The 54,705-nt window shown below is 43.0% G+C and overlaps 2 protein-coding genes across 6 annotated transcripts; one reads left to right on the top strand and one right to left on the bottom strand.

Annotated features, from left to right (window-relative positions):
• Nucleotides 1-22,878: 22,878 nt before the first annotated feature.
• On the top strand, nucleotides 22,879-40,742 carry LOC118266787 (rhomboid-related protein 1). Of its 3 annotated transcripts, none has more exons than XM_035580336.2 (6): nucleotides 22,879-23,059; nucleotides 37,437-37,895; nucleotides 38,016-38,171; nucleotides 38,284-38,459; nucleotides 38,603-38,814; nucleotides 38,941-40,742. In XM_035580336.2, exons 2-6 carry the CDS (start codon nucleotides 37,503-37,505, stop codon nucleotides 39,075-39,077), a joined length of 1,074 nt encoding a protein of 357 aa, XP_035436229.1. In that variant the 5' UTR covers nucleotides 22,879-23,059; nucleotides 37,437-37,502; the 3' UTR covers nucleotides 39,078-40,742. The 3 variants fall into 3 exon arrangements, with proteins under 3 accessions (XP_035436229.1, XP_035436228.1, XP_035436230.1); XM_035580335.2 differs by lacking the exon at nucleotides 22,879-23,059 and adding an exon at nucleotides 32,500-32,949; XM_035580337.2 differs by lacking the exon at nucleotides 22,879-23,059 and adding an exon at nucleotides 35,848-36,250.
• Nucleotides 40,743-40,947: 205 nt separating this feature from the next.
• On the bottom strand, nucleotides 40,948-54,290 carry LOC118266792 (uncharacterized). Of its 3 annotated transcripts, none has more exons than XM_050702801.1 (15): nucleotides 54,127-54,290; nucleotides 48,287-48,355; nucleotides 48,164-48,214; nucleotides 47,995-48,051; nucleotides 47,733-47,789; nucleotides 47,552-47,614; nucleotides 47,131-47,355; nucleotides 46,767-46,871; nucleotides 46,399-46,632; nucleotides 46,122-46,319; nucleotides 44,363-45,134; nucleotides 43,770-44,191; nucleotides 43,472-43,597; nucleotides 42,960-43,166; nucleotides 40,948-42,432 (listed from the first exon to the last, which is right to left on the bottom strand). In XM_050702801.1, the coding sequence occupies exons 1-15, from the start codon at nucleotides 54,185-54,187 to the stop codon at nucleotides 41,489-41,491; spliced, it is 3,591 nt and encodes a 1,196-aa protein (XP_050558758.1). In that variant the 5' UTR covers nucleotides 54,188-54,290; the 3' UTR covers nucleotides 40,948-41,488. The 3 variants fall into 3 exon arrangements, with proteins under 3 accessions (XP_050558758.1, XP_050558759.1, XP_050558760.1); XM_050702802.1 differs by having other exon boundaries at nucleotides 46,399-46,623; XM_050702803.1 differs by lacking the exon at nucleotides 47,733-47,789.
• Between the last annotated feature and the right edge of the window lie 415 nt (nucleotides 54,291-54,705).

The following is a 54,705-nucleotide window of genomic DNA, read 5'->3' as shown; positions in this document are numbered from 1 at the left end:
TGTGTCGCGCAGGATCTGTGCCGGGATCATGTGATCTTTGTATACCTATTACATTCGGATAGTACTACACAAATGTGTCTCGATAACAATAGTTGCTGCGCTCTTCAAGGTCCGTTCTATCAGTGTCGATCAAACAGACTATATGATGTCACTATATGAGTATACGATACAAGGTCGGTCCATTTTAAGAAAGAAAGTAAATATCTATGTATGACGACCAACAACATCCGAGCTGCGGATAACTAACTATAACGATTATATCTAGACTGTCGCCCAGCAGAAAGTACAGAGCTGTCAAAAACTGTCTGTCCACTGCACGTTTACACAAACGAAGTTAATTTGTTTACGCAGTCGGCGAGCAAGCGGCGAGCACAGCTCCGAGTTACGACCGCGGCCGTGTGATGTGGCGGCGCGACGGTTTACGACCAACTTTAAATGATTTTATGGAGCAATAAGTTGTTCAACATCTCTCTTTCAAATGGAGAGCATTTGTTTCAGTTTCCAAATATTTAGTAATCTCTGTAGTATTGTTAATGAAGTGCAAATGTGTGTAGTTGGTGAAGTAGGTTAACGCGGCACAATTACTTTAATCTGCGTCAGTTTATCCGAGCCGCGGATAAGCCGACCCGGTACTGTACAGCCCCCGCGCCGATTTCGATCACGGTGGCCAACTGGCCAGCCTGTCTTATAGACTAGCCCACTACGCAGGAGGTATTATAATGCACAAGTGTATGCGCAAACACAGGTGCACTCACCGTTCCCTCACTCTCATAACCCGACCCGATGGGCCACGACCGGCGAGAGGTCAGGCTTTACGTGCTTTCCGAGACATGGGAGTGAAACCCCGCCGAACTTTCTAATAATGGACATTTTACTCGGTAAATGCTATTATCACTTTTTGACCGGGGCGGGAATCGAACCCATTGCACAATGTGCAGTGTGCAGTATACAGCTCGCACCTGCCCACTCCAGTAATATCAAAATAACCGCTACGCTTGTCCTAGTTCTACGTCCGCAGTATAGGTGCGCGCGCGCATTATGAATAGGTGCGATGAAAGCCCTTCCTGTCGGCCGCCGCAGTAAGTGGTCCACTGCGGCATCTACTCGCTGCTTGGTTTACGTGAGTGAAGCAAGTACTGTGGGAACCTATAGTCATCTGAGTCTTCAGTTATAAAATTATGATTGTTTGTGAAAGACGCTATAGTTACCCCCCGAAGTTCCCCCGAGGGGCGGGCGGCGGCACAGACACTCGACTGCTTCAGTCAGCACAGATTGAGATGTTTGGACGCGTGTCTGATCTGATTGTTTACTGCAGATCCGTTTTTAGAACTAACGACCGCTGCAAGCATCAGTGGTACCTGCACAACGTCTTAAAAGCTTCGTTTACCTGCCGCACACGCACACAGTTCGGGCCACGTAACCTGCGCGTGCGTCGCGAGCCAGTCTGCGGCGCGCCCACACACGCGAGAGACATTTATCTCAGTCTCCACATTTTTCACCAAAACCACCGACTTCCTGGAACGGTCCACACGTCCCCCAGTACTAATATAGATAGTTGCGCTTCTCGGCGCCAGTCTGCGAGCGTTCTCGAGGCATATGATACCAATATTATAATAACCATTGATGGATAAAATGAGTTTCTGGGTATATAACCCATTTTATACATCAATCATTATATATATCCGTAGTACTTATTACAAAGAAATAAGATACCTTTGGTAATCTGGAGATTGTTGCCTTAGATTAGATTGTGTTCAGATGTTGATTTATAACTAAGTGGTGGAGATAAGGAAATTATTCGTCAGGACGAGAGGAGCACTATCTCAATATTTTATGGAAGAATTGAATATAAAACGCTGTTCGAGAGTGCGTCATAAAGCTGAGGTCTGCGTCTGGGAGTCGCTTTGTGTCTGAAGTAGCCGCCGGAGTGTGCCCTAAGTAAGTTATGGACTGCCGCATGCCGCGGCTGAGTGGATTACGCGGTCGGCAGGCCTCTCGCTCGCTGAGACATTGTGCACACACCCGCCTACAGTACAGCGCAGCTAGTCTGCCCACCTCACTGCATGGCACACAGATTGAGCAAGTTAGACTCGAGTACAAGGGAGCCCCATATTGCCAGAGTAGATGAAAGCTCCATGTCATATATGCACGTCCTGCTTGCTGAGTATACAGTACACACTGCACAGTTACAGGGCGGCTACACGCTGTTACCGTATGGCGTATACATATGTGTGGATATTATAACATGCACGATAGTGGTCATAACTCGCAGGAAGCTATCGGACGCGGCGCTACTTGTGCCAGTGAAACGAGTGCTCGATGTATTTGATCTTGTTTACTTCGCAGTTTACGATCTGTCGAGTGATAGCGTATTATTAATGACATGTTTCCTCTTCCGGGAAGTCGAGATTGCCTTTCAACGATCTTTTAACTATTTGGCATCGTTCATTTAAATAATGATTCTATAAAAATAACGGACCAAATGTATGTAATGAATGAGTATAGCTAGCTGTTGGTAGGTAAAGCTAATATTCATAGAGTTGGTTATTGCCGCTTGTTGGGGAACATTTGGGCCATAAACTCAGATCTGTGTTCATTGTACATTGTATTTGGACTACGGCCACCGACCACCGCTCCTCTGCCAGTGATGGCACCCTGCGCGGGTGACGTCACAGCGCACAGCCTCTCGCCCGCCGCCTGCGCCTGCGCCGGTACAGTTGCATTGTAACTGTGCACCTCGTCTAGATGTGTAGTGAGCGTAAACAATTGCTGAGTCGTGTCATCAACATTGTCATCACGGGGCGAGTTTACGGAGACTTTCACAAAAACAGTTAAATGTCAACATTGTACACGCACTCACACAGCGAGCAACAATACAGCGTGACGCTGGCGCTATGATAGTATTTGTGCATGCGCACATGAACCTACTTAGCTTTTTAAAGGTTTTGGTATCCGGTAAGACCGCCGGCTCCCGGCAGTGAAAGGATCAATATTTAGGTTTATTGGCAAAGCATCAAATATTGCTATATCGGCGTACATAAACATGTGTGCACGCAGGCGGCGCGGGCGCACACAGGAAGCCACTTCTATAATATTTACATAGGTTGCGCACCCGGCTGCTGAAATTATTCTTAATTGTACCTACACCCAATTAGCTGCAGCTGTAGTAGTCGAGAAATATAAAATGGCACGTGGAGAGTACCACCAAAACTAGCAAGTTGGCGTTAATTACTACAAGTAACTCGTAGAGCTCGGACGAACACAATCTTAATTGTACGATGTGAGCGCTCTACGAGGACGGCGCGGTTGGTATATAAATGTGTTAAATGTCTGGGAGGACAGACAAGTTGACAACATCCTGACAGTAAGCCCGTCACCCCGCCGTCACCCCGCCGCGTGGGCCGCGGGAGCTACAAGATGCGCGCCCTACTAAAGTGCTAACTGCTCGCGATTAACATCTTCGCGCTATTTTCGTATTCTGCAAGCGTCCACGCTACTTTACAAACATATCTGAAACTTTGTTTCGAATCACTTTGTATCTTCCAACAAAGTTTCTTGTAGTGTCTGTGCCTACAATGTACCGGTCCGACCACATTGTCGTGTAAACGAGTGGAGCGAGCGACGGCCGCGGCTGGCGGAGCGCTGTAAAACTTATTGCTGTTAATTAAAACGGAGTGTTCGTCCTGAGAGGTCGACTTGATTGGAAACTAAATTTAATTTGAACAAAAAATGAAGCGGCACAAGTGAGCGGGCACAGTGTGTGCGGCTTCTGTTGTGCTCGCGGTACCAATTACCGAGAACAACAACTATTTCGATGAACAAACTCATTTCTTTCGACCTTCACTCGACCTCTACCTCCGCCTTGTCTTCGTTTCTTCATTTATTACGGTTTTGGTTCTTGGATGTATAGCAGTCATGCGCTCTTGTCATGTATAGCAACAGTTCCCGATGTAAACATCTAACTGACATAATATTATTAAAGCTTCTAGGTAACTTATTAACTAACTCACTATGTACTATGTAGCAGTAGGTAGTAGACCAGTGGCTGGTGGTACTTGCTGCGACTGAAAGGTAAACAATAAAGACGAACGCGTACGTTGAAGTGTGAGGAGACGCCGACGCCACAGCCGACGCCTCGACTGGAGCGCGTGTGCGGTGTCGCGCGGTGTGACATTGCAGCCCGGGACTAATGAGGTAACGCGATACTGAGTCAACCTGCGAGCGATACAAGCCGGGCCGGCACCACGGCTGGGCCGAGGACACCTCCTGCCGTTCTACGCTGCACACTGGCCAGCCATAAAGAAAGAGGGTCCCTCACGGGTTATAGTGGATTACTTATTCCCAAATATTGAGACGTGGTGCTTACATAAATGTCGGAGTTATTAATCATAGAATGAGAATGAAGCAAATATAATAATTTGTTTGACGATTAAACATGTATAGTGAGGTATGTTTGTATAGGTAAGTATTACTTGTACAGATGCTGCCAAATCTGTGTGTAGTTTGTGAGTGGGTGGTTTGCATCCCTAGTAATACTCGTCACAAATAGTCACACATCCACAGTATAATAAGGTCCCACCGTGTGCTCTACTGCTGGAGATTATACGGAGGAGTGGCGCATGTGTAATCACAACATGTACGGAGTGGATCGTGCTCCGGGTACTAACGCGCCGTGTCGCGGCATCTCATATCTGTACCAAATTAATGGCTTTCAACATTTTAATAGAATAACTAATTAATTTACTCTTTGTATACCAATGTTGAGTGTGACCTTGTCGCTACATTCCTTGGCACGCCTGTTGAACTCACCGAGTGTCAGCAGTATTATGTCATAATTTCCACGGAACATAAATATGGTGAAACAGTGCTGTAGTCGCTGTGAAAGTGTGGATGATTGTGTACAGGACATGGTCACTTTCGCTGGACCGCTAATGCAGGTCGAACGGAACAACGAAACCAGGGTAATGATTGTAAACCTGAGGTTGGCTGAGCGGGGGGCGCGGGGGGCGCGGGGCGCGGGGCGCGCGGTGCTCGCCTCGCGGAACTGCTATCACAACACCATTGTTCGGAGTGCATCACAGCACGCACACTGGTCAAGGTGCATGCCACACACGAGCATTACTGTACAGTACTAGACATAGTACACCTGTATGTGGTTTTAAAGAAGTATACTTATCGGATCCTTATCTGAAGCGTAAATTCCGGTGTAGATGCCGCTGAGTAAGCTTCCTGGTAGGCCTTTAGACCGTGTATTATGATAGCAGTCACAGTCACAAATCTCCACACTGGCGCCCGGCAGTGTGTCCACAGCGTTGTCACTGCCAAGCATTGGCTGGTGGTGCTGACAGACAGTGTACACGTCCGCGGCGAGCATTAGTCACGCGAGGATCACATGGCTGATGTAATTGTTGTACTTGCTCGAACATTTGTCACCACAATTGTGGGCTCGCAGTATACGGATATTGAATTACCTCATTATGCATGAAACTCCTTGTCCGTTTTATATAAATAAAATAATGAATCAGCGAAGTAAACTTTGCTCCTTTGTTATAGCTCGGCGATTGTATTAGGCATCAATTTGCGAGAGATATCAACAAACAAATTAGCAAAACTAACTTAATGGCGCTGGTAAGTGGCAGTACCGGGGAGCCATAAACACGATAATTTAATTGTCTCAGGTTTCGTAATCCTAGACTACGTGCGGATGTGTCGGTGCTGGCGGCTGCCGGCGCAATTAGTGCGAGCATGCCCGCGTCCTCGCCTCAGACCGGACAATCCGCAACACTCACCTCAGCGCCTGTATACTACATGCAGCATGCAGGCGGAGCCCACGTCCACCATCATTCCTATAGTACCTCGGCACCTTGCCGTTCAATAAGTGTACACGTGCCCTATACAATTTGCCCTGGATGAGTCTGAATGTAAACACGAAGCCACCTCATTATCTACTTAAACATAATACTAAAAGTTTATTTCGGGTTCGGACGAGATTATATTTTATTCATTTTGGCTAAATGGGTCTGTTCGATAATCCCCTTTCTCGAGTAAATCGTGTTATTTTTGTAATGAAAGGTTCGTTGAATACGTTAGCGCGGGCTGTGGCGCGGGTTCCCACGCGTGCAGCGGTGGGCTGCGGCCGCAGGTTAACTGGCACGTCCTGGGCAATCAACGGGCGCCAGGATACAGTTAATCTGTCGCGGTTATTAGCGCGCAGTGAACTACGAGCCGGTTAATTCAATCAACACTATCTGCCGTGGACGGCTCATTAAAGCTCTTTCTTTAAATAGCTTCCTTCGGTTGCGGCGAATGTTACCAACCAGTGAGATTATACTAATGATACGTTACAATGACACTGCAACCAGACTGATATGAATGAATGTCAGTTAGATATTGGAATGCGGCTTGCCCACTGGACCTAAAGTCTGCACACGATACAGGTGTCAAGTTATGACGACTAAGTATTTGAAAAAAATCCAAGATTACTTTAGTGTACTACTACCTAACTCATTATTATTTACCTGACCAGGTGCCTACATCTCAGTATAAGATATCTCTAGGCACAGAGCCACAGTGGTCGAGGTCCTGGCCAATACATTTGTTTCAATGTTTCTGCTGTCGGTTCTTGATTATTCATTACATTGTTTGCGAAGTTAGCGATAAACAACGTTCTTTACGCACAACATACAAATCCACATATGTACGGTAAAAACAAGTACACCGTACATTTCTGAGTAAATGTCGTAAAAAGCAGAACAGGTATGATTTCATGGAAAACTTTCAATACCAATGTGCCTCTTTAACCGCGGAAAACATTAAAAGTGAAATAACATTTTCTGCATCTCTGGCCAATACTTAAATCGGGAACTAATGTTTACGTTTCGGGAACATTATAAACCGCTGAATATTTCCACGAATTTGTAAAAACATCGCGCCTCGCACACCAGCGCCGACCGCGGTAATACTAATATTAGTGTTGCTAGTTTTTTTCTCAGAACTGCGGCGAAGAAAGAACAAATATCTAATTGATTACATGAAACACCGAGTTCAATGGAAGCAACTGGATACGTGTACATACATACTGCACATACATATGTACATATATATAGACCACAATAGTTGTCATGCGGTGGCGCGCGGCGGCCACACCGCATGCTAAGTGATTACTTAAACTTGGATAACTGATTGTTTTTCATTGCAAAACAATACTTTATGTAATGTTAATTCACAACACAAACACACTCCACGATATTGTCCCACAACAGTTTCGTCGACACCATCACGCGGACGCAGTCTCTTACTTTATTAATGTGTGACGCGCGTAGCAGCACGGCGTCGGAACGGGCCTTTAAATTATCCACGAAATGATGATAAATCAACACACGATAGACGCTGCTGCTAATCATTTTAGGCACGTATGGGTCCATAAGCGAAATATTATGCTTGTATCTATAGCCACAGATGTAATAATGAATGGCATCAATTTAACTAACCACTGAGTCTGTCCGGTCGGTACCCTCATCTAATGTCACTACACGGCGAGGTAATGCACGTTTAGCCTCGATAAGGTAAAACAAGGTTTAATAGCAAGTACAGAACATTAAATCAGTTCCTGGCGACATATAAGGAAACAGAATGGTAGCGAGTTTACGTCACAATGTCAAGAAGACGCGCCATTCTAGTGTATTGAATTTAATAAACTCCAGCCTATCACATCTCTGAAGCATAACTTAGTAGTTAGATGCAGTGGCACACATTGACCCCACCCTGGAGGCGGCGGTGCTCGGGCCGCGGCGCGCCATGTGACACCCGGCGGACGTGTGCTGTTGTTTTATATTGTTCATTTTCTCTTCTCAGAATACAGCATTAAGGCGATGAAATACAATCCGTCCCATACGAGTCCTGGTGCGCGGGCGTCGAGTAACCTAATTACTTGTTACATTCATTAAATGGCGGATGAAGTGACGATAATGTTGCCAGTAGCACACAGTCTGCCCACAGCCCTGCAAGCTTGTACCATGTGTAGTGAAGTGGAAGTAACGAATCACATGTAGTGTGCTTACATGTAGTCTCTGGGTACATTCCAATAACATGTATTCGTGTTCCACATTCCCCGACGTTTGCAGATGTGCTTTTGTTATTGGTTAAAAATCGCTGTTTGTATGAATGTCGAGTACACAGCACAGCCGCCGACATCGACAGGGCACAGCGGTACATGTACATGTAAACTATTACTGGATGTAGTACGAGTGGTGTTTTCCATTTCGTAACATGGAAACTGTGTTATGATACGACTGTAGTTAGTTTGTTTACGATATTTTTATATGGAGCGGCTTCGCGTGCGTACTGTTATTATTTCTCACAAAATGGATTGTGCCTGCTAAGTACATACATACGAGTATGTACACATCACAATAGCCTATTTGTGTTCCCATATGTATTGCCCCGAATTGATTACCTAAACATGTCATGTATGTTTAAAATATTTATGGTGACCAATAAAGGCTGCCTCGTTGGTCGCCTCTTCATAAGCGTGATTGCCAGGGAAGGTTTGCTCGTGGTTAACGAAATGTGCGGATACAGCGAGACATTCGTCTGTTCCCAGCATAACTCACACAGCATCAGAAGAGTGATGCGTCCGTATAATGTTATGGCGGCTGTAATTTGTAAATACCATTTCTGATGCGCGATAGGAGTGAACTTAAAAATGGAAAGATTAGAAATATTGCATTATGAAAATATTACTCCTTTAGTCTCCATTCTACCTGCAGTGGACAACGCCTATACTATTTGTATATAGGTAGGTTATATATTAGCACCACAGGTTCAGGCGGCCCTCGTACGGAGTAGTGCGGCGAGTGCGCGTGTAACATTAAACCGATCGTTTAGCGGCACCCGGCGGCACCCGGCGGCACCCGGGCACGAGCCGCGGCCCGCCGCCACCGCGCAACGTCCACGCCTGACTCTTTTATTAACTCCCACCGTGTCCCTATTGACTGACTGTTATTGTCACACATTAAAAACTTATTATACAATCGTTATGCCATAACTGCAACCATCAATTGATGGTGTGATCATTGATCGTGCTAAAGGGATGAACGACAGTGTCATTACGAAATATATTCATTAATTAAAGAGATCTCAGTTATATTGTATTACTTAGCAGTAGGTACCAGTACTGGTACCAATATAAGGTAAAGAAGTGTGTTCGAGCTCTGCTAGCTATATACTTCACCATCTCACAGGGCTACGAGCTACGCTTTATCGACGTGTATTTTTCTTGTAAAAACTAGTTCACGTTACGTCCTGCGACTCAGAGAATAAGACATTAAAATGCTCCATTCCAGATTTAAAAGCTCAGAATATAGCACCTGATGGTAACCTGTGTTGTGTATGTGTGTGTGTGTCAGTGCAAGTGCTTACTTCCAACATATATACATAGCTATTATTTATAGTGTGCACTTACTTCCTTTTCTTGAACACTTAATGGATTTCTCTTAGCTTTGGTATTTAACTATTAAACTATAGTGTCATTTTATATAGTAGAGACCCAACACACTATCAAAAAGTAACCAGATCTCATGTGTAAACATGTCGCGTAAATACGTAGTTCGTAGCGAGTAGTCGGGTAGTGCGTAGTAGTCGTAGTTCGAAGTACGTAGTGCGTAGTCTGTATTGCGTAGCGCCGGCTCCACACGTTGGCCCCAATATTGGCCCCAACGCTATTCATCCAACGTGTGGATCTAGAAAATGGCATTGGTCCCAACGTTAGGGCGAGCGTTGGTAGTTGGCTGGCTCGTGTCGGTTTCATCAAAGGAATCTGCGCCAACGCTCGCGATCTGTCCACACGTTGGCGCTTTGCTCAGTTCTGTTACAACACGCAGCGAGTGCATACGTCGAGCGAGAATGGCTTGAGGACACGGCGGTCTCATCCACAAAATCGTCACCGGCTTGGACATAACAAATATAAATGTGCACTCATCATTACTATAAACGCGCTCAGAGCAGTTTCGATTTCTGTATCGGACATCTTCACATTGGCGTTGACGGGATAGAACTAGTTTATTAGCCAACGTGTGTACGCCTCACCGAGTTTGCAGTCCAACGTTGGTACGAGCGTTGGGACCAACATTTGGAGCCGGCCTAGCACGTAACCGTCGTAGCACGTGACTGTCATAGCTCGTAGTTCGTAGAGCGTAGTCTGTAGCGCGTAGCGTATCAGTGTCTATTACTATTGCGTAGGCGTGTAAACCATAGACACATCGAGTTAGTCACCGTGAGAATTTATACAATCTCTAAACCTAAGTTAAAATGCGTCGCTCGAGGGTAGTCCCGTGTCTCTAGGTACACCTGTTTACTATCTTGATTTCGTACTCTACTAGAACAGTGATATTTATGAACAAAACATCGACTATTGCGTTAATAGTTAATATGTGATCATCCACGAGGTTCAACATTTACGATTCAGTCTCATACAGTTGTAGTGTGATTCAATCAACTCTCTACAATGGTGTTTCGCGTAACCATTCAATATTCATTTTCGTAATCCCTGTCTCAGCACCCATAGAGCCTGTATTGTATTGTAAATATTATATGTTGGTACATATCGTTTATGTATAGGTGGCTGGCGCAACCGCTTTAGAAAGTTATGATTTAAATAATGATACCGCGTTAAGTAACCACTTTCACGCGTCAATCAAGCGGCTCGTAAACTAGTGTCGTACATATGTTCGCGACCTTGCAGTACGCCACATACTGTGTTAACATGCGTTCCGAGTCGATATTATCGAGCATGAAGTAACAACTCACAATCACAACGTGCCACTATTTATTGGTTGGTCGTTGAACATGTGCGGCCTCCGCCTGCAGCGGGTGTATGTGCGGGTGGTGCCGGGGGCGACTACCAACGAGACTATGGACCTCAGGCACTGACTTATGTCAAAAATAGATTGACAAAACAATATCTTCTGTATCTCAACTATTCAACTAGATTTGTGTACCATAAGGGACATTCACGTGTTTTATGTGAACATAAATCGTATTTAGATGAACCATATCATTAAGAGGTTAACGTTATTCTTTTCATTTTGATATAAGTTTTGTTCTTTCAAGTTTTATACCAATTACGTAAGTACTATTAACTGTATTAAAATTCGTTGTCTGCTATCCACAAAGAGGAGACAACAGTTAGCTCTGTAGTCAGATCTTTCAAGGCCGAGAATGTGAATATGTAGCGACTGTCAGATGTTATGTACTGATGACCGAGAGCTTGTAGTTTGTGCTGACAGATAATATCGGCGGACTATTTGTCTACATCACGCACTATGTGCTGTGTAGCCCGATGCGGAGGAATGTGTTGACGGGCGCGCGCCGCCGCCCGCAGCACTACGAGCGAGATATTTCACTGCCAACTCAATGTTCCTCGAACATTTGCGTCTTTAAATATTCACTAAGCAAAGATAAATTATATTACTTATTTGAATTTTTCATGACCTACGTCGAGCCTACGCCAGAACAAAGGTCGATGCCGTGATCGAAATATTAAAGCGACAATCCCGGGCCGAGCACTTAGCTCTCCTCACTTCCATTTGTATTTGCAAAGTGTAACGCCGAGTCAAACTGATCATTGCTCACAAAGAGCTGCTATAAATAGAATTCAATTTAGCGAAATGGAAGCACTAACGCAAATACGTGGCAACTTACTAAGTCGAGTGAGATAAAGGATTTAAGTAGGAGTCGGACAGGCGCCGCGCCCCCCCCCCGCACCTCGCATACACATTTTGATGCAAATCTCATGTTCTTTAAAGTGCCCACGTAATGGATGGAATACTGCCCCATCGATCTAACTGTCGTATATCCAACTGCCAAATGTATCGACGAGGTTTTGAGTGTGATCCACAAGTACACAAAGTTTCACAGAGTTTAAAAGCAAAGCGATTATTATTTGTACAATAAATAAATACATCAAAGGCAAAGAATGGGTTCAATAGTATATAGGTATTTGTGAACCATTCCTCAGAAATCATGGATCCGTAAATTCCAAGGAATATTTCCATCGGGCATCCAATATACATGTCACACGGAGTCGGAACGATAAGTTGACGGGCGCCGCGCGGCACACGACCGCTCGCACCGCGCCGCTCGCATCACACCATCTTATCGTTATTTATTTCCACGTACATACATACATAGCTACGTATATATAGACATGTTGTGAAGGCAACAAGTCGAGTGTGAGGCTCCAGCAATATGCGAGCGTCGATGTTTATTCCCGAACCGAAGTAGCTGCGCTGGAAATAATGATTTGATGTCCGTAACAAACTGCTCCCTGTCATATTGCTACGGATAAGTAACTCGTTTAATTGGGTGGATAGCTAATCAATTGTCTGTGATTGGTAACTTGTTCAATGTAATGAATTAATAGCAATCACACAATGTGAAAGCAATGACTGCACGAGTTGGTACAAGCCGTACTGTTTGCAACTAGAACATTTATTTGATATTTATATCTTGTGTATTGGGGGCAGACATCCGCGTCGATCCATCAACAGTCGCCATCCATCGACCACACCGTCGTTCAGGTTGCGACACAATATGTTTCTTTCTACTCTGCCTACGCCAAACAGTGATGGTCCTATTAGGTAGTATATGAAGGTCGCGACAAAACCTCTCCTATGTAGGTACCGTAAACAGAACAGATATTGTCCGAAGCTCCAATTCCCACCATTCACTATCAATTTTACGAGCACAATAAACAAAAGTGAATCTACATTACATAAGCGTCTGACTCAGCTGAAACAGCAATTATTTCTGTAAAAGGAAGCAATAATAGAGGTACATAATGGAAACAAACGATCGGCTGAATGGCCGGGCACCGCGCGCGCCGCGCATTGTGCGCGCCTACTGGAGCGCGCCTGCCGACCGCGCGGTACTCCGCGCCCGCCACCGCCTGCGCACCAGACAATTATTGTTTTTATCGATCACCTCGAGCTACGTTTTAATATTTAGTTTTTATTATAAAATTTAAAAAATGCTGCCTTATGAAGGTGACTTGAAATTTCTTACCATTCATTCCAAGCACCGACTTAAATGTGTTTCCATTTAATTGCTGGAAAAAGAAGGACAAAGTACAAAATGTAACAAGTTTATACGAGTATGATAACAATAACTATATGTTGCTATAGGTGACGTTAACCGTATTTATAGGATGGGCAGCTAAAAGTTCACTACACGATGTTAATTCACAAGGGTCTCAGATGAAGACGGGCGTTCCTCAAGGTTCCACATTGGGTCCTGTCCTCTTTTTAGTCTACATTAACGATTTGCCACTCAAATTCGAAAATACTGCTGTTCGCAGACGGGATATTGTTTTAAACATACAAAAGTTGGAATTTGTTAAGGAGACTATATTTCTAGGTATCACTCTACATTTTAGATTACAATGGGGACCCCACATTAAAATACTTTCAGGTAGATTAAGCTCAGCTGCTTAGACAGTTAGACAAATTAGGCAGCTCTCGGAAGCAGAGCATTATGTCCTATGGTATTTTGCTGTGGGGTCGAGCCGCGGATGCAGAATCAATTTTATTTTGCAAAAGCGAGCTATTCGAGCAATACTTAACCTAGTCTGTGGTGAATCTCTGAGAGAACTATTAAAAGCGATAACACTCATAGTGCCTTCTCAATTCATATACGAAAATATTATGTACGTCAAAAAACATCTAAAAAAGAAGCAACAGACACAATTTTAATACGAGAGGTAAAAATAAGTTAGCTATACCGCAATTCCGATTGTCCAAAGTGCAGAAATCTTTCATGAGATTATATGTTAAATGTTATAATAAATTACAAAGTAACATACTGAAACTTAATTAAAAAAAATTGAACTTGTATAAAGCGTGAACTGTATAAACAGGCATCTTATAAACTGTCAGATTATATTGAAGATAGGAATGCGTGGCAGCATGTTGGTCCGGCTCCACTGGACACTCGCTCACTAAACGATACGCAAATACGATCAGTAGTTACGTAAACTTCAAGAATTAATTTATTTATCCTATGGCATGAAGCATTTGTTTTTCGATTTAAAAGATTTAATCAAACAAATATTTTTATATGTGTACAAGCAATATTTTAAATTGTAAGTGTACATGTGTTACATTGTCCTTATATACATATACATACAATAGGTAAATGATTAAATAATGTATCAGAAAGACTGTAAAAAAAAAACATTAAAAAAAAGAGTAACGATGGTGTTTCTTACTCGTTGTTCTTCATTCGAAGCTACACGTTGGAACGACACCTAGCTTCACTGACAGACTCAACTCAACGTTTTAAAAGTGCCTAATTAAGGATTAATGTAATAAATGCTGACTGCCTCGACTGTCGAGTGGTCGCAAGTGCGTCTGCCGGACAAGAGGTCTTGGGTTCGATTCTCAGATATAGTATTGCTGGACTTTTTTCGGTTTTTTCGATAATTTCTCAATAATAGTACGGAGTCTGAAATTGTGCCCAGTATATGGCAATAGGCTCACCCCCTAATACATAAATGGTGAAAAGTGGTTGTACATTGTATAGCGGCATTACGTGCCGTAATGTGCACCCTCTGCCTATCCTATCTATACTAATATTATAAAGCTGAAGAGTTTGTTTGTTTGAACGCGCTAATCTCCGGAACTACTGGCCCTACTGGATTTGAATAATTCTTTTTGTGTTGAATAGTGCATTTATCGAGGAAGGCTATAGGCTATAAAACATTACGCTATAACCAATAGGAGCTAAACAGAGCGGGTGAAACCGCGCGGAAGTAGCTAGTCGGGGATAAAAGGTGTGACGTTACACACACACTGTAATAAATGCTTTGACTTTGGTAGGACCTCACAGCTCGCAGGCCTCGTAGCTGAAGGTGGAGCAAATTATATTCATGGTTACTTGTTCGCATTATCTTAGCTGCCTGTTCGTGTTATTTCTTTTTCATCGCACTTGGTTTTGCAGGAGTTGTACACAAATGTAAGTGACAGTCGAGGGCGGCAGTGTATCAGCAGGCCCGGATAATCACAGCGCGTTCGCTAGGCGCCTGCCTAATTATAACAAATCACTTCCCGGCGTGTGGCGGCTGGGTGCCCGGCAGCCAGCGAATAGCTGCCTTTGTGAGTGACATGCGTGAGGAGTGCGCATTGTTCCGAATAGATTTGCTCGCGGTGTGATTGTGTGGGTTGGTGTGGTCTTCCTGGATGGAGCACAATCGCGTTGGTAATGTGCGGCCGTGCGGCCTCCCCGAGCCTCACACGGCGCGGGAACAAATCAATCGCAATGATTAATAATGAATCCGAGCTCCGCTTCATTCACTCGCCTACGTTATGTCTGTGTCGCATTGTTATGTTCTCGGGGAATTTGTGGGCTTTTCCATTTAGGATTTCAGATTACCTATTCATCTATTCCAGTTCAGTGTACCTTACGGTATTAACATGCTATTCATTCTTACATACTACGAAACATGCATGAATTATGAACCCTGGAGCTTTATACTCCTTTTGTGATTTTAAGTTTATTAATTTGTTATATGTTTTTTGTTTGGTCCTAGGCGCATATCAAAATCTAAACGAGTAAAGAATAAAGTAACGCCGAGACAGGGAAGAGATGTATATTGCTGGAAATATTTACTTAAAAATATCATTTATTTAACTTGTAGTAACCGCAAACCACTTGACAAGCGTGGGTACTGCGGAAAACAAAACTGCCACTTGAGTTCATCGACCCCTATCATGTACAATCAGACAACACAGGTCGTAGCTACTCGTCATCCAAGTAACTACTCACTTTTAGGTGTACTTCTATTTATATAACTCGAGTGACCTCTGTCCGGTCATCCCTACAATCATTCGTTCGGTTCGGTCTGGAGCTTGCATAATACAAGCCATTACAGTAAGGGGTTGGGGTCAGCTGTCAGCAGGGATGGGATATTTCTGGATTTGGTATATAGGTACAGTTGTCAAAGGAATCTACAGTACCAAGTGTAAAATTAAACATCCATGCCATATTGAGATTTTATTTCATGAAACGTGGGTAATGAGTACGAGAAGCAACTAGCATCCAATAGAGAAGTGGTGTGAAGGTCCCTAACTCGAGATATATTGCTAATTAGCTATTGTAATTGTAATTCCTCCGCTCGACGAACGACGACGCTCGGCGCTCGTAGCCGCGCGGGCCACGCACCACTAAATGTAATGGAAGCTGTATGGTTCCCCACAATATATGTACCTATTAAACGGTTAATTATCTGTATTTCTGTACCTATAGTAGATACAATCAATGATCGGCAAATGTGTTTAAAGTACGTGACTGTACGTGTATAAAGTACATAATGATAGGTTTGAGAGGAAGTTTGGTCGAGATATTTCTAACAACTACAAGTAAAACAGCACACTACGATCACTAAGGACGTGTCAATAAATTGATGAATGCATGTGTCGGATGGTTTTTGACATTATCGGCTATTTATAAAGTACACGCACAATATCGTTTTGTCTGTAAACAGTTCGCTCATTCATCACGGGCGACAGCTGATAACTCGGCGTGCGGCGGTGGCGGTGCGAGTGACATCGTTCTTAAGACACGATCTCTGCAGATAACGGAGCATTGCTTTTACTTCAGTTGGGTGCTAATTAAAACTATTCCACGGCGAGTACGGGCGGCCTCGGCGACTACGTCCGATGTTATTTAATAGTTCGCAATAAATCTGTCTCCTTTCTCCTTTCACGGCGCGCGGCGGCTCCGGGCGCTGGCACGCCGGCCCCGCCATGTAGTCGACTACCATCAAAAGTTATTACAATTTAATGGAGCGCTAATTGTATTAAATTAATGAACGGAGAGAGCTTTGTTCTTGATTGGCTTTGAAATAACTCCTTAGAGAAATCAGGTGGGTGTCACTGGAGGAATCGAATTACCTTTTCCAATTAACTTCGAATTTCCTATTGAACGTTGGCCGTGTTCAGAAAGTTTAACAATTAGCCAGCTTCTGTTGCCGGCGGAGTTGTTTCAAAGCCGCAGTATCACAGAACACAAGTTGCTGTGGGCCGCGAATAATGCCTCACTCTATGAACCGGTGATAATGGCCCCGCTCACGTAATTGAGGTCGGTATGATAATCTGCCTACTTACTCACTTGTTTTAAAGTAAGTAGCGAACTACTTGGCAGCTTGGAGATTACTTTGTTATTGTTGAAGACATGACGTAAGTACTAATAACCGACATTTAGCAATGTGTGTCTTGGACTATCTTGTACACTTCTTGTTGCTGTTACTTTCGCTCCCCGCTGACAAGGAAACCACTATTTCCGGTGACAGAAATAATACCAAGAGATACTTAAAATAATAATAAATAATGTTTACGATTAGGTACCGTACTATGGGAAAATGTATAGATAGATAAAATAGAAAAGGAAAACCACAACTACCGAAATACATAATTAGTACTTACGTCATAAGTACTAATAACATAACTGCTCACAATGTGGCCAACATGTAAATTGATCCTCTCGGCTTCCTTAAATCAGTTGTACAATCGGGTGAGATAAGTACCGGCTGAAGCAGTGGGTGTGTGGCTGAGTGGGGGCTGGCCCTCAGTCTCGACCTGCCAGCGCCAACTCTAATGAAATAGCTACGTCCTTAATATACGGAGTTAAAGATACCAATGGAATCCAATTACTGAGGAAATGTGGAGCAGCATCCTGAACAACAAATATACGTATACAGCACTCTGCTGTACGCGTGTAGGTGTGGACTTGGGTTTACTGCAGGCACCCTTCAATGGAGCAGCGCGCGACAGAACACACTTTCTATTAGGTACACTCCTACGCAGTGGTGAATGGCTCATTACGTAGTGACGTACATACACACGTACATAGGTAGCTAGGTGTTCGTAAGGAGGTCTGTTAGTGTTTAGTCAATAAAACATTCCTTTATTGTACAATAGCGCATTATACAGGCGACGGCGGCTATCGCGAGCATCCTTTGTACCAGTAGGTCAAGCGGATAATTGAAATGTTTCAAAGATGTGTCCGACGTTCCGGCGAAAATGTTGGAGCTCGTTATATTGTCTGGGCGATATATTCATTGTGTCGTAGGCGAGGTGGCATTTGTTTTGAATTTCTTCGGGGTTTTATTATGTCATGAGTCATGCTACACTACAAGGACTTCGCGTTCTATTAGATAACATCGTTCTGTAGATAAGTAAGTGGCCACTTGAATTCTCATGAGAATGTAATCATGTGTGCAATGTTCCCAGCGACCCGGCGTAGGAACATATTGACCGGGCGCGGGTACTCGGTACTGATTATCAATCAATAGTTAATTATAATCAATCAAGAGACAATTGCGTTACAGCGGAGTCAGATTGGTGGACTATTTATTAAGTAGTTTGTAGGTAGTACCTGGCTCGGGTACCTGGCAGTATGTTGTGAGGTCGGTAAGTGGCCAGGTACGCAGCAATTGGTTTTGTTATTGTTTAATTTCCCAATCAATTTGCGACACAAAGGAAAGTAATTGAACTTCATGTAATAACTCCCGTGACATAAAAATAATGAAATTCAGGCTCAACGTTGATAAAAGTATCGAAATTGAGTTTTAATCGGAGTACAGTTTACGGTCCGTGGCACAGAATAATAATGTGGCTAAACGTAGCGGGTACCATAAGTATGCGCCGCGAACAATGCCCGCCGACATTATCAATGTGTGTCTTGGACTATCTTGTACACTTCTTGTTGCTGTTACTTTCGCTCCCCGCTGACAAGGAAACCACTATTTCCGGTGACAGAAATAATACCAAGAGATACTTCAAATAATAATAAATAATGTTTACGATTAGGTACCGTACTATGGGAAAATTTATAGATAAAATAGAAAAGGAAAACCACAACTACCGAAATACATAAATATAAGTTAATCCTGTTTTGTTACTACACAGTTGAGATACAGGATAACTATTTATCAGTTTGGTTTTAGTAACAGTACGACTAGTGGCGCCATCTGTACACAAAACAATGTACCGTTTGATGTTTCTCTTCTTGAGGATAGATGGCGGGGGATTGTAAAGCGAACAAGCGCTATCTAGCGAGAATGTCTGGTACTAGTTAGCTACTTCACCTACATTATTGTCTGACTGATTAAGTAGTTTTAGTATTACGTTATAAGATGTCAGTATTTAGTGTTTTAATATAACTTTACTGAAAAATATTGCGGTATTTATTTTGATGAAATTTTCCATTTTGTTATACTTATTTTTCAATTTACTTGTATTACTTGCTGTATCCAGATTTATTTTTTATCAACACTAGCGGCCCGACGCAGTTTCCCCCGGGAGCTACCTATATTTATATTTCCCGATGAATAGGTGAGGTATCTACATCGAGCTGAATTATTCTTTCATAGGAAACAACAAAGAGTGAGTGATTCAATTTGGTGCAGTAATTCGAGAGAGGTACGAGATGATTATATTATACTCTTTGGAATTGGTTTGTTTGTAAAAATACCTGATTGAATTATAGGACCATAATTCATAACAAGACAATAACTGCAATGATGAGAGACTCCGGAGACGATGACACTTGGCGACAAGGAGCAAGCGCCTCTCAGCCTTGACCGAGTGCAGCGTTACATAATGCAAGCCATAGACTACGATATTGTTTACAGGCACAGTTTGATGGATAGTTGATACTAGACTCACTGAGGAACACTCCGAACACTACAGGGAAATAACATCATAACGTGTACCGCGTGTACGTCTGTAACCTATAACTATTTTTTTTGTTGACGAGGGGATACCTTCAAAAGGCGCCTAGCTTTTAAACTTATAATCTATAATCTGTAACCTATACCTACCTATACGGTTTATGGCTCTAAAAGTATGAACTCAATATAATTAAAAAAACTGAAACTTTTAGTTTTAGTTTGGTGAAACTAAAGGATGGCGTTGAAATCTCAGAAGCTGTTCTGGGCAACATAGCGCTGTTCGTTCTAGTTTCTGTGTGATTCATATACGTAGGTAATTGTGGTCAGACAGAACATACACAAATTACTAACATTCCGCGATGTCTGAAGGCCAAACCCTCAGAAATAGCGAGTTGTGCTATATCTGCGCTCGTAAATCTATTAGCTGTGTATGTTTATCATAAGGTAATTTTGAGAATATTTACACGTGCTCTTTTCTTTTTGTTACAAAGTAAAAGTGTATCAAACGTCCCATTACATCATCATAACAAAGACTACGATGTAGGGATCCGACGTCTCCCGTCTGCAGGAACTAATCTAGGAGCACTGCAGCGTTGCCATGACAACGCGCGGCAACAGCGCGGTCGTTGACCCGCGTCACTCGCGCCGCTCCGCCCGCCCAGCGCGCGCTCCCGCCCGAGCATCGAGTATTTACAAACAATTGTTTTATCAAAGTGTTCCTTATCGAGAACGAGTGAGACGTGGTTACTACTAGTGCTGGGGGACTGACAGCCAGTCAGCTGGCCAGTGTTGCAGTGCTGCGAGTGATGCCGCCCTCCCGCTAGCCGAGCGAGGCGTGCATATTGCTGCTGCCCGCCGTGCTGTTTGTGATGGCGCTCACTCAGGTGAGCGACATAGTTTGATACAATTTTGTGTTAGTTTGTTTTTATTGTCACACCAGCAGTGGCAGGCACTAAGGTTCCACAGTGACAGCGTCCTTGAAAACGAAGTTTGTAATATAATATATTTGGCATACACACGCACACAAGCACAGCCGTAACACGCAGGTTACATTTCAGGACACAAATACTGTGAAATACATAAAATTCTATCATTTGAAAACCTACGCGGATATTATCTATATTGTACGTTTATTTGAAACCAAAACATAAGACGTTGTTCGGTGAATCATGGACATTTGTCAACTGATTAAGTTTTACGTTTAAGACTGAAAGCTAAATAATCTGATAATGTAAGTGGTGAGGAAATGGAAGGAAATGTGTTAGCATTAGTCAGTCAGTCAGTCAATCAGTAAGTGCGTGTCATGTCATGGTGCTCATTTAGTGTTCATTAGCCTGGCGCGGCGGCGGGCGAGCTGCGCCCAGTCTGGACACGCCACGCTCAGTGCTCCGCCTAGGTCACTGAGCAAGCCCTGCCATAACTTTAATATCATAGCTTTTAGCAGATTACAGTGAAATTAGCACAATTACGTAGATGACGCAACCTACTGTACACTCTGATTATAATTTTGATTACCTGGAGTTATTACATGCGTGGGAGACTCGCGAGCTTGTTAATTAATGTGACAAGGAACTACTAATACTTATCGTCTCATACATGTCTATATTGTATATACATTATTTGGGCATTGTTTAAAATAAACATATCACATGATACAGTCAAATGACGAGCAACCATCCATAAACCTAGGTGCCAGGTGCAACATTAATGATACCGGAAAATCTCTGCAATTTCCTTGAACACAACATTGACTAAATTATAATAAAACACTAGGTACATAATATAATATATTTATGTATACATGTTCCCACTAAAACATGATTATTTTGGTTGTGGTACTACGAGCAATACTTGTGAATCGTCTATTAGTTGGCAAATGGCGTGCCGACTGTCGGTTACATTAAACAGTTCGTACACGCAGTTCACAGAGTTACATTAAGTTAACGTTTTACTGAGGTGAGGCGACCCAGATAGCGGGCAAACGTAGGAAACTGTCGGTCGTGGTGGTACGGCCCACGTACCACGGAGCAGTAAAGGGGTACTATCTGTACCATCTGTAGTTGAAAAGACGAAATTCATTAATGTTATGTTCATAACCGTTGTTCCGTCAGCACGTTACACACTATTGCTACGCAAGACTGACAAAGTGATACATGGTGAGTGTATATGGCCAATGTTATTGTAGGTCGCCAATGCTATGTACTCTGCACGTCCTGAAGGATGTGCAAACTGCTCGTCGGCAAGCTGAGACACATCGCCATGCATAATGCAGGCCGCGGCGCGGCGCCGCCCTACTGTAGCGAGGGTGGCTGTCTTTGATGCTCCCTTCACTGACAGTTGTCTGTGATGTCCCCATTTATCATGTTAGGCCTCCCCGGTCCCCTCGGACAGGAACGCCGGGAGATTTATTGCTACATCCACAATTTCCTCATAGATTGAATAAAGAGTGCTTTCACATTGATATAGAATTCGCCAATATGTGAAATACATCTTGGCAATTATGTTATGTATTTGGGTAAAGGGCGGAGTATTTATTCTTTCGAATGACATGAACGGAGACATTGCTAACAAAAGTGTAATAAGTATGTTCGTAAGCTTTATAAAATAACAAATTTCAGCGATTAACAAGATATAAGTAAGTATAGATGCAACATGCATGGCGGGCGCTGCAGTCAGCCGCGAGTCTAGCCGCTGCAGGCGCTGCAACAAGTGCACTAGATAAGCCGAGCGCGCAGGGATCCGGCCGCGGCTGTCTCTCGCTGATAACTGATAACATGCACATTATTGCACGCGTGGTGCCATTGAACTTGATTCTCTGCAGACAGGAGATAGAATTCTCAAGGAAATAGCTATCAGGACTGGTCTAACGTGACTCTACGACACTTCTGTCGCAAAGATGTATTTTTTAAGGTTTATAAATTAGTTCATTAATAATAATATATAAGAGGAACAGGAACATTACCAAGGAATAAGCAGTCGTGTAGTTGGTGGGTACCGGTAGAGGAACAATGTAAATGATGTAACATCGATTGAGATGTACTGATCGCAATGATAAGACGTGCCATCACTTAGACACCAACAGGTACGCTGCGGCGCGGTACTGGCACTAGAAGTAACAAAACAATGGCGTGCTATCACAACACAGGCCGCGGCCGGCAGTCAGCTGTTTGTTATCGTGGCGGCGCGACGTGCCGCTCGCGCGCTATCACGCCCATCACTCGATACGATCTATGTACAGTAGCTCAGTGCAATAGTGAACACTTCCCTAGTCGCGGAGTTCCGTGCCTCCTAGGCCCACCAACCACAAGCCCGAGTGACGCAGACAACGTTGAGGTAAATTTATTGTCCGCCTATAAATAGAACATTATTTTATTACATTGTTTAATTGTATCTATTTATATTTCTGCGTGGATTAATTGAGTTCACAGGTTTTCCCATAGTAAATTAAATATAACACGTGATTGTATTTGTCCGGGAAGGAACTACAATTACTAACTAGCTATTTGATTTATTTAAAAAACAATTATTTGACGTCAATAAAATTTGATAGGCGAATATTAAACTAACAAACAAATTACGGGGAAAACAGAACCAAACAAACGTTAAAATAAAAACATACAAAACCATACAACAGCGACTATCTAAAATTAAATTCATCATTAAGATTAAGAATGAAAGCGAGATTACGTCCATCAATTAAAACAATATCAGATACAATATTGTTGTGATAACACGATAGCAGCGATACTACGCCGCGAGGTAGGCAGTCTGAGGTACAAGCTAAGGTGACATACAATGTGTATCAGCCAGTTTAGTGCTGCAGTTCTAATTGCGTGCTGCAGTCACCGGCAGAGAATCCGTCGCGTTGCTGCCGGCGCCGGCGCCCGGAGCCGGCACGAGAATAGAGCACATCAATCTCTTCCGGCAACCGATACGTCTGTCCCGGCCGCCCGTCACTCACTCTCACATGCAAGCCATCAACTTGCAGGGACACATTCCGGTTGCTTCTTCTTGCCTTAAAACTGAATCTATGTATTGCCTAAAGACTTGTATACCCATTAGTTGCGGCGGACGCCTATCGACGTTTTTTTATTTAATATTCAGGTGCGGAATACGCCAATCGGCGTCTTTTTTTAAATTGCTTACATCTTTAAGAAAACCATTCACAAAAAAATTGCAACCAGGGCACATAACCGCGTCGAAGATGATGCCTTGTGTTGTTAGTGTGCGTTGTGCGCTTGTCTAAACAAACATTGCACTCGATATCTACTGACCTCTCCACGTTCGCAGCAACAAAACATGTCTATGCTACCTTCTAATGTTGCTTTAAAAATAACTACATTTTCATGAGCATTGTAAACAAATGCTGTCAGTGAGAGAAACGTCCTCAATGAACTCCATCATACATTCACTCGCTGCCACGTTGTACTACCATTGTATAGAAGTGCGGCGTAATCTGGTACACACAGAATTATAGATGAAGTCCCTAGACTGGTATCAGATTTACTACATTTATTGATCGATCCGGATTGGTATTTAACCAAGAGCGTCTTACTGGTAGTCTAATAGATGAATAATACAGGGTGTTGGGACGCGGCGCTAGACGGGGCGCGGCGACTGCTGCTGGGGCTGCTAAGATATTCATGAGCAGCCAGCAGTGGAACTGGCGGTACTTCTATACTACACCCTTCTATGGAAGCGGATCGATTGCCCCCGTAATGCACACACTAGTTCATTCATGCTCTATGTTGTGTGCTGTAGTGCAGCGGATGGCTGAGACCACCTCGAACTCTGCCTGAACTCGCTACGGTTCAGTGCGCACTTTCGACCGATAATGTTATCAGCTTTACTACACAGTAAATATTCATATTGACCTACATCAGCTTCAATGGCACGGTTTCATTAACAATATCGTATTCACATTGGCAATTGCTGTAAAGGATGCCAGTCACCTAGCGGGTGCACTCTCATGGTGATACATGTGCTATGTTACAACATTTGTCTGTAATACACAGTTGGACTGGAATATATCTAATCTGTTTTGTTGAATAAAGGAACATCGTTTATTTATCTTAAAAGCATTTTCTCTCAGAAGCTAAAGGCGACAGTAAAGCCTAATCTACTGTGAAAAAGCCGATATTTGTGATTCAGTTGCGTGCTTTTAAATAATACAGCTGAATCAACCGGGCCACTGTGGCAGACCATATCCGTGTCCTTTATCAGGCTCTACAGATTACATAGCTACTATCGTGAACTGTTGTTGGTCACAAGTCCTATACAGCTACAATCCGTAGTAAGGCTTTGGTTTGAACCTGCTATACACACTTGTTATCAACGGCCCTTATCTAGACGACGTACTTTGTAGTCAAGTTCAATGTTCTAGATAAGGCTAGACCTCTCGGGTTGACCTCGTGACGTCACGCAGCCCACTGACCCACAGAGACACAAACACCGACCACGTGTTGCTCGCCCCCGCGCCCCCGCGCCCCCTTCGTGCTGAGTCAGCACTGGGAGCAGGTAGCCACCAGCCAGCTAGTTGCTGATAACCCTGCCTTACTGCACTGACCACACTCCAGGAAAATATAACTTTTGTATCGCGGCATTTGGTACACTTTCATGGAATTGAGGTCATTGACTGACTAGCTGGACGACATATATGGTTGCGGGTATTTTTTTCCGATAAATGATTAAATATTTTATTCAATGGAATTCCCGTTGGTTCCGTGTAAATATCAACGTATCAGTGGTTTCGTCCAATCAAACAGACGTTTACTACCTACCTCTATAGCGTTCACATTAAAACACTATTGTGCCAAATTGTGTCGAATTCATTAAGAGATAACGTAATGACGTGTGCGCATATTAAATAACGATAAAATAATCTGACGATTCCTTCACACACGCACTGCGTACTCGGCATGTTTTGCAGCGGAAATTAATTAAGATACTGTTTTTATTTTTTTTATTTTGATACCAATGAGAGATACACCCTTTAACCTTAAGAGTAAGACGTCGTTTCTTATCTGTTTCAAATATTTTTGGGAAAACAAAACATTGGCTATAAATAAATAGTTTATACTTCCACGTTTTTTGTAAACAGTAATAAAGTCCCATGGAACGTCCCACGACCTCCAAACCCACATAATCACGAGGCTACTGTAAACAGGCGCTCCTGTAAGTAGTGCCACTCGAGTGGTGGTGGCGGTGGTGCGGTCACCGCGCGGCTCGGGGCTCGGGGCCCGGGGGCGAAGCAATCACTCGCAGTGACGCACGCGGCGGGTCAACAACTCGCCCCTTGTTTGCACAGGGACGATAACTCCGCGAAATTGCTTCATAACGAAATGCAAAGAACACAGCGACAGCGGATACTCCACTACAGGGAGGAAGGATAATCTATCGATACTTTGACATAATAGTGTATGCGTAACCTGACCGGCCTGGTCACACAGCTCTCATGCAAGTTGCCGTAATGTTCACACAGTAAACACAGCGTAAAGCACATCTAATAAATAACAAATCGACAACATGTTACAGCCATTCTCAGACTGACTGGCACTCGTTATAAAACGAATATTATTTTATTAACCAGTATTAACTGACTACAGATTTACTCACGGATCAATTTAAACCAATGCGACGTGAGTGGTAGACAGTAAACCAAGCATACATAATATGTTATTGAGGAAGCGAGCAAGGAAACCATTCCGCAAAAAATATATTACACCTACAGAACTACATATAATATAGCTCTATATTCTTAAAATCCTGTTCCAGTGATTACGTAACACTCAAACTAGTATTTTATGTAAATAATTAGAAGTCGTCGCGGACGGTCAGCCCAGACCTGGCTAGCCGGCTGGTGTAGTTGTAGCTCCAGCTCCGTATACTGACAGACGTTTGTACAAACACTAAATTGATAAAGTTAACAACTTGCAAGTCGATACTTTACTTAAATTAGATTCACAAGTTTTGTGTTTGCCAATCATATTATGGAGTTTTCCAAATGTAATAGATTCCTGAAACCAATTACTTAGCTATTGCGTGGCGCGCAACGTGACAGTCGATACACTTACTACACAAGGTCTGCAGGGAGGGTGGTGGTTTATAGATGCACCACTGCCTCGTAACTCGTAGGGTACCGGCCACTAACTGTACCAGCCATTGAAATAATATGTGCGACAATAAAAGGTAATTGTTTCGTTCATAAGTCGGCGAGTGGCACGCCATAGTTCAACACCCCGCTGTGGGGCGGCGGGGGGGGGGGGGTGTAATGTACCCGCCGACATAAAAACGTAATTAATTAGTGGAGCGCACTCCGCACCTCGATGCCTTCGCTACTTCTGTTGTGTGATTAAGATAACAAACTTATGTTGCTTTTGGGTCACCCGGACAGTCGGACACATGTACCTGCATATGTATGTGTACCACTTTGTTAATTACCAGCACCTGGGACTTACTTACAAGTCCCCGCTAATTGAACGACATGATATAATCAGCAATTGCTAAATGTAAAAATATTTAAATAATACTCAATTTAATGTAGTGCTTTATTGAATACAATTATTATTCCGTGACATTTTGTTTCGCTGGGGTTATCTGCTTACCAAAATATTTAAATATTATTTTCATTCGCATGTTTACAAAAGTAAGCTGTTGTATGATAAGTGACCACTTGCATTATGCGTGCTTCGTTGAATTCTTCCTCGCAATTGAGAACATTTTTGAACGTTATTGATAAAATAAATAATTAATTACTGTATGTTCCATAAAATACAATTAATTATCCAATGGATTATTATTTATTCATGACATGAACTGTAGTCTGTAACCAAGCATTTTCTTCTGTGATTTATGTACGATGTAGAGATTACGGTATATCGTTTGTGAAACTATTGAATCGAGTGATGTATGGGAGCGCACTCAATACATTACCATCGTGCAGCACATGCCCGGCGGCCGACCTCCCCGCGACCCTGGTCATTAGCCAACTGTTACTGCTGCACTGCCAATGTTTCACAGATTTACTAAACTCACAACAAGAAAATAGAAGAACGAATTTCAATGACATTGGAAATGCAACCTGACCCTGAAATGTTCACAATTTCATTGAATTGTGTAAATCATACTGACATGATTTTTATAGCAAATGCGGTCTAGATTTAATGGTAGATAATGTTTACTGGGTTTTATACAAACATTATGCCAACTCGTATAACCGCGGCAGATGTAAACATTGTTAAACATTTGTTTAGTCTTCAGTTTCCGAGCAGCACGTGCATTGCAGATGCTCAAATGATGCGCAGAGCTGTGCAGCGAGCGAAGCCGCGCCGCGGCAGGAATAGCACAGCCACGAGTGTTACAACAATGTTCTACGTGTAATGTGAACCAAACAGCTGAGTGTGTGCAGCTTGTTGCAATAGTTGCTGTGTTTGATGTTACAGACATCGACAAATGAGTGAAGTATACGATGCGCCGCGACTGACCTTGGTCCGCCAATATTCCAGACTAAGATTCACTCAGACTGTTTTATTGCGCGCTTCAATTTACACCAGAAGCAACACAATATCGCCATCACTCGTCGCTTGCGTAATCTTGAACATTTTTTGTTCCATGAAATATTGAGCTTGTGCGTCAAAGTCATAAGTAACGAGTTGCTAACTGTGAGCAACACAATAAATGTAATCCATCTCACGTTATAAATATAAATCCACGCGTCGCTGTATAGTGCGTGTTGTTCGTACGCTGCGAATGTAATGGTATCTATCAATCAAACATTCCATTGTAAATAGGAGACCAACACCCGTGGATGTTGCCGTCTGTCACATCAAAATATGTATGTTGTAACAGACGTACATTGTACTATATAGTTATATTTATACAAACTCTATTGTCCCAGAGAACAACAGTAGTACCTGGTGGGTGCACCATATTTATGTAGTAGGTACCTACACTACGTTATAGAAATACTGCCTGAGCTATAATTACTACTCAGCTATAATTAGTGCAATGATTCAGTCGCTGCCGCGCAGGAAACGCAGTGGAACTGCAACAGTAGGTAGCAACAATGTCTTAGATACACTATATAGTGCATAGTGTATAATAGTACATAGAATTATATAAATAGGTGAAGGAAGTAGTGCGGTAACTAAGTGGGGTCGTGAGTGAGTAATTGTGTTGAAGCGTTAAGAACTTAAGTTAGATCCCTGCAGTCGGACACTGCCTGCTGTCTTTAATCTGTGCAGTTATGTCGAAATACGATGCTTGTAGAGGATTAGAAAAAGTTACCCCACATTAAGATTTTCGTTGATTTCGTGGGTACCATTATATTCTCACACTGATCCACTCAGACTTATGATCCCACAGAAATTGCCCTGTGCAGACGTGCACCCCGCCAAACTTTGCAAAGAAGCCCACCTCCCAGGAACCACATCCCACATCATGCAGTCATGTCGGTGCACGCTTGTTACTCAACGCGTGAGCTGGAGTCATGGCACAGGATAAATGTTATTGCATCGATAAATCAGTGCTTAGGTACTCGATTACTACTGTAGATACTACTGTAAATATGCTTGAGTTGTAAAAACTGCTACTGTGACCACCGAGTCGTGAATTCGATTACCGATTATGTCTCACGAAAGTTACAATAAAATTATATTATGTTATTTAGGATTTCGGTTTTCGAATGAATAACTCAATTATAACTGTGATACGTATGTATGATATTTAAACTACAAGAACTTAAGTCTTAAATAACCCTAAACATGACAGTTAAAAAGAAGACAGTAATAAAATCTCTCATTTTATCAACGAGCAAACAAAGCAGTGCATGTGATAGTGTGAGTGTATGAAACTAAGACAAGAAGACAACTTAGGTAGTTAGGTTTGGTAAAAGATTACGACCTCTCCTGCATTTATCACGGCATTTAAATAAGGCTTAAAAAACAGCATAGTAAGATAACCGAGTACCTCAAACAATAATAAAGATATCAAATGCACACACAGACACAAACCATTTGGCTCCATATTTTACTACATATATATTTTACTATATAAAACATTTTCCGAAAGTACAGGCGTGTAGTCTCGCCCCGCGCCCCGGTATCAGGCGCGGCCTATCTGTCTGTCTGGGGCATCCCGCAGTACGGCTAGTGCGGCTTAGTTTCCTGGCCTGTCCTGATTAATTATGTAATTTCAATCATCCGTAATTACTCATATAATGCTTGGTACTTCTATGTACATATACACATGTGTAGGTAGATAGCTACACTGGATTTTCCACTTATAACCATAATAGTATAAATGCTGTTTATTTTTTTATCTCCATATAATAATATTTTATAATATATTAGCTGTGTATTATGTGATCATGTATAATTGCCACGAGTCGGCTTTACATAATAGCGGGGCTATAGCGATTACTCTAGCCAATTATGGTATTTTATTAAAATGATCTATCTTTTAGTATATTCTGTAACATCTATAGGAGTAGTAGAAACAGAAACACTAGATACTGAATATCACAAGTTAGCAGATTTATGAACATCTAAACATACATCCAACATTTAATTGTTACCATTTGGTGTGATGGCTCATCCAACATTGTAGTCAGACTTAGATACTGTTTAACCTTCGTCTAGGAAATTATAAAGCAAAAGTGTGTACGTCTGTGTTTGTGTATGTTTTATATATCTACATGTATCGCATGTAACTTTAGTTGTATGATAATTGGTTCTTAAATACATTGATTTGATACAGTTCCGCAGTGGCCGCAGTGTAATGTTGCGCAGCTCATTATGCATTGTCATCGCCGGCTCCACGTGCAACACGTTAGTGTACTCCAATGTAAACAAAGCGCTGTGTACATTCCCGACTTGTAAGACTTGCTACTTCACTATGTAGGTCCCGGCGTGGGCTAATTAACACCGAATCAACAGTAGATAGAGGTCGCCTCACTCACCCACTGTGGATATTCCCGTCACCTAGTTTTCCTGTATCGATATTTATTTACACTGTATTTATATTATATTTACGAGTTGTGTTTGACATTGCGGTATTGTAGTAATTACCGTGAAGTGTTTTATCGCGCGGTTCCTTGTAAAGCTTTAGCGGGTTTCTGGGAAAATTATCTATTCTGTAGTATGTTATTTACTTTGCGGTTTTAGTTACACGTAAGGTCACATCATCTATATTTTCAGCAGTTGGTTAGTAGAGTAATAGTGTAATGATTTCTATAATATAAAATGTTGTATCTGACTGAATTAAACAACAAATCTGCATTGCAAATTACATTCCCGAAAACATTTGTATCCTTGTAACGGGTAATGTTTATTTACAAAATACAAAAGAAAAATACAAAAAGTGCAGCCTTTTAAAACAACTGAGTGACTTTGTATCTCAACAATAGGGCGACTCCTAATGCCGGCGCGCGCCATCACCGCGACCAAAGTATTATCACAGTTACTGTTATCAGAAAAAGACAGTTCAGGTAGAAGGACCACGACTGGACAAACAAATACAATGAGCGTTGACAATATCTTCTTAAAGATAAAATACTTTCAAATATTCGTCTATTTGAAGGACGCGCCATTTCTGCAGCAGGCCGGTAAATATTGACGTGTATTGCTAACTAGGAAATCAGGGAAGTGTTTAATTTTGTTACGTTTCTACAGTGTCTACAACGAAGTGCTAAGTTGAATTGGTTTAGGATAAACCTAATACTATAGGTAACCTAGTGAATGACCTGATGATACATCAATACTTGGAAATACAAAGTAACTAATTATTACGTATTACGCGTGATTGTAGTATTTGTAGTCATAATAGTAACAGTCATAACCTTCTCCGCCACAACCGCACTCTACGTACGAAGTGTAGGTACGAGTACTTCACAAACAAGTGGCGACTCCGGTGACTCGTTGATGACGTTTGAGAAATTACAATAAACTGGGAAATAAATAATTAATGTATAATGTTATTCTTGAAGATAAATTAATTATTGTTTTAGTTTAGTCTTTCAGCTAGTGCTCAATCAACCACAATTACAGGTGTTACCTAGCTTGTGCCCGAGTTTCGAGTAAAAAGCTTCTATTCGACCTTCAGGAACGTGCTAAGCATTCGTTCAGTAGATTTTGCGTGAATATCCATTCATCCTTATAAACTTACGCATTTAAATAATATTATAGTACTAGGTACTAAGATTGTAAAGGTTATTGTTGAAACTTGCAGCTTTCAATCAATACATAGAAAGTTAACTAGTTAATCCCACAACAATAGCACGGCCTCCGCCGGCTCACTGATGGTTCGACATAATATAGTAATGGTGTTCAGGAATCCGGAGCCCAGATGGCAGCTGGCGTGCGTGCCGCGTTTTTTGCAGCCAGTGGCCCAGCACCTGTCAGCATGCGGGCGCGACACACACACGTGGTGCACAACATTATAATCAAATATTTTGGCCCACGTTCCTAAAGAACTGATTCAACAGTGATTTGGTGTAATATACACAATGAACAATGTTCAGATTTAAATTAAAATTGTGATATACATAGACACAGAATTTGCGCAAACATATCTCTATCGAGTTTAGCGGTCGAGTGACCTTAGTCCAATACCCATTACTAATGTGTAATGATAAATAATTTATTATGGTATGTACTGGTAGTATTTAGTATTTATTATAAATAGTAACATTGCGTTATCACCGCGCCCACACAAGCTGCGAGGATAACATTCCCTTACGCGGTACATTTAGTCTCGCCACTCGCGGCGAGCTCGCCTGCGTTTATTTGCATTCGTTTTATTTCATCTCGCTGGACGTAAAGCAGATTCATCTTAAATTAGATCTGCAGCAGCACTGCATCGCTCCTTATCAATATTCACACGCGCGCAGGTGCTACCTGTGTCTACAAAAGAAATGCGTTTGTGTGCGTTTTTCGGGACGAGCAGGTCGGCGCACGCGCAGGTGCCCGCTCATTCTCCATTCAGCTTTCGTGCTTGTTCGTTTATAGTGTCGAATATTTTAGAGTTATTGCTTTCCGCGAGTTTTGGTTCATTCGTGCAAGTACTTGCAGCGGGCGAGGACGTCTCCACCGCCACTGTACACTCACACTGATAACTGACGTATTATACAACAACTACCCACACTGAGGCATAGCTGCGCACGCGCCGCGTGTTGTTTACTGCAAACATCAGCTGTTTCAGCAGATATTTACACTGTTATCGTATCGGTGAGTTTTATTTACCATGATTTTATTTTATGTTGTTATGACTCAGATGATTAATAAATAATTCGTGAATTTATTACCATGCGTAGATTAGCGACTTAATTTCATTTTAAAACTGTGTTTAAATATTTTTGTTGATTTCAATAAATATGTTCGTTACGTTTAAGAAGTCACTACTTAAGTGTGTTACGATGATGTTAATAATATTACAAGTTTAACTTACACGTACTACAATATGTACAGCATGTCAGCCAGTGCCATGTGTGGCCTGACTGACTGACTGACTGACATCATGCACGTCAAGTGCCACTTCATGTCAAATATAACTGCCTTATACAGGGTGGGTACTATCCGATGTCCGTCAGTCCTTGTGTGCCCAAAGTTGGAGCCGTGCAGCATGCAGCTGCCGGCCATGACAATTGACAATCAGCGAGATAGCCTCGGTGATACTGTCGGAATATGGAAACGATGGCCCGACTGACTGACGGACAGACGGAAGTGTTGCTCGAACCTTGTAAGGAAAAGTATAATTTAGTATGCTGATTGGAAAATGAACATTAATTCTAAACAGAGAGACAGATAACAAAACATTTTGACTTTCGTTAAAAGCATACCGTTTTATAATATTGCTCACTGTCTGCCACTGGTAAAGCAAAATTTATTTTATTTCCTGTGCAAAGAGTAAAGCTTGATTATTTATTATAATAATTATGTATAATGGGAAATAATTTACATTATATTTTTATCAGGAGTACCTAACTAGCTAAATAACTTGTTTTTCCGTTATATAATAATTATAATTATATATAATTATAGCTTAAATTAAGCATATGATGGTCAAACAAAATAAAGTGAAGTGTAGGTAATAGTATTATAATAATATAATATTATATATTATATAGCGGCAATGTTGTAGGTAGCCAAATCTAGCTCGCTTGATAACGAAACAAGGATCCATTAAAATTATTAGTGAAATACGAATAGTCTATATTGCGATTTACTACTAAAATACTGCGACCTCACACAAAGAGACAGGTGTAGGCATCGAACTGACTGCCCGCGATAGACAGCCGATAGACATTGAGGTAAAAGTCCGCGACCCACCGCCTTGCATACTGATAGTGATGGCTGTGTACTATCGCAACTATCATTAGCTAAGTATCCTGTGCCGTCGACGTATTGTTGCGAAGACAATTGTGACACGAATGGAAGTGGACTATTGGTTTCGGAAGCAGTAGGTTTGGGCACACCTGGTGGCCACGGCATCTGCTGGGCCTGTGTCGGCCGCAGGTAACTTTGTATCGGAACCTTTCTCAATCCGATTAACACCTGTCTCAGGTTGTCTGGGCGACGCGAAGGCTCTGTGTCTTGTAATATTTATTTAAACTGAGATATATTGGTTATGTTGTGCACACAACTATTTGCTTTATTTGCATTACACAAGTAGACATTATAAATTATTTCATACATAAAGACTTGATAAGATTTAACAATTGTAGAATAAGTGACAACAACGTGTAGCTGTCTGTGTATACGTTCACAAAAACTGAACATGACATTAAGTGTATGTGTCTGTATTCGGCAAAACATTGAATTAATTTGCATTGAATTGCTTCTACAGTTGTAATAAGACATGTAACGGGAACCGTCGCTAGATATATTTGTGTATTGTTAGCAATGATGTATGAACGCCATCTTCGTCACAAACTACATGACCAGAGTTCATCGCACGTCCGCGACTTCCCAACACCAAATACCAAGTGATATGCACCGAATCTCCTTCACACCTTCACCACGCGACCATTAGTATTGGTGACAAGTAAAGAGAATCCACTTACCTACATATTTACCTACGTTTTAGTAAAGCACCTCCAGACTAGACACAAAGGCATTCTGTATAATAAATAAGGCGTAATGTCCTGTCATTAGGCCTCGGAGACAGTACGTACCCATATACTAGAGTCGCGCTGTCTCGGCTATATATCTGTCAAGCGACGAATTCGCCACTCCTTATTAGCATGCAACTATTTATTATGCCTGACAGTTTGTAATTGTGTCCAGCGCGTCCACTGTCCCGTTACTTACTGCTAATAAACTATAATCAAACATCGATACAGAATCGATTATGTCCCTGCTGGTGCTGACTGCTACAGTCTTTACCATAATTGGGTGTCTAAGCACCTGAAGAACTGCTTCATAACATGTATGAAACATGTAAACTTATATATTACCATAATATTTCACGAGCCTTCAGTTACCGTAGGTACCTACAAATGCTATTGGATAATGCGACGTTGGCATTGTCACGTAAACCTGACAAAACCACAATAGGATAATATCTGTAGTTGTACACAACACAAACATAACATAATACATGTGTTCTAATACCTAGCGCGCGTAGCTACGAGTCACACCCTCTCTCTTAATTAATTAAAATTGATCTGACACTGGCCCCCTAATTGCCCCCTACCAGCGCGCTAAGCCTACAGCGACTGTAATATCGGCGGGTATCAGCAGGACGGTAGGGTCAATCCGATAACTAGGTCAATTACTAAATAAAATAAAATACTGCTGGGAAACGAAAATAATATTCTTTTGGTTTGTAAACATCTAGCTGGTGTTCTCAACGATAACCGATAACCCGCAAATTGATAAAATTGGGAAAATAAAAAAATAGATATTTCAGAATCCAGTAGGTAGGATTATGAGAGTTAGGCTCCGGCTTAGTAGGTACCGACTTGTTCGTACGACTTGCCGGTATGGTTTAAAAACCATTATGATATGGGTCATCGATATTTTGCCGCGGAAAAATAGACTTTATCCTGGTAAAATTAATTGTTAAATATAAATTCGCTGCACACCACGCACACTGATAACTTTGTTCTTAAAATTAAGTTAATTATTTTGACTTTAGTTAAAAACCTCTTTGCGGTATCCTTATTATGAGTGACACACGTCAATGTGACGTCAGGAGCTGTGCAATTATTTCAGTGGTGCTATGGTCGAATCCGCGGATATTTGTGGGAGATAATTAATGAAGCCAATAACAAACATTTTGAGGAATACGTTATCGCGGCGACTTCACGAACTTGCGTCACAATATTTCAATAACATGAACATGTATATTGTTTTAAATTGAGCGCTATCCATTACATTGACAAGTTCAACATCAAATTAATAAAATATTGCAATGAGATTGAATGTTGTCTTTGAAGTAACAGTATAACATCACGCCTTTTGTTCACCAAACGGGCAGACAGAGTAATATTGGCGGAATAAAATCTATGGAGTTTGTGAAACTGGAGTAAGTTCCCTGTGCATGTACTATGTATAGACAAAAAGCACAACGTGTGTATGTGTGGGTCACGACTATATCGAAGTGACTGGCACGAGGGTTCCCCTGCAGCAGTTCGGTGGGTGGTGGATAAACAAACTGAAACCGCATATTTAACGTAATCATATCGTTTTTAAATATCCCTTAAAACAACGTATAATATACATGTAATTTTAACTTACATTTTGCACGGCTCCGGAGCCGGCAGTAAGGACATTGGTGTGCGATTTCAACCAATTTGCAAGTGATTCGTGTTTATTATTCATCATCATCATCAGCCGAGAGACGTCCACTGCTGAACAAAGGCCTCCCCCTCAGTCCTGTTTGTATATTATTATAACATGACAATTTATAATGAGCATAATGTTGCATAACTCTGATATAAGTAGGTATAAACAAACATGATAGATACATACGGCGCACGCGCACGCGCTTACACAGTTGCATAATGTAATGTTTTCCCGTACATTTATTGTGATACTAGTAAAATATAAAAATCAGGATTAACAATTAATACTAGAAACGGGAAAAAATGAAGTTATAATGTTTATATAATAATATATCTGTTATCTTCCATTGTGCATATAATGTAATGATGTACTTTACTTACATACAACATAACATAATGTTCAAAATCAGCGACCAACATCATGATTTCGCTTGCAGCATAATGTAATTACTCACACGTCCAGACTGCTGCTGGTTTTGAGAACGATTTTCTTTTATTAGTTTATCGTGCCAATTCTTATTTTACCTATTTATGTTGGTCAACTAGTCAACTATAGTTATATAGGCATTCAAATTCTATTTATTATATACCTACCTTCCTGTAAGGTACATGCCTACAGTGGTCAACTCTTGATGTTCCGCCTCCTGGCCTAAGTCACTGTCACTGCCTTACCTATGGTTAAAGATAGTAACAAAATTGAGACAAACACGATTAAAAGTACAAAACCACAATAATTGAAAATGTACCTCCTCCGCCGACACCATGACACCATGTCAGTCGACAACTAGTTTAACTTTATCAATATAAATTAATCAGAGTACTTCCTTTTACTACGGAATTCCTAATTAGTTCACTGAAACAGATTTTCCTTGTCGGGGAATATATAACGCGAGCCGGACACTGAGCGAGTGTGTTTGTTCGTTCCAGCCGCCGCGGACGGGGCACCTCGTGCAGCGCGGCCATGTCGTCCTGACTGAGTGACGCGAGCTCGCCATGGCTCCCGACATCGAGCACTGCGAGACGCAGCGCCTGAACGAGGAGCAAGCTGTACCCGTGCACCATGGCAGGAGGATCTTACCGGACGGCCAGCCGCCGGCCAGCGCCTGGGCCGAGACCGAGGACGAGCGGCCCGGGGACAACACCAGCAGCCCCGGCGAGAACAAGCGCCTGCTGCCCTCCGGCCCGCCGGCGAGGCACAAGTCCAGGCTGCAGGCCGGCCTCACGCTGGGAGTGCATCCTCCCGTCAAGTACAAATACCCTCCAGCGACCAAGTCACAGAAAACCTTTCTAAAATCCAAGTCTGATAAGAAGAAGTCTGAAAGGAAGGCGAATCTCATAGCGTTGTTGAAGCCGCCGTACTTCATAGTCTCCATGATAATTGTGAACGTAAGTGTGACACACATTGAACCATATGCTTTGTCTCTACTACCAGAGATGATGAACATATTAAATAGTATGCTGAAGCAGTACGTGCCATTGGATGACCGTGCTATCATTTGTTCCCAGGTATTGATCCACGAGTCGATCAAGGACGCCGACGTGCGCGCCCTGCTGCAGTGGAACCCGGACTCGTGGTGGCGCGAGCCGTGGCGGCTCGTCACCTACGGCTGCGTGCACGCCAGCCACCTGCACCTTGCACTCAACTCGCTCGTTGCGCTCGCTGTAAGAATCTATTGATAACATTTTAAAAATATTTCATTTTGCTTAACTTTCTGTTATGAATGGAAGTGCTGGAGAAGTTGTACAGTGTTGTAACAGTGTGTATGTCTCGCAGGTGGGTTGGCCGTTGGAGCGCGAGCAGGGCTGGTGGCGCGTGGTGGTGCTGTGGGTGGGCGGGCTGGCGGCCGGCGCGCTCGGCGCGGGCCTGCTGCAGTACCGGGTGCGCGTCGTCGGCGCCTCCGCCGCCGTGTATGCACTGCTTACTGCGCATATTTCCAACGTGTGCCTTAGGTAAATGTTCTATTTATTGCATTACACTTGCGCTAAAGTATTTAGGGAATACGTTAGTACATTACATCTGCTGGAAATAATTGGATTGGATTTCCTGTATTGTTTCTAGAATATTGTTTTACAACTGAGGCCTTTGTTTGTAGACACGGGCACATATCGTTGTGGTGGTTCCGTCCGCTGAGCGTGCTGGTGCTGGGCGCGTCCGAGGTGTGCTGGGCGCTGGTGCGCACGCCGGCGGCCGCGCGCGCGCCCCCTGGCGGCGAGCACATGCACAGCCCCTACGAGTACGTGGCGTGGGCTGCACATATCCTCGGAGCAGTCGTCGGGGTGCCGCTCGCTTTCGTTGTGTTCACTGGTAAATTATTATTCCTAGCTATTTTTTAATAAAGACAAATTAACATTATTTTGGTTAATTTTTTCAATAATAATATTGCTTGCTAAGATACATTATATCTTATAATTTGTATTGTCTGTATTGCAGGTGAGAACAGCAGGAAAGCATACGTGATAGCATGTCGCGTGGTGTCCGGCATGGCGCTGGTGGCGGGGGTGGTGGTGGCCGCGGTCTGCTACGCGCGCGCCGCCGCCGCCGAGTACAGCGAGGAGGACATGACCTGAGCCCGCCGCGACGCCATTGCGATCCGATGACAAGTGCAATTGTACTCATCCGTCCGCTATTCCTAGCTTAGAATAGCTTTTGATGGGAATTTTACAAGTTGGTCCTGTTTATAAGTACCTACTTATAAATATAAGCTAAGGAGTCTGAACGCTGCAGTAGTGGCCGCGAGGTCCCCGTGGCCGCCATTGCGGACCGATCGATCTTTGTCTATTCTAGTCGTAAGTGTTATGTAGGTACAAACATGTTCATTTGAAATAGTTTTAAGGAAAATGTGAAGTTGAATATTCTAAATTGTAGCTCCGTGTCACTTCCCCTGGGTGGGTGACACACGTACAGACAGGAGCTGCAGTCGAACAAACATATCTATATAGTGAGCGGTGGCGCGGAGTTACTGTTGTTGTTGATTTCTGTGAAATCTCTCGTTCTGTTGTTTTGTATCAAAACGTTGTACTACGGGCTAGTGATATGTTGTAAGCTTTGTACGTAGCTGTTATTGTACGAGTAATGTAAGTAACGAAACTAGTGACAAGTGCAATTGTAACCAACTGTTTACTGCTATCTACAGTTATATTTAAGTCTCCTTAAAGTAATCGTTAATACTTTGAATGGTTACGGCTGTGATAATATCGTGAAGATATTGAAACTTTAGGTCTCGGTAGTGAATGCGCAGACCCCAGCATATGAACCTACTCTAATTTATCAAACTCCTTCAATGTATAATTGACTTTTTTGCTAAACAATAAAGTTGAAAACGTAATAAAGAAAGGATGAGGTTGATGTGCTGGTGTCTGTGCAAGGCTGTAGTGATGTCGCACACAATGTGATGACGTCACGCCGGCGCTGCAACCAAAGAGATTACTGATCTAGTCCAACCTGACTCTGTTGTGTATGTATACGAGTAGATAGAAATACATGCGCCTTATACTGGACTTATCTTTATTGTTCCACCATTCTAATCTAAACACCTCACCTACACCTTCAATTTAAACGAATACTCAAGTCACTATATGCGTCTTACCATAAATGAGACGTGACATTCAAAATGCTGTGTTATTACAAACGTACTTTGATGCGTTTTAGAAAAACCTCAATTATTATATTTGTTGTTTGGTTCGCTAAATATTTGCACACGACCGATTCAATATCTTTGTTGATTCGGTTTGTAAGTGCAAAATGTATATGTATTATTGTTCAATATAAATTCATTAAATAAACTATGTTATCGAGCAAGAACTAAGTAGATAGATATATGGATACACAACTGGGTACCAAGTACAGTAAGGTCGTAATACATGACATTTAGGTAAGAAGGGAAGGTTATGTTTTATGCAATGGTATCTCAGTCAGTTACCAAAATGTGAACAATTTGTCATTTCTTTAAGCTAAGCATCAAATGTGTTGTTGAAGTAATGAATGTCCTCAAATGTAACAATACGATAACCAACATATCAGTGAATGATGTATAAGGTGTTACATAATATGTTTATACTCACAAACTAACAATTATGATCTCAGTCTCGGTCCACTAATGACAAATGTCCGACCATTCACAGGAAAATGGTCTATCGTTGATGTTCCGTTGTATGGTTAATATAATTCAGTGTCTTACACATTTGTACCGCTTTTGTGAATATTGTGATCTTATAAACGTTCTATTTGCATAATTTGAAGTTTCATTTAGTTTCCATCTGTCACACCTGCAGACATGCCCGCAGTATGTCCGTCTCTGTATGCAGAGCGGCCGCACATGTTGCACCACTCCCGGGGGCTGTGGTCTACATACAACCGCTGACTTCTTACCTAACATCTGTTCTCAAACTGCTTCAAGTACTTTCAGGAAACAATACAATTTAAAATCAAACACGAAAGTTGTTTAATTCGATTTAATAACTAAATTATTCCTAGATATTAATTTGATAAATAAGTCTAACATACTAAACTAAAATGCACTGAGGCACCATCTAACGTCATTAAGGCACTGCGGTTTATGAAAAGTTCGTTCGAAGATACGCCAAGGGTAAGTCGTGGAGCACTCAGAGTGCCGCTGCACGAGCATGCAGCGCGAGGCAATGTGCTATTACTGTTATATTACTATTGTAGCGATCTTATTCTAGACAACACTCCGTTTTGTCACTCCTCCGTGCACACATTATTCAAGTCTATGATAGTCTATGTTGTATGAGATCATCGCCGGTCATTTTGAACGTAAATAAATATTACAACTAGCGCCCGGACAAGAGTATGAGCAGTCCCCGCCCGGCACCGAACACGTAATTACAACATCAGCGTGCAGGCCGCGCGCAGGCTCCGCACTCGGAGCACTCGGCAGGCAGCAGGCAGCAGTGCGAGCGCATTCCTCCAGCCACGTAACCAACTGCTCAATTAAACGCTGTACACTCCTCTCTGATCCTCAGCACGCCAGCGGCTTGCACTGCACCCCCAGCTCCGTACACCAGCACTCCTGGCACGGAGTCGACAGCTCCGTGATGATCCTTCCAACCCTGTACATCCTCCCGTAGATGTTGCAGCCTGCGAGCTTCAGAAGCCCCGGGCCGAGCAAACCTCCTGCGTTGGGTACGGGTCCTCCGGGAGCAATAGATACGAACGGGGCGGGCACCTCTAGCATCACCGGTTTTCCTTCTGTCGTATCAAAGGTGTGCAATGGCGGGCGCTTGGTGGTCCTGATCGTGATGGGCCGGATGGGTGGTCGTGTGATGGCGGTGGCCTCTCCGAGTACGAGGTGGTCTATCCTGTGGACTGTGTTCAGGTTCGAAGGTATTTTTGGGTGAGTATAAAGGTGTGACGGGAGAGGCTTGAAGAATAAGGAGTCTACCACGGGTGGCTCGGGCAGGGGATTGTCCGGTGGGTCTGTGGCAATAGGAGCAGGAGGCGCGGTGGTAGGCCTGGGGGTGGCTCTGCTGGTGGTCTTTCTGTTCGAGGTAGTTGTAGTTTCGTAACTATCACTGAGGAGAAGCTTCAGGACGCTGCCGAATGAGAACTCTTCTTCGTCATCTTCATCTTCATCGTCGTGGGAAAACTCACCATCCTGCTTAACAGGAACGGGTGCAGTCGTCGGATTGGTCGGTTTGACAGAAGTAGCAGTAGTAGCAGTAGTAGATGTCGCATTAGTAGAATTGGCCGCGGGTGTGGTCGCGGTTGCGGTCGGAACACTTCCATTAATTGCTTTTGTTTCGTTAGCCGTGGCGCTCTTGTTACTGGTGGCGCTTGGTTCAGCGACTGTAGTGTTGTTATCTCCAGACGGCTTGGGTGTGGTGTGTGGCTGGACTGCGTCTTTGGCTTCGTTTTGTTTACTTTTACTGTCAACTGGCACAGCTGTGGTGGACGTATTCTTGCCTGTAATTAAACATTACATTATACCAACATAAACTTAGTTTACAATATTTCAAAGTTACGGATTCACGATCATATAGTTTTTTTTTTGTTGCGGTTGAAACTTGTTGCGGTTGAAACTTGTTGCGGTTTATGCCTATATAATTCACTTTATAGGTAGATATTAATTCAATGGGTTTTTTGTTGTGATTATTAAAACTGTACTTATTTCAAGTATAACTTATTTGAATGTATTTAATGTTATAAATGTAATTAAATAAATCAATCAGTAATTCAATTCACAATATGATGATTTGTAATGACATTTGATATGAATCGTAAATAATTTTGTTTACGGAACCATTACTTATTCTTTTGATTTTTTCATTAGTTTTCTTTTGTAAACGATATTGCAAGAAATAAAAGGCTTTTTATTTTATTTTATGTTATTTATTAGTCGGTCACATCTACACGCAGTCGCAGGACTGTACGTAACTATGAAGATATGAAACTAGAGAATAAAGCGGCTGTATGTTATAATAGTACTGTACCTGCGCTGTTGTTATCGCAGGTGATGTCTCCGCAGCAGGGGTCTGCCGAGTGGTTGGAGACGGGCTGGTACCAGCAGCCGGCGGCCGGCGCGGCGCAGGCCCGGCGCTCGCACACCAGCTCCACCCACGAGCACGTGCACAGATGGCAGCCCATCACGATACTCTCGCCGCCGGGTACGTGGCGCCCGTCGGTTGCGATACATTCACCTGTTAATTAAAGAATACCCAACAAATAAAAATCGTTACTTCTAGCATTGTTATATTAATCATTACATCTGGATGTGACAAATAATATGCTACATAAAACCATTTCTGTTGGTGATATATCAGCATTAAACTCGAAAAGACAGAGAAACCCTGAAACTAACAAAAAGAGGGTTAAGTAACAATATCCAGCTACTCGCAAATCCAAGTTCAGTTCTACTCGCAAATCAAATCAAGTTGCAGGTCCCAGTACTTACATCAGTATGGGAATAGTATAAGGATGAACAATGCACTTGGCAGTCACTCACCTTGTATACGCTTCACATCCAGTTGCATGGACGTGGTGAGGTGAGGGACGGTCGAGGTCGGTTCAGTGCTAGTAAACACTCCGAAGAAGTCATCGACTACACCTGACCCCTTCGGGATGAATCCACCTGCAAAGTAGTTACGAGGTAAATAAAAATAATATTTCAAACCGAATGCGACAGGTCTATTGGTTGAATTGGTTAGCGTTGCGAATTACAAATTGGCCTCGATAACCAATTCTCGCAAGCGAGGTACTAAAGTGACCACAGTCATTCGAGATGATGGCTTTCAAAGGGTTACCTTGAGTTTCCACTGGTGGAGAAAACCGATTTACAGTTGGTGTCTCCACTTCAAAAGTGGTACTGGTCGTGGGAACCTTAGTGACTGCCTGCACACCAGACATGGGACTGCCTAGCGAAGCCGACACAGTATACTCTTGGACGCCTAGATCATTGTGCTCGGGGTATCTTTCCCTGGTCGGCTCCACCTTCTGGCTGACGGGAGCATACGATGGCTCCACTTTGCCCATTACAAAGATTGGGTATTGCGTGGGTTGGTATGTATCTTCTCGTCTGATAGGGAACGTGTCGTCCTTGGTGTCGGCAGCGGCGGCGGGATAGTACACCGGGAACTTGTCCGGTCTCTCCAGTATCGGATATCTGACAGAGTCCTTGATAGGGTCATCTTCAACGACTGCATCGGCAGCTACAAATGGAATGATCCTGTAGGTGGGCAAATATAGCTTAGTTAATGATAAAATACTTCGTTTGGGCAAAAATTGCAAGTAACCCTTTACATCTCGTGTAATGTTTGTAAAGTCGCTCAGTACGTCTACACATAGTTAGCATCGCTTCTATTCTCCAATAAAAATTTGATCTATTAGCAGTACTCACTTTAAGTTCGGCAATGATGGCGGCAGTGTTGGTTCTGCGTAATCGTAATCATATTCGGCCTTTTTGTTGTTAGAGACATTGAGCGCATCCTGGGCCGGGCCCGATATTGATATCTTGGCGGCCGTCATCGCGGGTCTGGCCGTGGACAGGCTGGTGTTGGTGATCAACGAGCTCGTCACGTTTATTGTGAATGTATCCGCGTCGTCGAAGCCACCGTCGACGCTTCTGTCGGTAATTATGTCGTTGGGCGAGTATGTTTGTGCTTCCACATTGACAATCGGCACTCGAGCTATCGCTTCCTCCTGGATTTTGTCAGTGTCATTGTGAACCAAGTTCAGAGGTAAGGACGTAGAAGACAGTTCAGCTGTACAGTTTATAGTTCCGTTGACCGTAATTTTGACGATTGCTTCTGGTTGATCTGTAGTTATTTCTGGATAAGTGACAGTGATGGACTGGGTATTGGGTACATATTTGGCGGCATTTGTCAGTTTCTGAGTGGTAGTGGTTTCGGAAGACGTGGCGTTATCGGCTTGGTCGTCATCCCGGACGGAGTCGGAGAGTTGGTCGTCTGTTCTTCTTTTAACCTTGGCAGTGGTGACGAGATGGTTCTTAGTGGCTGACGCGAAAGATATGTGTTTCAATGTAAATAGCGTCGCTGTCTTCTTTGTCGTGGTTTCTACTTTGGTGGCTTTTGTCAAATGGAAAGTCCGCTCGTCGGATCTTAAAGATGCTGGAGAGTTTACCGGTCCCATTATGACGTGTGATAGAAGTTCTGAAAATCACAAAACAAACTCTTAGTATGGCTTGTACCGTACACTGTGTGAGCCAGTATTAGCAACGTAACTACACTCTATTACATTAGGTACCTACGGGTTGAAGTAGTAGGTACTTCAACACTAGTGGTGGGTGCTGCTACTCAACGAGTGGTGCGTGCCGTACGAGTGTCCTACCAGCTCGGTGGTCTGCGTACATGAACAAGAGCTACTACCGCCAGTGTGCCTGTGTTTAGTTCAAAGCTCCGACTTCCAACGTGTTATTAATCTGTTTGGTTGTGATACTTCTACCTAATTCTTCGCTCTGGCGCTCGTTTTTTCACGATCTCTTTGATTGGCTTGTCTAGTCTGTCACCTTGTCCCATAAATAGGTGATACGACGGGTCGTAGAACACTCTCGTGACTGAGTACAAACATCAACATCAGTAAAGACATGTACAGTGTGTATCACAGCAGCGTGTGTCCCTATGTAATGTAAGCGCCCTAAACATTTACCGTTTAATAATAAAAGCGTCCATAACAGAGTCGTGGCGGCGGCGAGCTTTACTGACCCGCTTCTTAAGCTGCTGGATGCGGGCTCAATATCTGGCAAGTACCAATATGCCTTGGTCATACATACAATATGTGTGCTCTTCGTTGGCTGTGTTAATGTCAGATAGTAAACAAACACGACGACACAGAGACAGGAAGCTAGTTGGTAACATTATCATTAGTATTTATTTATTGCTAGAACAAGATCGGGCTGAAACATTTTACTTGCAACTGCTAATGAAAGTAATGCAAACACTCACTGCTCTCTATCCCGCCGCAGTGTTGCCATAATGAAACTATTTCACGTCACTTCAAGTAATCATTTTATGTACCATATTTGTATGGCTTGGAATGGGTCCACATAGCAAACATGTCTACATTTAGCTTTAACTAATTAAAAGATCGCTCAGCAGCAACATGTCGGACTCGACGTATGATATGCTTGGAGAGAATACCTTCTTCCACGTGGTCGCAGACGTACTGGTGCGCGCAGCAGTCGCCGGGCGCCAGCAGCGGCCGGCAGCCGGCCAGCTCGGGCGCGCAGCCCATCGCCTGGCACCGCACCTCCCCGCGCAGGCAGAAGCACGACGAGCAGTTGCCGCGCGTCGCCACCGGGGATCCTTCCGGCACCAGAGTGCCGTCCACCAGGCAGTCTGGGGACGACCGGCTCGTTGAACACATTTACAAGTAAACAGTGCGATTGTATCACAAATGTAAGTGTGCAATACTCACCAAACTGGTTTGGATTTTGATTAGGTTTTTCAGTAGAGGAGTCGCAGTAGTAGCGCTGCGGGCAGCAGGCGCCGGTGGCGGGGCGCGGCGCGCAGTGCTGCGGCGGCGGCAGGCAGGACGGGCGCACGCAGTGCCGCGCGCCGCGCAGGCAGAAGCACTGCTCGCACGCCACGCGCGAGCTGAGCGCCGAGCCCGCCGCGTACACGCTGCCGCCCTCCACGCACGCTGGGAACACTCCAGTATCATCATATCATCGCGCACTTCTGTTGTATTCGCTTATTTACAAACGTCTCTTATAAATATACTAGTGTATTACAATTACAGTTTTAAATTATTTTCAGAAAAGAAAAATTGTGTTTAATGCTTACCATTAGCCGAGGAGGCCGGTGTTGCCGTCGGCACGTCTGGCTCGCTGTCATACTCAGTTTTATCTGACGTTAAAGTGGGTTTATGCTCCATCAGCTTCACACCATCTGGCAAATAAAATAATTATGGTGTATTTAGTAAACAAGATTGGTCCGTATCTGACATAGACGGGGTCAAATTAAAATTCGTCTTTAAAATGTAGTAACTTTTAGTTTGACTTGTATCGAAAATGTTTGTACAGTAGTTATCGTGATACATTGAACATTAATTAAAAGTACCTGGTTGACCGAGCTTCGCTCCGTAGCGATTTTTGAAAAAAAAGATGGCGTTAGTCGTCGGTTAGGGAAGGTTGTAGTGAGTTGGTACCTGGGCACTGCAGCTCGGGGCAGCAGAAGCCGCGGCGGTGGCGCACGTGGCAGCGCAGCGGCAGCGGGTCGGGCAGCGGCTCGCACGCGCGGCGCCGGCACGACAGCGCGCCGTGCGCGCACACGCAGCGCAGGCAGTCCTCGCGCGTGTTCACCGCCGCGCCGTCGTTGTACCAGCGGCCCTCGTACAGGCAGCCCGACGGCAGCTCCGTGCGCTTGCCTGAAGCTGATTCACAATGACATGTCACTAACGTGTCTAGTGTTAAACCAACACAGTAAAATGTATTGTTATGTTGGGTAGTTTGTTACTGTATAACATTATAAATACATAAATAGCGTACCCAATCCTTTGGGTTCCAGTTATAGTGTTTTTTTTTAAGAATACAACGTTGCGTCACTCCAGGATTTAATGAAATACTTACGGTATGCTTTGTCTTCGCGGTCATTCGTATATTTCCTCCGTCCTAAGTTTTCCTTGTCGTCATCTGTAAAAGAGACAAACCCCATGAGTGGCTGCCTGCCTGGCACACTGCATACGACAGACTGCTAGACTCGGTGCACTGCCTGCGCGTACATGCAGCTGACCAGGCGAGTGTGACTTACTGTACTCCTTGTCGTGGCTGTCGCCTAGCAGCAAATTCTGCGGGTCTTTATTGTTCACTGCAAATAAATGAAGACAACTTATTACAAGTACGAAAACTGTTGTTGCAGCAATAAGTTCTGTGTGTGCAACAATAAGGTTGGTATCAGACCAAGTCGAAACAATTTATCTGCGACCGCGTCTAATGGTATTGGAATATAAAGTGCACGTCGCGTTCAGTATACGAGATAACATTAACAAGATATGTATAATTATGTCACTCACTGTCTTTAGTCGCACGTTGATCGGCGAGAGATTGCTTTGTACTGTCTACCAGAGAATCTGAAAATGAAGTACTTTCATGTATTTGAGGTATTTGATTGAAGCACTCAGTAAAGTGATGTCAGATCATCACTTATAGTTGACGTGGTGGTGTGCCGAGTGGACCACTTACTGTAGAAGTACTGCCGGGACTGCGGGGGCTGGCCATCGTCGGGTTCTCCATCTACAACACATCATACATTAACGATCCCGCAAACTGTGTACATGTACAATATGCGCGTATAATGCTACGTACTGAGCACAGCTCGATGTTTCTCGGGAGTCATGCGGAGCTTCACACTGAAGCTGTTCTTGTGTGGAGGTTCTGTGAGCAGAGAGTAATAGTTAGTGAACATGATCACGCGTCAGTAAGTGTGGACAGAAGCTCACCACGCCGACGACTCCAGTGACAACGCGAGTACTCGGTCCAGTTTACACTACCACAATCAGCAATAACTTCCTATGAACACTGTAAACTAGTTTGTTTCCGTTGTTGTACAAATGTCGCGACATCGTGCGGTGCCTACACTCCGCAGGGTCTAGATTCAGTCACGAGCGGTTTTTCGGTAGTGTATTACACTTAGCAGGTTTCTGTAGCTAGAGAAGTGGTACGTTGATTACTAACTAGAACGACATACACTTGTTCTAACGTTATTTTTCATAAATTGCCAAATAGCAAATATTTTTAAAGTGACATGGGGTAAGTGTTAGCAAACAAATAGAGAAAACGTTAATGAATTGTACAGAAATATTTATTTTCCAATTAGGTAAACCGACGCGTACCCAATAACAGAACGGTTAGCTATTAATAGACGGTTAACTAAGACCGCAGTATAAAGGTGGCAGCGACCCTGCGCCAATCAAAACAAAGTCGTAACAATATAGTTTACAGCAGGTTGTACTCGACTACACGCGAGTGCGGGGGTGGCATGGAAACATAAGGACCATCACAAGACCAGAACCACTATCATGACTTCATTTGTCTAGGAGACAGTTACCACGCTGTCCAGTGTCCACCTACATACTTTGTTTATACCACGCGATAGTAGAGAAGGTTGAGAGGTTATAGAGAGTTGACAGCAGGATGTTATGTATGTTGCACGATGCGAATATGATAGTCTTTACAAAACATTATTCATTAGTGTTGACAAGCATGCTGTCATGCACGATTTGTTTATTTTTCAATTTCCCACATCCGCATCAATGAATGTGGCTTTATATGAAGACGAATGTAACAACAAAACGAGTCCTAGCAGAATATGGACACCGACATTCAAGCGGCGGAACCGAACACCGATAGTAAACAATGGACGCGCGCTGTCTACGCGCACTGCACGTGCAACGTAAACAAATAGTAGGGACTACTACACCCACTCGAACTCACCACACGACACAATACAAACATTCGATCAAACGAAGACTAATCTCTAATAATCCGCGAGCGACGTCAATATGCAGATTCAGACCAGTTCTAGTGCACATTAACAATATCTGCTCGTCGCTACAGACTGCCGGCAGGCCGCGGCCGGGGGCGGCGCGCGGAGTGGAGCGCGGAGCGTTCATTCAGGTACGTGGGTGGTCCTTTGACCCCAGTCGCTGATCTCCGCGAAACAAGTCGCGGCGGGCAGCTAATACGGTCCGCAGCTTTTGCGGTCATGAGCGAATAATAAAACTGACAGGAATCACTGTACATACATACTCGTATACAGTAAGTATACATATACAAATGGAAGTGTACGAGGGCTGCGGCTCGACTTCCGATCCGATATTTTAGTTTGTTCAATAAATTGGACAATAAAGTTATGTCAATTGCGTCACACACACACACACACACTCACACATACATACCGCACTGCGACAAGGCGTTTGACAATTTGAAAATGTTCATTAATTGTATTTGACAGTGACAGCTATGTAAGTGGAACGTGTGAGTGATGGCGGCCCTGGGTGGGTGATGGCCACAGTCTTCGAATATATTCTCTGTGCCAGTTCCCAACTAATGTAAGCGAAATTTTGGGATGTTTCCCACAATTCTAACATGATACACAAACGATGCGCATAGTTTCCCACCGGCTCGAGGCGACCAACACTCCGGTACATCGAGTAATCTGATATCCGAGTGAAGGTAGATACACACGTACTGTTATATTTCGTGAATCTCACTTTCAGGGAGAGAGGCAGTAATTGAGTCGTTTGCTCTAAATTTCACGTAACGACACCAATATAATAAGAATATGTTCGCGTGCTAAATATGGACAAAGTAAATATTGGTACTACACTCTAGAGACGACGAATAAGATATAGCTGTACCGGCTATGAGATATGTCTGGAGTAACTGTACTGCCAGACAATGGGGGTTCCCATGGTGGCGGCGGCGGCGGCGGCGGCGGCATGGTGCGCCAATGGGAACTCTCTGACAGACGTTTCCGCTCCGCAGACCGACACCCAGACCTCTAGGGCTGCTGGGAACTGAACAAGGTAATAGTTATTTTCTACCGAATCATATGAAAGAATATTGCAAAACCATCTGTGATGCTACACACTATTTGTAGGTTCCATCAAATTCATACATTTAGTCTGATCTTGTACGACCAACTTGCACTCCACATTAGAATTTCTCTTTAATTAAAAAACGTCACGAGAATAAAATGCAAATGAAACAATAGACAGACTAGGTTTTTGTACTTTTACCTCATTCTCAAAGAAATTAATACCAATGCTCGTAATTCATGGAGATTGATGTACCGGCGCCAGTAACTAACTACGAAATGCTGTCTACATGTTGCTGCTCAGTATTCCCTCTCGGGGAGGAGTGGCAGCCCTGCAGCCGGCGCACGAGACTGGTCTGACCATTGTCTCGCAACCAGATCTGTATCTGTGTACGCTGGCCGACAATCGCGCCGCTAACTGTACCACCGCTTTTTATACGCCATATTGTTAATTACATTTAATTTCACCATTACAGTTTTTTAACATTATAATTTTTAAACATCACATGAATAGCGGGTCGGAGTTTGGTGCCCGTGTAACATATATTATATTGTGCTGAACTAACTGTCTTTTCACTTATTTTACAGTTTACCCGACGCTGTATATATCTACATACTCGCTATATGTATTATTTTAAGGTTGTTACAGAGATATAGTTGAGATTTCAATTTCCTATACGAGCTTTTTCTATAGCAAAATGTGATCGTATATCACTTTAGACAAACTTTATTTGAATGTCTAGCAGTGAAGTAATGCAGAACGAAGAACAAACAAACGCACAAAACGTGAAGACGACAAAACAACAATTAATTATGAAACGAATGGCACAAACTATTTAGAATACGATGGTGTAAAATGTATTTGCTCAGCAATGTACACTTGTATGATGATTCTCTACATTCATATAAAGCCGAGATCAACATACACGGACTACGCTGCACATGGAGTTAAGGAGAGCTACTTCTTTTTTATCAAGATGGAAAATCATCAAATAAGCATTGGTAAAGCAGGAGGGATAGTCCGACTCTAACTGACCAAAAAGTTCTTTCTTCTTAGATATGTGGCATAGTATATGACGATCATTAATTATGATGGGCTAGCACTGTCTCGATGATTGCGTCTCCGTACGCCTAATCCTTGAGTTGTAATATCCTCCGGGAACAGCGCTACAGTGGCAGTACCTCGCATTGTGACCGACAGCGTGTAGTTACGACCGTGACACTAAACTTGAACTTGCGCATGCGCCTTGCGAGGCTATTGCCGGTCGGTGAAGTAAACTATGCGTAAAACAAACGGCACTCGCCTCGCATCACATTACGTATTCCGGTTGCCCTGCGCCTGCGCATCGAGCACCGCGTTTATATTGGCGCTCATTCATTGCATATGCAGCACAAAGCAAGAACATGTAGAAGGGCCAAAGTTAGTAGTTAGTAGTAGTGTTACGCAATGCTGCAGGCAGCGCCGCGCTACTCAGCGATACATATAGTCAGTGCATACAAAACTAAGCAAAATATTCTGCAGCAGCTGTATCAATCCACTGTTTGTTACACAAGTACATCTCGCAATGGCAATACATTAACAATTCAAGTGAAGTTAAATATTTAAACTTAATTAAGTTAGTGACTGAAAGCGGAGACACTTAAACTTAGACTCTACGGTGCAACTGTAAGTTTAGTATACATACATGGTACATATACGTACTATGTCGGTTAGTTTTTCATGAAACACGACGTAATGTTACACGTAGTATTTACAATAAACCCGTGAATGTCCCGCACGCACACACCGAAGGACTACATAATGTACGGTACTCAGTCACAGTGTACGTTTCCCTTCGCGTGAATTTTCTACATCTTCTGCTTCGCGATCACTGCCGTATCACTGATAACTGTCGTCTGATGGGTCAGTAACTTAGCTATCGTTCCTACTGTGAAGTGGGTAAGGGTCAGTATTGTGTGACTCGTGGTGTAGCTAGTGTGGGGTAATGTGGTGTCGGCGTAGCGGGCCCTCGCGTAATTAACATAAATTAAGTCGCGGGCAAACTTCAATAATCTCCTCCAAGTAATGTATGAATGGCACGCTCGCGCCGGTCGCGTTACATTCAAAGAATGTGTGATATTCAAATTGACAACCTCTTTACAGTGCGTTGCCTCCGCTGGTGGCACACAGCACAGTGTACACACTATTTGGGAAATAGTTCAAAAGGTAAAGACATGAATAAAGTCGATCTTTACGAGTTTAAAGAAATATGATACAGATTGTTTTACTCGTGTATGTATTTGAAGTAAAGAAAAGCCAACATTTACTCAGAAGGGGCCTATAGTATATAGTATCACATACGACATACACATACACAACAATCAGTGGTTCGTTCATAAAACTTACAATCGTCGTAGTAGATGTTCGGATTGTACAGTTTAAAACTGTTCACTGTTTTTATCTTACTGTGACGATACAGCGATGTTTGAAAACATTTGGCGGAGCGGACACATAATACCCTTCGTTTGATGTGATCATTGTAATACATCAAAATATTGGTAACAATAGAGGCTCGAGATGAAGTACTACAGATTGGCACCTCGCCGGGCGTCGAACGTGTTCGCACTCTCCACGTGACGGAGTATCCTCCACCAAACAGGTCCGCAATGTGACCCCATCAAGGACATCGCGGCTTTTGATTATGGTGGCAAACTAGTCAGACCGCGGGCTATACGTAATCTAATGTGTGTTTAGTTATATTTTAGATCTCGCTAATTGAACAACAGCCGAGTACTAGGTTCTAAAGTAGAGTAGGCTCTAAGTGAGTGTGAGGCTTTGTAATGTTAATGTGGAGTCCTCGGAGCCATTGTGCGTGCTCCAGTGACACAGTACGGCACGAAAGTAATGAGCCTCCATCTAGAACGCCATTATGAATAAATAAACACAAAATAACTACATACAACAACAATTGGATAACTACGCGCCACTTACATTCCAATATTCACTACATATCGAGGACACAAACAATTAAATTCTTTTAAACACACAACAATAACACTTCGTTATTTGTATATTGCAGGAATCTAATAGTCTTAACAATTAGGAGAGTATGTTATATTTCGTTTACTAAATTTTGTTAAAAGTTCAATGTCAACACACACAGGTCGAGTTCAGAGCACACTCTCATTCGCGCGTTGAACTCTTTCATAGGGACGAGAACTTTAGCACATGATGAAAGTTAACTTAGTTAAGATCACCTTTAAATTCTACTAAATACATTGTGCAATGCTACAAAAATTATAAGAGTGCTCATATCAACAGTGAAAAGTACATACGTGTGTATTAAACATTAGGTTTAACTATACCATGATTTAGTTCTTAGTTTTCAACCAGAGTGCTGAACAAACACATGAAATCGACTTATCTAAAACCACACTCCTCAAAACAAAGGCAGATGTAACTTGTAACAATATTTCGATTAGCAAAATAAACTGAGACCATGTCCGAGTTAAATCCTTAGAAATTAACAAAAAACGTAATAAAACGTAAACTGGCCGGTATATGGTTCGCATATATCACTGGGGTCGACGACCGGTGGATTTGCATGGCGATGGCGGTACAAAGGACCTGCGCGTGCGCAGACAAGCAGCGCGGCGGCGGCGGCGAGCGCAAGTTGCGTGGGAGTCATGCTCGCGGGCGACGACGACGGCGCACAACACTGCACTGGCACCGGCGCACGCGCACACGCCGCTCCTACCTCACACACGCGTCCTACGAATGTTTAGAGAAGACACTCGCCAACAGCCTCCTCCGGTAGATAGCCTTTGTAATTACCTACATAGTACATACATAGTACGTATATCACTAGCGATGTACCTCTCTATGTGTTTGACATACGATATATTTGGATTTTTAGATTTTAATAGCAACAGTATGTAGCGTTGAATTTTGAATACCTACGAGAGAATGTACTTTTAAGTAAGATGTTGCAAATTCTATTTGGAAGTAGAGTGACATTTTATACATTCGCCCTTGATAAAGTGGCTACGTCACAGTCTAATACTACTTTAACTTCAGTTAGTAGTAGTTCTAATGCTACTTTAACTTGCAGATTTCAGTTAAAGTACGGTAGTAATGTCTTCAACTTGAATCAGCTCAATTGAAAAAGTGATCAATAGTTCCGCCTCTGTCTCTATCTCTTTGGGA

Source organism: Spodoptera frugiperda, chromosome 23 (genome assembly GCF_023101765.2).
Source record: "Spodoptera frugiperda isolate SF20-4 chromosome 23, AGI-APGP_CSIRO_Sfru_2.0, whole genome shotgun sequence".
Classification (NCBI taxonomy): domain Eukaryota; kingdom Metazoa; phylum Arthropoda; class Insecta; order Lepidoptera; family Noctuidae; genus Spodoptera; species Spodoptera frugiperda.
This window is presented reverse-complemented; position numbering and strand designations above follow the sequence as displayed.

Coding starts and splice junctions, on each gene's coding strand:
- LOC118266792 (XM_050702801.1), bottom strand. CDS start 54,187: ATGACTCCCACGCAACTTGCGCTCGCCGCCGCCGCCGCGCTGCTTGTC. Junction 44,192..44,362: donor CCATCATTGCCGAACTTAAA/GTGAGTACTGCT, acceptor GCCCACCTACAG/GATCATTCCATTTGTAGCTG. Junction 42,433..42,959: donor CTGCGATAACAACAGCGCAG/GTACAGTACTAT, acceptor GTTTAATTACAG/GCAAGAATACGTCCACCACA.
- LOC118266787 (XM_035580336.2), top strand. CDS start 37,503: ATGGCTCCCGACATCGAGCACTGCGAGACGCAGCGCCTGAACGAGGAG. Junction 37,896..38,015: donor TCTCCATGATAATTGTGAAC/GTAAGTGTGACA, acceptor ATTTGTTCCCAG/GTATTGATCCACGAGTCGAT. Junction 38,172..38,283: donor ACTCGCTCGTTGCGCTCGCT/GTAAGAATCTAT, acceptor TATGTCTCGCAG/GTGGGTTGGCCGTTGGAGCG.